This window comes from Hetaerina americana, unplaced genomic scaffold (assembly GCF_022747635.1).
Source record: "Hetaerina americana unplaced genomic scaffold, ioHetAmer1.1.p SCAF_16, whole genome shotgun sequence".
Taxonomy (NCBI): Eukaryota; Metazoa; Arthropoda; class Insecta; order Odonata; family Calopterygidae; genus Hetaerina; species Hetaerina americana.
Genome location: NW_027286719.1, coordinates 5,284,303 through 5,356,391, shown reverse-complemented (window position 1 = coordinate 5,356,391; position 72,089 = coordinate 5,284,303).

The window sequence follows — 72,089 nt, the reverse complement described above, 5'->3', positions numbered from 1 at the left end:
TCTAATTCCGCTGATTAGTGTTTGGAACTAGAGTAATTCATTCCCTAATTTCTTACCACTTAACATATGCAGCGTTAAAGTGTTCGCCATATCATCGATCAACATTCTAAATTCGCCTCCTGCAATGCATTCATAGAAGTGACGGCGTGGAGCCCAAGTGAAAACGGCTCAAAAATGGAGCTTCTCAGATTCAAATAACGGTGATATCTCCGGACTACCGAAGTTAAAATTAATGGATTAGAGCGATGCTATTTTCTGACTACCGGAGGTCTATGGAAAACTTCAGGTGGCACATGAAACGGAAGTGGATCACCATAGAACTGGCAAGGAAGTGGGCTTCATGAAGCTCTCCTCGGATATAAAAGCATAATTGAGGTGTAATTGAAATGTATCTAGTCAGTAAACGGAGTTTCAATGGCTTTGGGCAGAAATGAAAAAAAAAAACAAAATAATCTTTAAAAACATTCATCGCCTGCGTAGAACCTGCGGGGAAACAATTAGTGGAGAGCTCACTTGGAAGACTTGAGAAGTACATTCCAATTTGACTTAAACTGCGATGGGATAAAGCCAAGATACGAGACGATGACGAAGTTATAACGGTGATAAGGGGGCAAAGAATCATGCTCTAAAAATCCAAAACTGATTTTATATGATTAAAATAATTAAAATGCATAGAAAGAGGAAGAGGGAGCGTAGTTAAGGGGTGAGAGAAAGGGAATCTAACATCCACTTCAAATCCCTAAAAAAGGACCTGCAGGGTCATAATCATAGGTAGAGCCCTCACCGAAGTAATTTAAGGACAATTTAATCTAAATAGTGCATGCCAGACGTGAAGTCACCCCCCGCCACACGCATGGCAATTCCCCCGCTTCGTCAGGGATGATCATACCGAATGCAGTGGTGGTCGCGTCGTGGAGGCAAGCCGTGGCGCAGGGCGGGTGATCACGAACCGGCTGAGCGGCGCGCGAGGGGCGGGGGAAGGGGAGAGGAGCGTCAGCCGCCCCCCTGCATCCCCCCCCCCCACTGCGAGTGACGTCCGCGAGGCACAGCGTGACGTCACTGGAAAGTGAAAGTGGCACCGGGGGAGTGCAACGCGGCGATTGCGAAAGGAGAGCATGGGGGGAGGGTCGCCCCCCAAGCACCCCTCCCCCCGAGGAGAGGATCCCGTTTCTCGGAGCACTTGAGGTGGACACCAGAGTGCACAGCGGAGGCGTTGGGTTGGCGACCCCAGAGGCCCTCGTGCCTTGGGACGAAATTCCGTCGGGACATTTCTCCCTCTCTCTCCTCCCCCCTGCTTCCGGTGAGTGCGCATGGTTCGGCGGCATTTCTTTCCCAACATCGACCGCCGATATCAAACAAACCGAGGTGCTTACGATACATCCGAAATGTTGATGATATCTGGATGTATCGAGTAATATAGACCATATCGGGTATCGTCGTCGTATCGCGCTATATCTAAAAAATCGTTCATAAAATCATATCGGTAATGACATCCATAGCAGTATTTTGGTCCGTTTCGACAATATTGTCCATTTCGAAAAATATGGGCAAATCGATAACATCGTCCAAATAGAATACTTCGTAATCTCAGAGCGGGCGCAAAATCCTCACCATTGATCAAAATATTCATATCAACATTTTCACGGAGGGATAATATTTTAATGATATCAGCTTCGATCGCGGCACTTTATTTTTCAATAAAATCGCTCACTAAAACGTATTCATATTGTCTTCTCAAATTTTGGCCAAACCCGACCGAGTCATGAACACTTCTAATGACCTCAAAATTGTAATTACAATCTCTTCAGCCTCTAAATTACCAGGCATACGTTAGTTAAGCTCGATTTTTAGAAGCGCAGACAAAGAATGAGATTCTCGCATTTTCTGCGTTGGTATAAAAATCAGAACACTAAGCAATTACTCAGTGGCTCGCCAATTACGGATCCAGCTACCTTTCCGGTGATATTAGCGAATTACCTCTCGAGCGTAAAATGCTGAGGAGTGAATTTCTGTGTTTTTATGCTGAGTACACGTGCGAACATCACTACCACACTATACATATGTGCTTCAGCATTGACTTCGCAATAGAGAAAGTATGAAGTTACCTTTACCTTGTGACGGAGTTACCTTTACCGTTTGTTGCCACGGAGAAAGCATCGAGTAACCTTTACCATCGGTTGCAGTCAACAGTGCACGCTCGCAATTTACCACTTTGTTAAATTTATATTTTCTTTATTTCAGTCTAGTGTCCTAATTTTACTAATTTTATTCAGAGGCAGTGTAAATCATTTATTTCCTCGGCTATTTCAAACTAATTATTGAATTAGGAAATATTTGCAGTTATCCACAGAAACAAATGCCTCTCCGGCCTTTCGTTTTCTCCAGTCACAACGTACCAAAACTTAATTGGTTCGAAATATGTAATGAGACTTATCGGACATTTTATTTAGATCTATTTCACTCTTTGGGTATCAGGTGAATGGGTGGTTAGGCTGAATGCCCTTGTTTTGGAAATGAAATGAATTCTCATTGATTTTAGAACCATATTAAAGTTATTATTATTTTTCAGTGAGAGGGCTCAAATTTCATTCCACGCACCCCAATATAGTTTCGGTTGCTAAATATTTAATATGAAAACGCATGTAACGTTGTTATTGACGCCAATCTGTACGATAATAATACACAATTTTTCATATCTCTGTTTATTTTACCAGTCTTGTCCCAGTACATATTTTCAGGTATTTGCAAATCAGATTAAGCTATGACGCGATCGGCAGCAGTACCTTGGCCATCACTCTGGGACTTGATAATTGCGACCACCGGAACCACTGTCTACCTTGTCATCAAAAGATCTGATATTTGTCCCATAAATTTAGTTTAAATTCAGGAATCTAAGTTTAGAATCTCTTTCAATAAATCTGAAGAATCTAAGGTTCAATCTTGAGCTCTATGACTATTCTAAATCTCTGCAGAAGCAAGTCCGTTTAACATGATGCTAAAATGATATTAATTACCTCATTTCTTAAGAGATATATACAAAAGAAATACATTGAGGGAATAAATCCGAGCAGTCTCATCCGACGCACGCACTCGTGGGTGTTCAAATGAACAACGCAACGGACCACGTGAAAAACTTGGGCGTCACCTACGCATCAGATCCTATGCGGGGAAAGCACGGATTGCGGAGAGGCCCTCAAGGAGCTGGGATTCGTCAAACGTATAGCTAGAAAATGTAGCGTTGAGGAAATGAAGGAAACGCGCTATTTTTCGGTAGTAAGACTCTTATGTATGTGAGGAGAATCAGGGTTCCATCTAAAAAAAACAATTATTACACTATCTCGTAAGATTCGGATTTTAAAAAGACCTTTGATAAAATTCCATGCACAAAATTAAGATGTAATTGGGCGGTCAGATTCGTTAAAAATTCGATATGAAAGGAAACAAAGCGTCTCATATTTATTAAAATATTTGGGATTATATCCGAAGACTTCGAGCTAGTTTTAACCCATTGCAACGATATCAATCGTGCGGTTTTGCATCCGAAATTGAAGATTTAATTCAACCCCCCCCCCCAAATTTAATTCGCAGGGCAGAAAATTGTCGCAAAATAAGAGAGATAGACGGATACATCTACATCTATTTACATCTACATAATACCCCGCAAGCCGCCGCAGTGGCGTGTGGCGGAAGGTGTTAGATCACCCGTGAAAAGGAACAATACCAAATGCAAAATGAACAAATACATGCAGAACTACACCCACAGTTGCGTACATACTCATGTAAAAATCCCTTCATCCCACATGCATGCGATAGATTTAAGCATTCTTCTTTCCCGTTCACCATTTGCGACAAAAGCTCAGGGGTTAAACAGTAAGACGGAAATGGGTATGCACTGGCGAAAATATTCACGAAAACACAAGTTTATGCAAAAGTTTCCCCCTCGCCTCACTTTATGGATGGTGTACTAACACCCTCCGCCACGCACCCTTGGACCAGGTAGTGGGGTGCCGTGCATTTGTGCATCTAATAATACAATATAATAATAGTGAATTGTCCATCCCGTATTAGTGGAATGCCACCTAGTAATTAGTGACTCCGTAGAACGAGAACCGACTCTTTTTCATGGGCTCCCTTATCTGTCTTCTTATTGCTGTTAGTGGAGTTGATTTTAGCCGTATAATATTCGTAATTTGTACAGCGGACGTCGCATGAATGATGTCCCGGTACCTCCTGTCACGTGGCTTTCGATGGATGTCTCTGTATGTGGAAATAGAATGGATGGCGAGCCAATGCCCCCTGCCGCGTGTACTTTCAACGGGTATTGTTTATTTATGGATGTAGACTAATGGACTTTGTTCTCTATTAAATTTCCCAAGAAACTGCGGGAGATGCCGCAACAGTAACATTTAACGGAGTCATCCGCTAATGTGTATTTTCGATGCAACAATTTCAGAGTGTAAAAATCATTCGCCTTGACTGGGATTCGAACCCAGATCCCTCAATATCCGGTCGAGTACTTAAGCCAATTAAGCTATCGTTGCATTGAAAATGCGAATAAGCGGATGACTCCGTTAAAAGTTACTGTTGCGGCATCTCCCGCAGTTTCTTTGGAAATTTGTCAAGGTGTAAACAGCCTAAGTGTTTAAAGTTGGCTTTGACCTCGTGGAGCGTGACGCGTCGCGCACGACTACGAATGCCTGTGACATTGTATGTACGGTATTTCATCACAACATCTTGTTCCTTTAAAAGCCCCAAATTTTCAGAATTTAAGAGGACGCCTCGACAGCTTAAGTGGCTAAATCACTCGACTGGATATTGAGGGATCTGGGTTCGAATCCCAGTCAAGGTGACTGATTTTTACACTCTGAAATTGTTGCATTGAATATTCTCTATTAAATTGTTCGTTCATAATATGTCCCCAGAACTTTTTCTTCCCGCGCGCGCTACGCAGTCATATGAAATTCGAACCCAATCACTCAAAAATGTTTATTTAAATACCAATCTTTAATGATTAAGCCGAGCACACCATTGAGTCCTGCTGTTTACGGGCAAGTATACATGCATACTCAAATGCGTAAATGAACTCTCGTTGATGCCTGTATGGACGGTGCCATAACACCCCTTTAGCGCCGCCCCTGCGGCGGCTTGAAAGCTAGTGTGTCGATGCGGACTCAAAAGTAAGTTGGAGAAACTAAGTGATACATTATTTTTCAGCTTGCTATGGCTTTGAAATTAATTTTTAGTCAAATTAAGCCTGTCCAGCAGCCAATGTAGACTTTATATCAATGAGAATGCATGTTCGCGTTGAATGTAATTCGTATTTAGTGCATGATGGAATTTCTCATAAAACTCATTCTTTGGGTGAAGTGGTGGGTTTGCGGGTAAACTCGACGTTGGTCGCATAACAAGGTTCAAATGAGTGCGACTCCGGTGATTTCAGGCACCGCGGCGGCGCTTAGTATGAGGGGAGATTTTCTCTCACATATCGTACCTTCCTCCTCTTTGGTGGCTATTGTTGCTTTCCTACGTTTTATTAATGATTCAGCCATGGCATAAAGCCGTGTTGAAAAATCTGTCGGTTTTTCAACGAACCTCATCTCGTCCTTAATTCACACTTTCCCCGAATGAGCCCCATATAGTGGCGGCGACTCAGCTCAGGCGGTGACCTAACCATCACCTGACCCAACCATTCCACTGTTGCGTCAAGCCTCTCTCCACTTGCTAAATCCTTGAACCTACCCGGTAATCATGTTCATGCATTAGTTTCCTGCGATGTGATTGCTGTTTGACATTTTTAACTACCTCTTGTTATGTACAATCATAGGTTTAATTTCATACTTAATTGTTGACCTCATTAAACGCATTTATGTCCGATTTTATTTTCGTTACTTGTGTGCATTTTACTTGCACGCGTAAGAGTAACTGATGATCTAATGGAAAGCATTCAGTTGTGCACGTAAATATGAGACAAAGAATCCTCAGGTTGGGCCTTATTTGTTTTCCTTCGGTGAAAAATGAGAAAGTGGGTGAGCATTTTAGACCGCAGCGGTCTACGCATCTGTTATTTGAGGTGTGATGGCCACAAGAAGAAAATGTGAAAGCAGTTTATTATTAGTCCGCCGAGTTTCAGGAATAAACCAATGCTCTTTGCTTGACTGCATGGTAAAAGGAAAGTCAGTGAGAATAAATTGTATGTCTGCATGAACTTGAAGAGAGGGAAATGATGTCGAGGGAGGGAAACGATTGAAAGCATTGGTGAACATTCCGCCTAAGTCTTTGAAGGAGAGCGATCGACATTCGAACATTTCAAATACCGTGTCAAGATGGATTACCAACTTCGGACGACTAAGAGACAAATATGGCAATTAACTAAATGCAATAAACTAATTTATTAAAATTTGAAATGTTTTAAAAATTATTAAATTTAGCTTCAACATTTAATTGATCATCATCACTCTCTATTGATTATAAAATAATTTAAAAACTTATTTTAATTGCTGATGCATGACACAATGGACCACAATTTTTCAATAGGAAAAGGCTCGTGGTGAATTTGCCCCTTTGGTTGAGAAAACATATTTGCTTTCGTAAACCAAATGAAAAATTTAAAAATGTATCTTTCTGTGGACGGTAAAAGATAAACTTTAATATTAGTTGAAGGGTAAATGATCCTTGCGTATTTTGTGGTGTACTCATTGAGCATAATGCAGGTAAGGTACCAAACTGTTAAGTTCTATATGTATTCGATAGGAATTTTGTTATCAGACTTTATGTCAAATAATACAGTAGCTATTCTGTTCACTCGAACATCCTATGATCCTTAATTATCCTTTTATCACTCCTCACTATTTGTTATAATGAGGATTATATGAATTGGGATATTATTGCCTATTTATGGCGAATTGAGTGGGTTCCTAGTTTGATATTCACCTCTAACAGCGGAGAAGAAACTTGGAGAAACAGAAAGTAAATTTAGACTCGATCCAGGCTCGTACTGTGTTAGGTGTTCTATTTTTGCATTATATTCTCATTGAAATATCATGGACGAGTGATCAACATGTAGTTAAAATGGTGATAAAGAAAGAATGGACGTGTTTTCTTTAAATATGGCTGAGAAAATACGGTGGATATTTACAGGACAAAAATACCAGAGCTAATTTCTAGAGAGCCTCAGAAAACCTGGAATACTAGTTTGCGCTGGAAGTTAAAACTGAATTGATGAGCCAGTGATACCTAATCCCATTTCAGAACTTAACTCGATGATTCTTTCTTTGTAATTAGGACGCGAAGGTGACCGTAAAGGCTCTCTTTAATTATTTTCCCCACGAACAAGTAATGAAGCCATTAGAAGGAATGAATTAATATCAGTCATTGATTTTACGATCAAGTGATCATATGTAATTACCGATCGTTATTTACTTGTATGAAATTTTTCTTTCCGTATTCGAGAGGATTTTTGAAATTCATTTCGGAAAAAGAGAGTGAACTTGTACACTAGCGCTCTCCGACGAAATATGTGAATAATTTCTTCTATGACTATATTCATTTTTTCCTCGTAGTTTTGTACTTAAAAAAAGTGGACTGTAATTAAGAAGAAAAAGCTACTCCCAACTGAAAATTGTAATACTTCAGCAATAAAAAATCTTGGCGGTTCGCTTCATTTATATTTCACTTGGCCACATCAAAATTCCAGCTGAAAGATACTTGGTGGGAATTTGTTCTCACCGGACTTTTGTACTTAGCTTATGCCGCTGATCCAAACGAGCCCGTTAATTGCTAACTTCATTGACTGAAAAAAGAGGAGCATACTTGGGTTAGAGAGAGGCAATACCTTTCAGAGGGTGTCATCTCGACCGCTGGTTTTACACAAGGCGTCGGTGGGGATGGCGGGGCGATAAAAGATGAATTCAAAGTCGTGAGGTAATGGTTTTCCCTCTTTTCCCAATCATTTCTCATTCCTTGCTCCTCTGTCTTTTCTGGCGTCAGTCCGGTACTGACCGGAGGGCCCGGGTTCGATTCCCGGGCAAGCCTCTCTGGGCACCTGTAGCTCCACCCGAGCTATGTGATTTTTTGGATTTTTTGGGTCTTCCTGAGAAACCATAACCGACACGGGCCATCACCTGCCAGACCGACCTCCGGATTGATTACTGTGTTTATGGTTTTAAATATGTTTGTGGATACTTTCTCAAAACTCAAAGAATTTAAACACACGGTTCTCGTTTTGTGGTTTTAATGCGTGTAAATCTAAGAGGGAAACTTCCAAGGAAAATATTTCCTTAAAAAATAGCAGTAATTCAGTATAGGCTGAAATAACAATTAACTACTGCATAATATTTGCTGACAAAAGAACTCGAGTTCTTCAAAAATGTTGTTCACGACACATTTTCTTCGGAGGAGACAAACAGCTCGCTATCTGTTAGTTAATATACGTATAAACGAATGCATTTTACAGAATTCTGTCGTGCAATACGAAAATTCGCCGCAAATTTCATTTTAATATCACTTTAATGAGTAGCTTTCAAGCATAATCTTTTATACTACCTTGATCAAGAATTTCCCGGAATTTATTCAGAAAATTAAAAATACAAGTTTATTCATCTAAATCTATATTGTCCCCTTCAAAGTAATCCCCATCGACTGCAACACACTTATGCCAGCGCTTGATCCAATCCTCGAAACATTTTTTATATTCGGTTTTCGGTATGTCCATCAGTGCTTCCTGCGATTTTTCCATTACTTCCTCTCGGCTGCTAAAACGCGTTCCCCGTAATGGTTTTTTAGCTCGATTGAACAGAAAGAAGTCACAGGGAGCCAAATCAGGTGAATTCGGTGGCTGTTGGATGGTATTTGTTGCATTTTTCGTCAAAAAATTACGAATAATGATAGCACTGTGCGACGGTGCGTTATCATGGTGCAAAATCCACGAGTTTTCTGCCCACATTTCTGGTCTCTTTCGGCGAATTGCTTCACGCAAACGTCTCATAACGCCCAAATAATACTCTTTGTTTACTGTCTGGCCTTCTGGCAAAAATTCATGATGCACTACACCGTTGTAATCCATGAAAACCGTCAGCATTGCCTTCTTTTTTGACTGAAAACGACGTGGTTTTTTTGGTCTCGGCTCATTTGGTGAACGCCATTCACTTGCCTGATGTCTGGATTGCGTGTCGTACTCATAAACCCACGTCTCGTCTCCAGTAATGATCCTTTTGATGAATGTGGGATCGGATTCAGCCTCGCAAATCATGTCTTTTGCGACGTCAACACGGTCTATTTTTTGCATGAAATTGAGGTCTCTTGGCACCAACTTTGCTGCTACACGACGGAAACCCAAATCATTAACCACAATGTCTTGGGCGGATCCATAGGCAATGTTCAAGTCCTCCGCTATTTCTCTGATGGTTAATTTGCGGTTATTGACCAACATTTCTTTTACTTTATCAACTTTTTCACCGACTTTCGATGTCGATGGTCTGCCACTGCGTTCATCATCTTCGATTGACTCACGACCACTTCTGAACCGCTCGTGCCACTGGTAAACGACCGTTTTTTTTAGAGAATCGTTGCCGAAACACTTTTCCAACATTTCCAACGTCCGTGCGCCACTAAATCCGTTTTTTACGCAAAATTTAATACAAGTTCGTTGTTGCAAATTTAAATCCATTTCTGAAATTGTAAAAAATCGCCAACACACACAGAGATAGATGTACTCTTGGCTACGTAACTTTTGCAAATGTCAAGTTATGACACTAAGATTTAAAGGGAATATCAACAACAGATGTACCAATTTAACAAAAAAAACAGAACTCAAATCGGAACGATGGGAGCGCCACACGGTGGTTATTCCGGGAACTTTTTGATCAAGGTAGTATATAGTTCTCATACGTTTAAAAAATGATTGCATGGAAAAAGAATATGAATTAAACCATACGAAAGAATTTCGATGGAGTGTGGCTTCGGAGGACATTTTTATATTTCCGCCGATAAACAGATTGATTTGCCATCATAGAGGAAGTAAATTTGGGGCTTTTGGGCTTATAGAAGGTAGCTATGTAACCTATATATATATATATATATATATATATATATATATATATATATATATATATATATGTGTGTGTGTGTGTGTGTGTGTGTGTGTGTGTGAGGTCGCGGTAGTCCAGGGGGTAGAGCGTTGGACTGCTGACCAGAGGGTCCTGGGTTTCCCGGGCAAGGCACTCTGGGCACTTGCAGCTCCACCCAAGCTATGTGACTTTTCGGGTACCAGGTCTTCCTAGGAAACCATAATCGGCACAGGGAAAGGAACTGGCCCCCCTACCCTAATGTGTGAATATTCACACGCCGTATAGGGCTTAGTACTGGGTGAACTCTACCATCACCTACCAAACCGACCTTCGGGTTGATTATTAAGTTTATGGTTTATATATATATATAAACACAGATGTAGATTTTTAGAATATAGAGACACAAAGAAAGGACACTCACAAATTGTTATTTGACGTTTCGACAGCTCGGCTGTCGTCTTCAGAATCTGAAAGATTCGAAGACAGCCGAGCCGAGAAGAATCTGAAAGATTCTGAAGACGACAGCCGAGCTGTCGAAACGTCAAATAACAAATTGTGAGTGTCCTTTCTTTGTGTCTCTATATTCTAAAAATCTACGTCTGTGTTTTTATATATTTGTGCGTCGCCGAAGAGCGTTCCATTTCGAAGATATTTATATTTATATATATATATGTATATATATATATGTATATATATCATATACACACATACAGGCATATATATGACCTATATATATATCTATATATATACCTATATATAGACCTATATATATATATATATATATATATATATATATATATATATATATATATATATATATATATATAACTTTGATATGGAGCGTAGCTATGTACGGCGCGGAAACGTGGTCATTGAAGCAGGAGGATAGACGTAGACTGGAGGCTTTTGAAATGTGGGTGTGGAGAAGAATGGAAAAGGTGAAATGGACAGAGAAGAAAACAAATGAGGAAGTACTTGGTATGGTGGGCGAAGAGAGGGGTTTGTTGGGAGCAATCCTATGGAGGCAGGAAAAGTGGATGAAGGGGGTGTTGACCGGCAGTGGGATGTTGAAGACTGTGATAGAGGGTAGAATGTTGGGCAAAAGAGGAAAGGGAAGGAACAGGATAGGGATGTTGGATGGGATGAAGGGAGGAAGAAAGTACTCAGAGATGAAGAGGGACCTGGTGTAGAGTAGAATTTAGGGTTGTGTTTTGTTAGTAGTCACAAAATATTTGTTTGGTAGCTGTGTCCATCAAAAAAACCTACCTTAACCGGTAGATTACCTTAAAAAAAAAAAAAAAAAAAATATATATATATATATATATATATATATATATATATATATATATATATATATATATATGTGTGTGTGTGTGTTTATATATAACCTTTGTACCACGTATCACTTACTTCCCTGGAATTTTAAGTGGATGTTTTGTGGAAGCCCTTCTTTGAATCTTGTTTAATTCTGGAATCAGAGTGCTTTATCCGTGACACATTTGCAATATGTTGTAGAAATGTTACTAAATATGATCATATTCTATAATAGGTGGTTTCAGGCGCCCGTCCATGGAATAGATTCCTATTGCAATGAAAAAGTAAAACTTCGTGATTTGACAGAGTTTTTCTTGGATACGACCCGTGTTCAACGCTTGGCGTCATCTTTGATGATTGATGTCGGTCAACGTCGACACCCGAGTCATATCTAAATAAATTAATGTGGAATCATAAATTTATAGCTATTCATTATAATTTAATCGTTTGATTAATAATATTCACAGTTGGCAACACTTTCAGTACGATGTAATAAGAGTAGAGCCTACCTGCTTTTTGAATCAGCACTTCACTCTCCCTGGCGGAGCATTTCAGGGCATGTGAAGATTTGATTTATCTCGATAAATTACCATTTTAAAGACGTCTCAATAATACAAAGTGATTTGTGATATCAATTTTGTGACTTTTTTCTGTGAAATACCTCAGCCATGACCTTTTTTGGACGCGAGGATACGGTAATATTTAAACTGTAAATTTAAGCGGAAACCTCAGGAATTCATCCCAATATTCTCGAAAAAGATTCTTTAGGTTTGACATACAGGTCTGTATTGCGGACCCGAGAGTATTCCTAATCGTGTCGTGGTTAGGATTCCAATCACGTAATCTGCTCTTGCCTCCGGACGAGATTCAAAGACACGCTTTTCAGGTTGGCGGACGAGTGCCAATTAATCGCAACCGTTTATCCTCGACAAAAAAAAGTTGGTTAAAATGTTGCAAATCTCAAGGATCGAGCACTCTTATCGGAGCGTTGGAATTCTCCCGTGTACTTGTTGAAGCAAAACGGGGGGGGTACATATCATATCCGTCTCTTGGCCGCTTTTTCATTCGCAGCGATTTTTGGGTCATACTCTATAAACAATCGCCAGTGAAAGAGGTGCTAACCCCGCGGGGAAAGGGACGAGTGATTTTGGGCGGGGGGGGGGGTTCACCGGGCGGCTCAAGAAACAGGGTCAGGCATGCCGGCGCACGGCGATGGATGGAAACGGCGTGGGACGATTGGCAAAAAGACGATAAATTGATTTCCGTGGTCCAGAGATGAAGCATTCTCCGCCTTTCGAAGTCTTTTTGTCTCATCACTTCCATTTCATTGTCTTCCAAACCTTCACTGCGTGCCACGGTCTACATACAAGACCGCCCTGACCTTGATGGCCATTCGTCCCACCACCGATCCCATTCTCCGCTCTAGGTTTCGAAGTGATTTTCGGTCGCAATAGAGGTAATAGAGCATCGCTACTTCCGTCACTTTGAATCTTTCTATTCAGACTCAACTCAAGGCTAGCCTCGATTAATTTTTTACCTGACGGAGTCAATCGATGGATGCCGATGCAGTGGGAAAAATAGTACGAAACCTACACCGTCACAGTAACAGGCGATTAAGGTATGCGGCAGGGAGTGATAATGCGTGTGGCATACACGTTATATGTTACAAGAATTTAGTGGCTGTTAAGCTCTACTATTCTAAAAGTGGAGAGTCTTACTACAAACTTAACATAAACTATTATGCTTACGTTCCTTGTACTACTCAACGCTTGCGAGCGAACTACGGGAATTGATTGGAAAACAGCAGTCGTTAGATAGAATAATAGCTTCTAACTAGGTGGCGTAAGGTTAAAATATTTTCAGAGGACTTCGATGGCATTTCATTGTTCTGTTTGAGGACGTAGTAGTCCAGGCGTTGAGCGTTGGACAATTGACCGGGCAAGCGTCTCCAGTCACCCTCGGCTCCACACAAGCTGTGTGATTTTTCGGGTACCAGGTCTTCCTGGGAAACCATACAGAAAAAAGAACGGGCCCCCCTTTCCTGATGCGTGAATTTAACACGCCGTCGGGCTTAGTATACGAGTAGCTCTACCCTTGACCTATCAAAGCGACCTTCGGGTGGGTAACTATGTTTTATGCTCATTCTGGTTCCTATTCTTTGCCGGCAAAATTGCATTTTACACCTGCCCGTTCCTTATAAGGTTTATCTTTCTTGTCTTATATTTATCGTCATCCGTCACCTCTTTTTACGCTGGGGATAGCCATGCTTTTTTTAACGCCAGGAACAAAGGAACCCGATTCTAATTCTCTTTGGAGATTTAATCTTTGATTTCAGTTTCGGTCTGAGAGTGATTGCCGGCCCAGTTCTCCTGCCAAATCTAATATCAGAGCTGAGTTAATCATAATACCGTCACCAAAGTAAAACCTAACATGCTCTAAGGAAAACTTAACAAGCGTGAATAAAAAAATACGCACTTTTATCTCTTTAACAATTTTTTTCAGCACAATTTAATGATAAATTCTAATTTTCTGTGCAATTTTCCGCATGTTTACCACGTTTGTTTGCTTCAAGAGAGGTTCCGAATAGAATATGACGAATAGGTTTAATTTATTCTACCCTCATCCTTTTGGTGTCTTTGGCGCTGCAGACAATCCGAGGAGAACTCTTCGTTTGACAGAAAGTCATTGCAACATGCTTTGTTGAGGGTGCGATATCAGGTGGAGTCGCATCTGAAACACGTGTTTGAAATCACCGACAGGGGAATCTAGGGCTTTCCCAAAGACCTTGAGGGCATTTAACCTCATCAGAAACAATATCTAATTATTTCCGAGTGTTAAAGCAAAATGACGTGGTTATTCACCATAGGCTGATACCCATCTGAAAATAGATTTTCTCCTTCGCTGCACTCCTTTCACTTATCAATAATTCCTGTTGTTTTTTCCCAACTCCTTTTTTATTAAAATCTCTTAATACCTGCCAGACTTATTTTGCCTGTCTTCTTGGTTTTCATTTGCGTCATTTCCAGCCAGTCTTTTTTTTAATGTTAGTCTTGCTTTTCTGATGATTCTGGGCAACAATCCGCCTCCGATGTGACCAATGAGACCGTCTCCTCCTTCTGTCTTTTCCAAACACAGCTTTCACTTTTTTCTCTAGCCTTGAAAATTCTTTGTGCCGCTTGTAAATTTCAAACTGTTATTATGAAACATTTTTAGTGCAACGTTTTGAATAAATGTTCTTCCATTGAAAAAAGTCTTCTATTGAAATTGCCGTCAACGTTCGACAACTGGGAAACTTCCATATTTTCAAAAGTTCAGGAGTTCTCTTTTACTTCAAGTTCTTGGGGTAGCTCGTCTTCATGAATGTGCAGTGCTAACAAACAATCAAAATTTTACTCACTGCGTCTAAGAGCAGGTGTAATGAGGGAAACAAAATCATTTACTTGTTTTGCGGACGGCACCATTAAAAATATTGGCATATATTATTGTTAAAATCGTCTTTTGGTGGCAATCTTTATATTTTACTAGCCCAGTACTTCCTTTATGGATTATAGTATATTTTTATTCAACTTGGCTTAAATAATACTCATCATGTTGTGACTGAAGGTCAAGGTAAAGCGATTAGAACTTAAATTTACCATAATCCCATCGTAATAGTCTCACGGTGGCATCGATCGTCTATTTGAGGGCGTGTTGAGAGGACTTTGGAAAGTAACACAATGAGTTGAATGTTCTAAGTACACGAATGAGAGCGGCCGAGCGCAGATTTGCAGACGGCCTACATTTTTTTCTTCAAATAACTTTTTAATTCGAATAAATATCTTGACGCTTCCCAAGAGAAGAAAGTTAGCAAATGAATGGGCGAGTATCTAAATCGGTCGTCACTTCGCTCCATAGGCACCTCACACTTCAAGGCCCTCGGGCGTTTCAAGGAGCGACGTCTCGCACGAGACACTCATCGCGTCTCGCTTCTCATGCTGACATTAACATTTCAGCATCTCCAACAACTACAGTGCCTCTTCCTTAGCTCTTCACAGACCAAGAACCGTTATTGCGCACGCGGGCTCGCGGGGAGTGAGCGTGATGTCGGATGCGTGCGAAGAAAGCGGTTCCACTTTCCACGTTCATCCCGTCCCTCTCTCCTCCCTCAAGCCATCCCCCGGCGGAGGCCGAAAGTGGCGAACAAAAGAAACGTCGCCTTCGTCCCCTCCCGGAATGGACACGGACGTCTGAGGACGACGACTCCACGCTGGAAATGAAGGAGTCCGATAACTCGCGGAGATATTCGACGGCCCCCCTCGACAATTCCGCTCGCCTTTGTTCCCCCATGGCATGGACCACGCAGTTCTTCCTATTTCTGTCTCGAGCGTCAACGCGTCAAGGTCCATCGTGCGAGTCACGGCGCACACAATCACCGCCCTCGAACGACGAGGAGTTTCCCCACGCCGCAGTTGAATGATGAGTTCGTGATGTCCGCTTTCCCCCTCTTCTCCCGTGGGATTTCGGTGCTGAAGGCTGGAATGGTATAGGATCCAAACTCTGGGGTCAATGAAAGAGAAAGCACGGAGTCAAGGAGAAACCTTGGAGGTTGGATGTGTTTGGAATCGTACGAAACGATTCGGGGGACGATTGATTGTCAATGGAATACTTGCCCCAAATAAACTCTCTTTTAAAATGAAAGAGGTGCTGAAAGCGTCCATTTGATAAATATATGAGTCGGAAAGAAATGATTCAGGAGAAGAGAAGGGTCATACATTAAATTACGAATTGAAACATAGTATTTCGATAGTAAAAATATTCCTTCTTCTGTGACATTAAGTCAATTACTCCCTGTATGTTATACATCATCAGGCTGTAGTAAACATTTCTTGCGAAATAAATGAACAAAGAACGAGTGAAATCACGGCAATAGGTATTCAAATTGGTACGGATTAAAGTTTACAGTTGCGAAATAAGAATTCAAATACTTATCTCGGGAGTAAAGGGGCAGATACTTTTGATATTACTCTCTTGTAAAAAGCACCGGTGGAATTTGGCAATACATTATTTCATTCGAGAGACACGCACAGAGTAAATTTTATTTGATAGTATAAACGCCCTCCCATGGACTACGACCTTGACATACTGGAGGGTCTTGGGCGTTCCGATAACCCTTAGAGCTGTACTGGTGGGAGTAATGACAATTGCTCCTGGTAGGGTCACAGGAATGACCGCGGGGAGAAAGCAGTTGAGTTCTGCAGGAGACAGGGGTTAGTCATCACCAACACTTGGTTTAGACACCACAAAAGACGCAGGTATACATGGAAAATGCCAGGTGACTCAGAAAGGTATCAGCTAGATTATATTCTGGTTAGACACAGGTTTAAGAACAGTGTGATAAATTCGCACAGCTTCCCGGGAGCGGATGCGGACTCTGACCACAATTTAGTTGTTATGAAAGGTAGCGTCCGTTTCAAAAAGATAAGGCAGGGGCGGCGGGTTAGAAAATGGAATGTAGAAGCATTCAATGGATTGAAAAGGAAGGAGTACCAACAGGCTGTAGAGAAAATCATGGAGGATGGTAAAGAGCTAAGTACTGTCGAAGAAAAATGGGAAAGTATCAAGAAAGGGTTGTCGAGAGCCGCAAAAGAAACTATATGATATCCTTAATAGGAAAAGAATCAGGAAACCATGGATCACGGATGAGATGATTACAAAGATAAATGAGCGGAGAAAATGGAAGAATTTAAACACAGAGTTAGGCAAAATGAAGTACAAATAATTAAACAATAAATTGAGGCGAGCAACAAGTAAAGCAAAAGAAACTTGGTGGAAGACGCAGTGCGAGGATATGGAAATTTTGCAGAGGAAGGTTGAAATTGGTGCGCTGTACAGCAAAGTTAAATCTTTATCGGGAAGTAAGAAAGGAAGATCTATGATAACAGTTAGAGATAGGGCGGGTAAGGTAATAGTCGACACAGGAAAGATTCAAGGGAAATGGAAGGAGTATATAGAACAACTGTATAGTAAAGAACTTGGAGCAACAAAGTTAGACATAGAAAAGGAACATGACGTAGAGGAAGATAGCTTAAGTCCAGGCATACTCGACGATGAGGTAGAAGGGGCACTAAAGGAGATGGAACTAAATAAAGCCGTGGGGTGGATAACATTCCAGCGGAACTACTGAAAGGTTTAGGAAAATGTGGGAGGAAGAGGCTATATGGGCTGATTCGTTGTATTTATGAGGAAGGAATCTAGCCGGAAGACTGTGAGATCAGTTTTAGTTCCTATTCCAACAAAGGTAAAGGCTACATCATGTGAGGACTACAGGACAATAAGTTTGATATCCCACGCAGCTTAAGTTGTTCTCAGGATGATCAACAAAAGGATAGAGAGTTTGGCAAATGGCTACTTAGGGGATGATCAGTTTGGATTTAGGAAGGCAGAGGAAGGAAGGAGAGGGAGGGGCACGCGTGATGCCATTGCAGTAATGAGATCACTAATCGAGAGGAATATAGAATACAATCAGGATGTATTTGCCTGTTTCGCAGATTTCGAAAAAGTGTTTGATTGAGTGAATTGAGTAAAACTAATGCGTATATTGAAGAAAATGGGAATAGATTGCAGGGACAGAAGGCTAATCCGCAACCTGTACATGTCTCAGATTTCTCAGGTGCGGGTGGGAAACGGGGAGTCCGGATGGGCAGTGTTAGGAAGAAGTGTAAGGCAGGGTTGCCCATTATCACCGTTGCTGTTCAACCTGTATGCAGAGGAAATGATCAAAGAGGCATGGGAAGAACTAGAGGTAGGAATGAAAGTGGGCGGGGAATTCGTAAAATAAGTTAGGTTTGCTGATGATCAAGCTTTAGTTTGTCAGTCAGCCAAGGGTTTGCAAGCATTGCTGAGTGAACTGGAAATTCAGTGCGACAGGTATGGGATGAGAATCAATATTATTAAAACATAGGTTATACGAGTTTACATAAGGGAAAAGGCTAAGCTAAACATTAAAATAGGAGGGCAAAAACTAGAGAAGGTGGAACGGATTACGTACCTCGGAAGTGTTTTAAAAAAAGACGCGTGAAAACTTTGATATGGAGCATAGGCATTTACGGGGCGGACACGTGGTCACTGAAGCAGGATGATAGAAGTAGATTGGAGGATTTTGAAATGTGGGTATGGATAAGAATGAAGAAGGTGAAATGAAACGGAAGGAAAACAAATGAGGAAGTACTTGGTATGGTGGGCGAGAAGAGGGGTTTGTTGCGAGAAATCCTAAGGAGGCAGGAAAAATGGATGAAGGGCGCATTGATCGGCAGCGGGATGATGAAGACTATATTAGAGAGGAGAATGTTTAGCAAACAAGGAAAGTGCAGGAGCAGGATAGGGATGTTGGACGGGATGAAGGGAGGAAGAAGGTATTCAGAGATGAGGAGGGATTTGATGTAGAGTAGGATGTTGTGTTTTTCTAGGGGTCACTAATTCTTTATTTAGGAGCCGTGTCCATCCAAAACCCACCTTAACGGTAGATTGTTTATTACTAGTAAAAATAGAATACACGAAAACACCAAGCTATCTTTAGACGTAGTGCCATGGTGTGCCTGCCGTGTCACGTAGAGAGGGAAGTTGTATTTTCTTAAGATATAATAAAGAGTGAAATAGTTCATATTGGCTGTACCCTCACAATCCTTAGATCAAGAAAGGGGAGTGCCAGAGTAACTCCGCATGAAGGAAAACGTATTTTCTGTGGTGACCGTCTCTGATGTATGAGTAAGCATAGCATTTAAAAAAACCGACGTAACCTCCTCGGTCAAGCTTTAATTAAACATTCTCTCTTTCATGAGCTATTGCGTGATGTTTTAAGGTATGGGTTTCATTATCGCCATTTTGGTCATGTAACTCAACAAAATGAGGAGGACGTTTAGAAACCAAAACCAAAAACTTACGGGCAGTAAAACCTAGAAATTTGCCGACTCCTGCTGAATGGAGTTGGTATTAAAGGCACAGGCAAACAGCAGGCGGGAGTTACATTGACAAAAAGACCTTCATAAGTCCATAGGCACAAAATTACTGTTTTTTCGCGAGCCAGGTATTATGTAGAACGCGCACTGCTGATAGGGCTGTAAAACGTTTTAACATCAGGAGGATCATTTCATTACAACTCATAACGTCAGGGGTTGAGTCACACCAGGTCTTGGGCAATATTAATATTCACCTTCACACTCTAAGGGATTTAATACGTCAGAAGTGTCACGTGATTTCCGGCCTCCTCGTTGAAGAGTCCACAGAAACCTCCAATGCTGGGATATCATATGGTATACTTTGACGTAGGAGGACACTTTTTTTGATGTGTTTTTCAGAGCTGGTCGACGATTGTAAATACAGGACATAGCTTCCGTAAATGTGGTATAATACATAGAACCAGTAATATTGTCCATTATACTTTGAAGTTAAGAACCCATTACCAGTGGCCTCGCCGGTGAGGGTAACCTGGTTTCTGTGAATGGGAATTCATGGAGAGGTGTTGAAATATTGCTGTTTTAAAAAGTACTAGAACGTGTTTCCTTTTCGAATGTACTTGTGTTATATTACGGGTGAATTTGGTGGAAAAACCGTGCGGATCGACGCGGTGGCGAGTGGGGCAGCGTCTATGCAGTACCGCTAAAGCCGCCGCAAGGGCGTCTGGAATAATACATTCCCTCCTTGTGGCAAGAAAACTCGAGTGGCCTTTGGGTTCCTTGAAGTCCTGAGTCTTGCCCTTTTTCTTCGAGAATCTAGGGGCTTCCTGCCAAATTCCTCCAGTATGCTCTTCATGGTTACTCATTACTCGTTATACGGGTAATTCAATTTCATTAATTTTGGAACGCACCCTGTATTTTCAGTTAAATGTCAGAGTTTGAGGGCTTGAGACTAGAAAAGTTGGGACACTATTACCTAAACCTATTTTGGAAGTGTTTTGGGTCAATCTGATCAAGGACACATAAGAAGAGGAAGAAGAATGGGGTTAGGCGAAAAGGCGGGAACTGATGCGTACATGTAGAACTGATGACAGGGACGTTGAGTACGGTTGTGAAGAAACGGCTCGTCAAAACTTTGCTATGGTACATCGTTTTGTACGTAACAGGAACTTGGTAGTTGAAGCAAGATGATAGGTGTGGATGAGATGCCTTTGAAGTGTGGGCGTGGAGAAGGGTGGGAAACGTGAAATGGACAGAAAGTAAAACTAAGCGAAGAAGCGTTATGACTGTTATTGGACGAGTGAAGGTTTTTGGCAGAGATCAGAGAGCACACCAAAGGCGGATGAGGAACGTTTTCACTAACGATGGGATGCTGAAGAGAGTATTTATTCCGATCCCTTCTTCGGCTGCTACGTGCAGATCGATTCAATTGGAATGCGCCGATCGTCGGATGGAACATTAGATTGTGGGTCTCTCGGCTCCTATCGGCCGGACTAGGCTAGTGCCGACGCCGGGTTTCCCTCCACCATTTCTCCATTCCCTGAACACTTCATCTATAATATCTAACCCGCTTACCCTTGATGGCAGAAATGGATTCAGCTTTCGGCCGCCTCCCCTTGTACTTATTACATACTCATAATTGATATCTCCATTCCAAAACAGGCATGGTCAAAAAAATGTCATGAACTGTATCGAAGATTTAGGGATGTATCCATACAAATTTGCAAAACGCAGTCGTGCTCAAAAGATTCTCATTAATACATTTTTAACGCAATAAATGAAAATGCAACTTGATGAGCACCCATCGTACAATAAAAAACACCATTTGTAACAAATTTAAAAAAAATTGTATACACGTTGTGTGTGTTTAGGAGGAAAAGATTGGTGAAACTAGTCCCAGAACATTAGAATCATAAAATGAATTGATAGGTGTAATAACGCATGAGGGAAATAAATTAAAGCAAATAAAGAAAAACACTTTTAAATGATGTTTACTATAGTAGGCAAAAACGGCCACATATTCGGTTCCACTTCCATCTTAGCAGTTCACAGCAATGCGATTCTCTACAAATTTAAATGCTTATCAGCTTCAGTATTTCACAAACTTTCGATTCAGTTATAATGACAATTATATGCAATAATAAATATTTTAGTCATATTTGGAGCATTTACTCTCTACTCCGGGAGACTTCATTTCATATTCAAAACCTCTCTCCCATCCCTAATTTCATAGAGTTAATCTTGTTTGGGAATAATCTTCCAACTTTTTCCCACTGTTTACCCACGCGACGGCGGAAGAGAGCAAAGGTTCTCCTCAATTTCCATGGGAGCTGAGTCATTACCAGTTCATTGGTATCTTACTGAATGCAGGTAGATTTTCAACGGCCCTTGAAAGCTATTATACATATCCATTGCAAACATCTTTCACCCGCCATTATTTCCTATTCAGCTCCACATTCCCACTGTCGCTCTCTATGTCGACTAAAATGCTTGTTTCTTCTATCTGGATTCGTGCTGACTCTACATTATTCCCTCCATTGCAGCCTTCAGCATTCATTGCACTAGCATTACGAGTCCCCACCGCCCACTCCTCTCTCTCTTCTTCGACTTCCCTCCTCCCAATTCCACTCCACCATTTCAAGTCCCTCGATGACTTTGCTCCATTCTTCCTCCTACCTTTCTCTATCCTCAAATTTAAAAATATTCCTTCAACCATTTGTTTAGGCTCGTTCTTTTCTACGAAACTCGAGCATTACTGAACACATCTTAAACTTCACCAACCAGTTCCTTTAAGTTTTCCACCGAGTATCTGTCAAATCCCTCCTCCTTTTAATTATTTCTATGCATGCCATTTGTTAATTTAATACCCTCCTTAAAACTGTTACAACAATTCATAATTTCCCCCAAAATAGCTATCCTACACTTTAGTCGGTTTAAGGGTTTCATCACTCGCCGGAATTGGAAATTTGTGGAGAAAGGTTTCAAAATATGCAGGAGTCGCGATCAAGTCCAAAAATACATCCATCTGGAAATGAACGAAATATGATTTTTGGAAAGCTTCAAACCATCGTGGAGCATAGACCATTTGCCTAGCTTGCTTTTATTCATCGACCACCCAAAAACGCTTCTCTATTTAAAATACGCTTTGGCTGCTAAGCTGGTGCTGTTCACTTTAATTATTATCGCCGAATTGATTATGTATTTCTTGCGGGCCGTAGCAGAAGGTCAATTGGCTCCTTTGAATTACACAGATTTAATGTTCTTTACCCGGCCCAAATGTCTTCGATTCCATTTTTATCTCTTGAGATATATACCTTTGCAACATTCTATTTGCTCTCTTGGATTTCCCTCTTAACAATAATTACCTCTATTTAATTACGCATGCAAGGTCATATAGTGCATTTTTATAGTGCATAAAAAATTCTCTGGGGCTCTTTGATTATCCATAGTTTATAAAAATAGAGTTTTTTGATAAAATATTCACCTCTTTATCACTGAAGGGAGCAGACATTTGAATGCAATTTCCGTAAGACTTGAAACTTTGGATCTTGATCATGCAATCTAAGTTTATTTCAGCGTTGAATATCGCCTAGGTTTCTCCATCGACCAAAGGGTTTGAAAGGAACTCAAAAATGACTTTGTATAGTGTTTGCAAAATATTTTCCCGATTTAATCAATGGATAAGAATTTAAATTACATGATATTATCTTTAAATTATCACGAGTTAAAGCAATTTTAGGGCACTATACTAATAATTACGCTCAAATTTCTTTTAAAAACTCTCATGAACTTCGGACTGAAATGTGAAGTGTTACGAGGAGGATCAATTACATGATATCATGCCGCTTTCCTTCTCGTTTAAAAAATGAAAATGTCATTCAATATAAAGACTTCTATTCATATGAGTTGCCATCCAATTACTTTATTGACGCCTGGCTTCAGGCCAAGTTTATATTTCATCTGCCACACTGTGCGTATTCGTGTTGACGTAATGGTATCTTTGTTGTATGTCTGCTTCAACACCGAATCTCTTTTTCACTGAAACACTGTTCCATCTCATTCTTATAATATTACAAAGTGTTTCCTCCACAGAGAAGTTTTCCTTTGTATTTCTTTTACCAGAACTTTCCGCAAAGACATTCAATCAATATGGCCCGCATTTCATCCCATGCATAATTTTAAGGTCATCATCTTTGTATTTTATATATTGCGGCTTGAACATTTCTTAGAGACCAGCCAATGGACACCGTTTTTCGTAGTGTCCCTCAGAAGACGGAAATTCTGCAGTCTTACCGAAAGTTCCGTTTAGTGGCTAGCTCCGTGACAAGTGGTTCTAAATTCACATTTAATGAGGGTACGTGACGCGGATTCGTGCTTAGACGAGCCAGGCGTGGAAGTGCGTGGAAGGAAATTGTAAATGGAGCCTTTGAACGTCTGCACCAATTATGGATGGGAGGATTTCTCTGTCGTACTTATTTCAAAGTTAACTTGGATACCTTGTGATGAGGGCGCCTAGAATGTTATAATCTTATCTGTTGACTGAGACGACATTCTGTGCGGTGCCTCCCGTCAAGAGTGAACCTATAGCAATAGGAAAGGATATATTAGTACACTCATCTTCTTGTTTTATCATAGTGGCGTAAACAATCCAACCGAAAATGTATTAGAACGAGAATATGCCAAAGCATTCTCGCCTTAAACCTTGGTAATTAACTCAAAAGTTTCCGTAAAGGATTTGCTGAATTTCACGCAGAATTTCACAGAACAACGCTGCTCCTTCGAAGAGCTAATTTTCGTGGATCCGAATTTTTGCCGTACTCCACAAACACCCATTCACATAAACGGCCGTGACTAATCAATAATACACGATATCAACAAAGTGGTTGAAGGTGGTTACATGAGAGGTTTCCGCGAACACAACGCTTTCAAGCGGATTGAAAAATCCATTGGGGGCGCTATTTAAAACTTTTTGAGCATGACTCGAATTTCATTGGATCACCTGTATAACAGTATTCGCACATTTTGGGTGGTTCTCACTGCAAGATGGGCTAAGTTGGTGTCGATTTATTTTTACTAGTCATAAATAATCCCCAATTTCCTCGCTCCATTCGGCATTATACCTCAGCCCTGGGGAGGATCTGTTGAAATGCAGCTGCAAAAGAGATCCAAGAGGAAAGCAATGAAGGGCTGTTGAAGGAAGAATTCGATGTCCCTTCCGTGTCTTCCGAAATGTGGGACGATTTTCTTTAACACGATACATGAAATGTTACCCTCGCTTCGCTTCAGAAGACCATGTTCTCCTCATCTTCACCCACGGTAACTGTTCTTGCCGAGTACTTGCACACGTAGTCATTGAACAGAGGTAATTGAATCCAATATATGTGGGTAATGCTCGAATTGCAGTAAATATGAATTGTAATAAATGTGTAGTTATAACCCAATGGTAGGTTATATTTGGTACTTCAACTGAAAACGATACCTCGTCTAAGGCCACGGAGGCTGGCGGTGAATCGACAGGCTTTTTATGTTGATCCATTTGGTCCGTTGCTTTATTGTGCCAAGCAGAAAGAAAGGTTACGGAGAGACCATTTGCTGCGAAAAAGATCAGCGTCGGAAAATTGAGAGTGGGCTCAGAGGCGGATTCTTAGTGTCATCTTACGAATCCATGCCACTGGGTCGCAAAGATCCACACTACCTACGTACATGGCCAAAGGCAGACTCAAGTTCGCGCTTGGCACGCCCAGAAGTGCCCTTCGCATTTCGAGCGTTCATAGCTTTAAGGTATCCTTTTGGAGGAAACCATTTTTCAGTATCTTTTAAGATTTCCCATCAGGGTTCTCATAAGTATTCTGGCAATGTCGAATACACCTCATCATATTTATTTTTCAGTCCTCTACTTCAGCACCTATCGCTCACACTACTTCTCTATTAGAAAATTCAGTCGCCTTTTTTTTTAACTTTAGTAATCATTACTCCAAATAGTATTTCTACTCCTGTTTCTTTTGTGATTTTCCCTATTTTTTACTTCTGGCATAATACGATCCCATATTTGTTAAGCTTTTGGCCTGCAATAATATATTTTCGCTTTCATGCCGCATTTATGAGAGGTTTCTTCTTCTTTTGCTCTCTTGGCAAGGCTTTACACCTCGCTAATATTCTCAAAAGGCCGAATTGAATAATCGCCCATTAATTTTTAGCCAACCTATCACTTTCCCCATGCACCCGATATTATTACTGTGTAAACGATGATTTCTGTTACACTTATCGCAAAAATTGTCTCTATGAAACTATAGTTAGCTAGAATCAAATATTGAACATTCAATAAACATGCTTTTATTTATGTCAGATACTAAAAAGTAAATTGCATTGGAGCTTTATAAAATCACTTTACATAATCCTAGGCAACCTCTATAAAAAAATGGAATGAGAGTGTAAAAGGTTACAAAGACCAAAAAAATAATTACATCGTATGATATAAACCTGTCTGGATTGTTTTAATGAAAATAAAATTCATTATTATTGTTGCGTTGTAAAAGAAGAATATATCAATGACTAGTTTCCTTAAAGTGGCACACATTCAGGTAATATTAAAACAGTATCGTCTCCAGTCTTTTGCTAATTTCAATGTTCTTTTCCAGTGAAAATTATTTCTTTCCACACGGCTATTCGGAAACTATGACGTTCACTAACATCCCTCTTCATTGCGACATTCATATTGCGGATACCTTATTCGCCTTTGCATTTCCGTCAGTGATAATCGACATTATATATTGCGCTGGTGGACATTTTCATTTCTCAAATACTTTTTATCACAATCTGACTTCATATATTTTTCTAGCTACACATGAACCAGATGCAAAATCGATAAAGATTTAAATCTTGATATAATTTAAATTGTAGTGTTTTCCCGTCTAACTGCAATGCTTTGTCGTTTTCGCTACATAATTTTTGATCAAATGGAATAAAATTCTAATAGAAGTCGGCATTCTAATTAAAATCAACTTCCTGGGTCCCAGGACTTTCTGAGAAACCGCAGACGGCGAAGAGGAACTTACATTAAACACTATTTGCACTTTGGGTTAATCCCAAAAGGAAGAGGGAAAGGATTAGAGGGTGATCCCAAAAGGAAGATCTCCAATTTTTTCAGGAATAGTAAGAAACATTTATTTTCAATAGATAAAGAATAATTGAAAGTATCGTATTAAAAATATTTCTCCGATTTGTTTACATAAAGCTTATTTCGATCGAAGTATTATTGTAGGCAGTTTTTCTATGCTCCAGTCACACAAGCTCGTCACCATGTCGTTGAGGGAGCGTTAGACCTCGACATCGTCGCTGAAGCGTCCTCCGGCCAAATGCTCTCTCAGCTCAGGAAGCAAGTAGTACAGTGTACGTTCCAAAAGTAATCCAACTGCATTCCCCGCGCCACTCCTAATGGTCGGTGTGGGTTCAAACCACGGCCAACTGGAGCAGGAGGGGGGACGCTAAGCTTTGCCGCGCAACTGGTCTCAGTGCTCTCTAAGCTGTGGAAGTGGCAGGACGTGAGTGACTGTAAACCTCAGCGCGCCGACTGTATCACGTAAGACCAAGCGAGCGGAAATTTCAAGAGAAATTTTGCAACGCATTGAAAATGAACCTGATATACCCTGCAAGGGCCCTACGTGGATGTGCTGGAAGACTCCGAAAAGGGTCATCAGGACGAGAAAAGACATCCGCTACCTGCCAACTCCATGACGACAACGCGCTATGAGTCCGCGGGCTCCTGGCCGAACACCAGTTGCCAACGCTACCCCACCCCCCCTATAGTCCTGACGTCACCCCAGCAGACTTTATTTTGTTCCCTCCGATTAAGGCAGCCCTGAAAGGAACCCGTTTTTCGTCCTTAGAAGAGATCCAATCAGCCGTGACGAAGATCTTACGAGATGTCCCCGAAGACGCCTTCCAGGGCGCGTCCCAGTGCCCATGGCAGAGTCGCTGGAAAAAATGTGTAAAGGCCCAGGGACAGTACTTAAAGTGTTTGTGCAAATATTTTCAATAAATTACTTTAAAATATAATAGCATTACTTTCGGAACGCATCCGGTATTATCCTAGAGCCTATGTAAGTTGGAGGTAGGAAAAAACTCGCATAGTGATTTTTCGGTAATTAAAGGTGAATGTGAGAAGCGAAAATAATGATAATGTTAATGCCATTGGAATGCAGCAGGTATGCAGAAGCGGTAAATAGAAGTTCTTTCAGATATCGATTCAATGTTTTGGCTTTGGGAGGGGGAGGAACGGGCTTTCGGGGAGGGGGACTTGGGAGAGGACTGCATTGGGCGGAAAGAGGGAAAACGGGTGATAGTTTGAGTCGTGGCCAGTTGTATTTCATTCTGTTATTGCGGGCATATCACCATTTGGTGATCAAATTTAAGAATTAGTACTCAAAACAGTGTTCGGGGAAAATATACTGCCCGGTATCAAGAATGCAACTCATTGTTTAAAGAGAGAAGTTAATGTGAGATCCCCGAGTAAATAAAGGGGTATGCGCTCCGTGAACGGGTTTTGACCTCTAATGGTGAAGATAACTCAATTATTTTTCATCTCATAAGCGTCAGGAAAGCCTTTAAAATTAATGATACATCTGGGATCTTGGAGATCTTTTATCAACTGGTAATGGGCTAGAATTTCAATGCTTATCTTCCTCAAATAAAGACGAGTAGATGAAAGTTTCTTTTTCGAGTAATAGCCAAAGCTTGGCTTCAAATGAAATACCTTTATATCTTAGCGGGGAGCAAATTTGTAGATTGAATAAAAATGGGCTATTTATCACTTCCCGAAGATTTGTATATAAATGTATGCCTTCCAGTTCTTCTGACTACTATCGTTTCTTCTGAGGAAGACGGAGCTACATTCCGTCGATATTATTAAGAAATAACGTGTGAGTATTCTTTTTATGTGTTCTTATATTGTTTGTTGCCGTCCCAGTATTTTATATTATATATATATATATATATATATATATATATATATATATATATATATATATATATATATATATATATACACACACACATTTATAATCTGTAATTGAATGGATACTTTCTCAAAAACTGTGAAATATCTTTTTTGCTAAATGGAATGTGTTTTTTAACACTTCAGATTTTACTGTGCGATTTTATTGCGTGGTTGACTGGTTTTTAGAGCCTTCGCCCCTAAAAACCTGTACCGTTACACAGCTTCAAATGTCAAATGCGACACAATAGAAGAGTCCCTTTCTTTTACGACTGGGCAGAACGAAACCAAGCGATTAATTCAGTAATCACAAAGGGAGCATGAAAAGGTGACAGCTAAAATGAGGTTTTGAAGTTTACGCTCGATATTTTTACAGAAATTTACGGCTCCCAAAATTTGGATCCTAAAATAATTCCAATGTTCTGTAGGGAATATATTCAGTTCCTAAACTATGACCGTGCTTAATGGGGGCGGGCTTATCCCTCGTATGCGACGTGCACATGGCGATCGAATTTTCTTTAGCACAAAATCGTGCATCCAAACTCAAGGGAAGAATTGTAGATGACGTGACGTGACGAATTTAGCCAAAAGCTTGACAATCCGCCATGCAGCTCTAATGATTCATCTCTGGAATCAGTTCGATTAACATTCAAGAAGAATCCACGTGGTATACAGAATTAGTTTAGCGGATACATTGACTGTACACTCCACGCCACATTTCGTAAACTATGCAAGTATCGAAGTTCAATGTAAAAAGTGATTTCATATAACCATAATGATATAAGAAAACCATGAATGTATTCGGTAAGCTCTCTATCCTTATAATGGCCATTATTTCCCGATAGTTTACCGTTTAAGGTAAGTTTTGGATGGGCACAAGTTGTACACACCTTTATTTCTTAACCCAGCAAAACAAGACAAAACCTGACACACCACACGACAAGTACAATGAACTGTCCTCCAACTCAGGCTGTATTATATATCAACTCAGGCTATATATATATATCAGAAATTCCTCAGAAACTGTTGTTGGTACAGGAGAAGGAACTTCCCCTAAATCTGATGATTGAATTCCACACTTCTGAGCGATAAATGCGTGATAACGTGAAAGATCGGAACAACTATGTTTAATCGTACACGGAAAGCCTATCGGAATGTGGGAGATTTCGTAGTGTTAATGGAAAAATATAGGGTTATATTCGGTCAACTTATAGAGTGAAAATATGATTTCGATAAAGCATAAAGGTTTGTTGCTTTTTAGTGAATCGTAAGTACACAAAATTTGTATGTAAGAATAATCTTGATTAGTAACGGCTGTTATAGGGTAATGGATCGATTCCGCTGAAATGGTAAAGATTATGTAGCCGAATAAGGCAAACCAAACGTACAAATTCAAAAGATCATTTCTTATTGGATGCTTCCTATTCCGTTTGATGTAACATCTCACCAGATGGATCGATTCAGATCGCATACCAGACTTTCATTAGAATATCAATACGGTAAAGTGTTCTTAGTTGGTACCATTGACCTAGATCGGAAAATTATGTTAAAATTTGCTATTAATTTAAAAGAAACTGTTCTTTAAAATTCTAAATTTTCTGAGTGCTTCTACAGTGGTGGTAAGCAGTAAGAAAATAATCTCTTCTGGGGCTTTACGATCTCATCTACATATATGTTTATTTGATGAACTTCATATTATTGCAGAATCAATAGCAATGGCCCGGTAAAAAAATAATTGGTACACAGCACAATAAAAACGTATAAAATTAAAGAAAACGTCAGTTTTATGTTTGAGGTATTTAGTTGACTGGATGGAATTGATTCGGAAATGAATCAGTTGCGGTGGATTGATTCTAATCGAGTAAAAAACTTGATATTCCAGGGAATCGGAATGGAATAAGTTCCTGTTTCTATCAGTGCAATCTTTCTATTTGCTTTTAATTTTATGAAAATCTGAGATTATATTCTGCGCCGAGAAATGGAGGTGCAGAGATATCCGTCTTTTGGTGCTCACTCCTCCTCAGCGCCTTCCTCAGTTTTGGTGCTGTATATCTGAACATATACCTTCGGAGCAGGCCATTGAAAAATCTTCATTATTAAGTTTAACTAGTTTATCAGTTTGATTCATTATAGTTCCTAGTTTTGTGAATAACATTCAGTTTCCTAATATTTCATTCGCATGCCTGTTCTTAACACTGGAAAAATACATATTTTATTTTCAAAAGGAAATAAATAAATTTCTATTATTTTACATAGATGTCTTCCACATGTAAATAAACGGCTTTAAATACTCGGTTCATGTCTTCGGTGACTACTTAGCTCTGTTTGTCAAAAATAATTAATGAATTTGTTATTTTTTCCGAGTAGTACATTAATATTCGCATCAGTTTCTTTGCTTTACTCTCTAATTTAGCAAAGTGCTAAAAAAGAAATTACCCAATTAAAAAAATATATATTACCGTTGAGACGCATGCGAAGAGATTGAGAATCATAACTTTAGCAATGCAAACTGGAGTTATAAATTTGACGATTACAAATTAAAAAATGAATTAATATTACTAATTCACGGATATTGAACCAAATTTTTCCTATCGACTTTAATTTAACACCTAGGACGTCTTTCCTGTCAGGCAATTGGACAAAATTGTGCGTCAGCGGGTTGAAAGAGCAAAACTCTATTGGACATTGCACTAGGAATACTTGCGTCATGCATTTTTTTATGATAAGTGCAAGTTCTTCTCTTTTCTCCTTGGTAGTAGCACGCGTAATTCACGAGAAGAAGGGAGAAGGATGTCTCGAAGCCCTGTGTTTGGAATGTTGACACGTACACCATTGCGACTCCCTCCTAACAAATGTACGCACCTGATTGAATGGGAACTACCACCGATGCCTACGATGCCATTTTAACCCATTGTTTTATGTTCTTTCATAATTCCTGAAGTAATCATTTATATCCATTTTGAGTAACGGATATTAAATATAATTTCTTATGACAATATTCTAAAGCAAGAATCATTTACGATAACGGATCTTAGAAATCTCAAAGGAAGCAGTGAGGTAGCATACCGTAGACGCAAGTCTTTCTGCTGTTGTAAAATATAATTGAGAGCCACAAAAAAAACCACTCGCTCCTTAGCTTTTGCTGTGGGACGAGTAGCGATTACGCCGGGAAAAATATTTTAATTTGCAGAATTATTTTTTGCAAGATTGATTCGTCTGGGCTTCTTAATTTTTTCTTGTTTTCACCGGGAAATAAGAAACGGACGGAATGTAACATCAATCTCATTTACGTTCCAAGTAGTTAAACTGCGACCACAGTCTGGAGTCATTTTGTCGGTTATCCGTAGCGCGAGTAGAAGTTTATCGGGCAATTATCAAGTACTGCAATTAGGTACCAAACTATTATAAAATCTAAGGTAAACCACGTGGATCACGGATCTACATAGCGCAACATGGCCCACACCTCTATTCAGCAAAAAATGGAAAAAAAATCTTATAAGGCGGAGAGGAATGCCATTCATAAAATATATCACTCAACAATATTTTTCATCAATAGAGTGAGCCATGGATTAAAAATACACCATTGGTATAAATGATACCCTTAATTGTGGGCACGTCAAGCTATTAAAATTTCTTATTGCCTATTTCATATGTCTACATAAATGTTTTAATATCTAATAAATAATTGGAATTCTATCCTTAACATACCATGCCGCGATTACCAACTGGTAAATTATTTCGCTTCTTAAGTTTCGAGGCTAAACTTGCTATCAACCTCAGGTGTCGAGTCTGTCACTGTCACTTGAGAAGTTCCATTTAATGCCCTGAGGACAAGGGCAACTATCCCCTACATATATATATATATATAGCTATCCTTCTAATCGTCGGCAGCGAGATCCTGGTGGGAAACTCGAGAAGACTTCACTTACATAATGTTTCACAATACCAAGTACTTCACTCTAATCGATTTCAAATGGATGTTCAAAATTATTACGCGTCGTTGATAGTACCAATTTAATACTATTTAGACCATCTCCTTCTGCTCGTCGGGTGAGATTTAAACATATATCAATTCAGTTATGCGTGGATCCTCGTGTATGAGGATCGGTCGAATCGGTCGTTTTGGGCTCGGTTTTCTGAAATTCGATTAGAACCCCTTTTGTTAGGAGTCGCCGTGGTTTGTCAAATTGGATTGATTTGGAATTGGTTGAAGAATTCGTAAACGGTAAAAAAAGTCGTTGATAATCGAACAAAGGGCCAGTGTAACATTGCATTCATCCATGCAAGGATGATCTTCGTGTGAATGGGGCAGAAAGTGAAGTGGGAATGTTCATAACCATAAAGCTTATTGGTAGTAGATCGAAACAAGGTCACAGGTGTGAGATCCGCTCCCAGCTTTGCACAATTGTTTCAATGGCTTACATTCGATGTCATGTGCGTATACATACTTGACGTTGTGGAACTCTTCCATTAAAGAAAATAAAATAGAAATACTTCATAAGTCTCACCTATAAAAAAATATATACTCTTAATCTTTATTATTGGAACTTAAAATATTTAGATATTATAATTATTGCCATGGAATTACATCACTTAATCGGAATATAAGAGTAAATGTATCTGATAAGACTACTCAGAAAAACTAAAAACGGATGAATACGCGATCAGAATGGAGTTCAAGTGAAAAATATGGCAGTTTAAATGAAAAATAAAAGGGCCGTGGGGTCGAGACCTTTGCGACCATTTGGAGGCAATTCCCTCCCCCGCCGTCCTCGACGGTTGTCTTTCGGCCAACTGAAGACTCACTGATGCCGGGAGTCATGCACGAACTTCTCCCCGGAACTGTTTTCAAACCTCGAGGGAAGGCAGCGGTGCGTAGTCCGCCAACTATCCAGAACTGAGTCGTAATCCGCTATTGCTGTTCTTTTTTGCCCCGTGGACACTCCTGGCCTGCCGTGTGAACGCAGGACGTCTTCCTGTCGTCAGGTGGAAACAAAGGTGCAGTGAGTGAAGGTACAACACCGACGAAGCTTTCCTCGTCCGTTAGGAGCGCAGAATCGTCATTGCTGAGGTAATTCTCTTGGCAGGGTTTACCATACTGCTAAAAGCATCGCTGATTTACGAGCACCAGGAAGGGATAATTATTTCCAGCATAATTCCAATTATTTAAGGAAAGCTCGACACCATTTGCCGATCCCCAATTATATATATATATATATATATATATATATATATATATATATATATATATATATACTCATATATACAGAAACAGATATAAGGAAAAGGGATAGGAACACACATAAAGGACGAACACAATTGAGGTGGGGAAGGCGGAAAGCCTTTGGTGGGTGAAACAGCCCCCTGATGCCATCTCTTGGCTAAAGAATCGGGGCGCTTGGCGACATATAAGACCCACGGATCTCAGGGTAAATTGACTATCCTCGATAGCTCAAGTGGTTAAGAGCATCCGCCCGGCAAGTGGAAAGATCCGGTGTTCGAGTCCCGGTTGAGGAAATATTTTTACTCTTGTGATCCGTTCGATTCCGCCTTCCCCACCTCTATTGTGTTCGTCCTTTATGTGTGTTCCTATCCCTTTTCCTTATATCTGTTTCTGTATATATGAGTATTTATTCGCCGTTTGGCGGGATTTCGTGTTTGAATGTGTATATATATATATATATATATATATATATATATATATATATATATATATATATATATATATAATTATATATATATATATATAATTATATACAGCTTGGCTGTCGGCTTCTGCAGACGACAGCCAAGCTGTCGAAACGTCAAATAACAAATTGTGAGTGTCCTTTCTTTGTGTCTCTATATTCTAAAAATCTACATCTGTGTTTTTATATATTTGTGCGTCGCCGAAGAGCGTTCCATTTCGAAGATATTATATATATATATATATATATATATATATATATATATATATATATATATATATATATATATAGTAGTAGTAGTTTTGAGGGGAGGCGACCGACAGCTAAGGTCATTTGCGCCATAGGGGAAGGACAGGAAAGGATGAAGGGTGGAGAGAAACCCGGCGTCGGCATTAGCCTACTCTTTACGAAAGGCGCCAAGGGGTCCGCGGCTTAACGTCCCATCCGACGGACGGCGTACTCACTCAAAGTGGCCTCCACAAAGCACCTCAAGTAGGGATCGAGAGTGGGATTGGGTACCAGGTCTTCCTGGGAAACCATAACCGGCACAGGGAAAGGAACTGGCCCCCCTACCCTGATGTGTGAATTTCACACGCCGTATAGGGCTTAGTACTGGGTGAACTCAACCATCACCTGCCAAACCGACCTTCGGGTTGATTACTGTGTTTATGTATATTATATTTAGACGGCACCACAGTACACAAATAAAATAGTAACACTTAATAGGACACTCACATTGTAGATTGTTTGAGCTGTCAGCCTTCTTCAAGTGATCTCTTCAATCAGTCTCGCTTGAAGGAGGCCTCGGAGAAGGCCGAAAGCTCAAACAACGTACAAATTGATTGTCCTTTTAAGTGTTACTATTTTATTTGAGTTCTATTGTGCCGTCTAAATATTATACTGCTTGTGTGAGTGTTTCTATACTATCGATATATATATATATATATATATATATATATATATATATATATATATATATATATATATATATATCAGGGTAGGGGGCCAGTTCCTTTCCCTGTGCCGGCTATGGTTTCCCAGGAAGTTCTGTCATCCGAAAAATCACATAGCTTGGGTGGAGCTGCAGGTGCCCAGAGGCTTGCCCGGAAATCGAACCCGGGACCCTCCGATCAGTAGTCCAACGCTCTACCCCCTGTACTATCGTGACCCACGCACATACACACGCACGCACACACACGCACATATGTACATTTTGTCACAATCTTCATCCCATTACTGGCCGGCCACAATGGAGGCGGGGATAAGTCCTCGCCTTCCAACCCAGGTAGCTTTCCCTCCACCTAGGGCTTGGGGTGCTTCATATTGTCTTCAATATTTTGTACAAGGGTTCGGCATTGCAGTTTCCATCTCGCCCCAATAAAAGTTTTCTTATCAAGAAACAAATTTACCAATCAAAATGCTCTACATTTATCTTTCCTGCTTCCTTTTGCATTTCACCTCTCTGGCAACAATCCGTCGCTGGCCCGAGACACGACGCCGCCCCACCTCCAACCGCAACGCTCTATTGCCCCTTGACCTTGGTGATTCGCCCGGCCAGGGAACTCGTCAAAATAAGTTCGAGTGAACAACTGCGAACGCGAGCGCCGAAACCCTTGATAGAACTCCAATATACGTGACCGGAAACAAAAGCTGGTAGAATGGAGATGCCACAATTATACCCCACTAGCCCAGCGTCCAGCATCCCAAAGTTCTTCCATTGTAGCTCAAAGCCCATATGGTTAAATGTTTTTTTTCTGTCTCAGTTTCATTACTACAATATTTTATGTTCGTGCAAAATTACAAACATTTTTATCTCCGTTTTACTCTCATCGATGACGCAAGCAGAGTGAGTACTTCGATGCAAAGGAACTTGATTGAGATATTCATGTACCGGTAAAGGAATTAAAATTGTTGTTGAATCTATGAATCGTTAAATTTGTAATAAAACTGAACCTTTAACTTCCAACCTGGTGGAGCTAGTGGTTTCACGAATTCGCGAAAGACTCGGGCCTTTTTAGTGCAGCGGGAAAAGGAATGAACATTTTGTGTCAGAGAGTATCATAATTGGTTTAACCGATGCCGAAATCATTATTTGAGAGAAAAACCGTAAGAAACACTGGTGTGCAAAATTCAAATCATATTGCGAAAATTCTTTTTGGATGACATATATCTCTTTTGATTGTCTCTGCACAAAAAATACGTTTGCCATAGCAGGAAAACAATTGCAAATCACTTTAATGCATCTCATTTTCTCCTCAAATGCTATGAGCACTAGTTATGTGTGGTAGTGGGCAAAAATAAAAAAAATGGGAAACTGTTAGAAAAGTTACTAAGCACGACCAGGAAAATTTACCCTTCGTCTGGATACGAAACCTGAGCAACATTTTGAACGTAACTCCTTTTGCCAGAACTCAGAGAAACGGAAACGTAAAACATAAATAAGCAAGCAGTAAAATGTTGGTGACATTAGGTTAAGGCAGCTGATTATGTATCAGAAAATGAGCATATATTTAATCCCCTCCCCAAGGATAATCCCTCGCACTGCGTACACATTTTACCATGCTAAAAGTAAAATGTTTCTTGACGATGAAAATGTACGTCGTCTCGGGTGAATAAATAACGTGCATTGATTGTCCATCCATCCCATGAACATGGTTACGGGAGGAAAGGAATGCCATACGCCAAAGCTTTCAAAATATTTTAAAGTAAAGAATTTTGTAACTTTGTTGCCAACCTTCCTGTTTTGTGGTCAACCGTTAATTTCCTTTAATTACAATCAGTAATTATCAATATTTCCGGTCTAGCGAATTCATTTCCATGATTCATCGTGAGTTCTATATTCTGTCGCTCATTCATTGTTCACGCTGCCATCGCTTACGTGTACCAGTTTCAGAAAAGCTTAACCCATGTGGACGTTTTTATATGCGTTTCTTATGAGCAGGCCAATCCTATTTTCCGTTAGCTGTTTTTTCTTCTCATAGAAAGCCTTCTACGCTTATGCTATTCTGCGAACGACCTCTTCTTGCTTTTTATGCTCTCGGTGAATGCTTCTTCCTGTTTCCTAAGATGGAAAATCCAACTTCCAACTGTATGGATGTGCTATTTACTAGTTTAACTTGAAAATATTCTCGCTTGCTTTGGATGCAGAATATTGATCTCTTCAAATATTTATTTTGAGGTTGCAATTTTTAATCTTGTTCATCAGTTTCTTTTTTTTTCATGTGTCCACCGAATAATGTCCCGATGACTCAGAATGCTTATGACTTTTCCATTTATTATCTACGCGGTCTTTCTTCTTTTTCTTAGTTTCTTCTCGTCATTTCCGATTATTTTCTCAGCCATATCGAACATTAAAATGGCAGTAATCTTCGCTTTAGTCATTTTACTATACAATGTATTTTCTTCTGTCATTTCAAGATGTGTAACCACGACAATATAACGCCTGTGCCACCAATCCTTTGCTTTTCTTCCTGGCATAGAGAACTATAGTATTATTTAGTCCGAGTACTTTTACTTAACGTTTTTCCAGGACCACGAAGACAGTAAAGGTCAGTCGCTATTTTTACACTCTAATTATGCATATGCTATCTATGGGGGAAATAAAATGTGGAATAAAAAAATAAACTCTTGCAGTCTAAAATGTTTGTCTCCATGCTGGTGTAATTTCAAATATTAATCCTCAGCAATGTCAGCTCAATCGAAGTTTTTCAATTCTTCGACTCCGTTCTTTTCCGTTTTGAGATGAGTTAATCCTAAAAAACGATCTCTTCCTGTGTAGGTATCATAGGTTAGTTTCAAAATCGTATTGAATGTTTCCTATTTTTTAAAGAAGTCTTAAATATTTGGTGTGTACCTGGTTCATTGTTTTCTATTCCTAAACGAATCACGCCAACATAAAATTTAAATCGTGTGTGGAGCTTTCTTCATATTTACCATAAACTACATTCTCTTTTGCATTTCACCCGTAAAAAATTACTCTTATATCTATAAATTTCTAGTTTCTTCATCTTAGGTTAGGATTCCACCATTGCAATCCAGAATCTCATTAGCACTTACTCGAGATTCTTAGAAGTGCCTTACCGGTTTGAAAGTTGGTCCAACTTTATCCTGCTCGTGATCATGTTGCGCTATTTCCTTTTCTCCTTCCTATTCATCTATACCCTTTTTCGGAATATGAAACTCCGAGCCATCTTGCAGAATGGATTTCATTACTCTTATTTGGAACTCTTTCCGTAAAAAAGTTCTATTTTTGATTTTTTTGTTCTTGAGAGCCTTTTCAATTTAATTGGTCCTTAATCTAACGTGCAAAATGAATGCAGACAAACGGTTTGGTTATTTCTATGATTTTTGTTCTAAAAAAGAGCTAAAATTAGTCTCAAATCCATAAAATTTTCAGGGAAATATTAAAAGAATATTTGGTGGGCTTTTACGTATTATTGTTTACAAACAATGGACAATTTGATATTTTTATGGCCTAGTACGGTGATTTGTAATTTTCCCCAAACTTCTCCAGGGAAGTTCGGGAAAAATCACCCTCCCGAAGGAGTTAGTAAAGATTTCAGTATTTTCTGCTCGTAAATTTGTACTTTCTATGAGTCTGAAACCAATATTCGGTTTCAAGACATTTTAGATTTGAATACTCAAAAGATCACTCGTGTAAACGGTTCCTTACATCATAACTTGAATGATTAACTCTAACATAAAGTCAAGAATTGATTCACAAATTTTTCGTCCATGTTTATACAAATATATGAGACACTGGAAGCTCATCGGTATGGTTTAAATGGCTGGTTTCGGCCTGAGCGGCATCTTTCGACAGCCCGATGGCGCAGAGCGGCGAGGGACACGGCAGGCGGTGGTTCAGCCTCCATCCGCCGCTGCCGCTCGTGCGACTAAGGCGACCTCCCGCTGGGCAATCTCATTACCTGGCGGCATAATAATTCCCTGCGCACACAGTTCTTTTGTGTATGCTCAGGGCAGCGCCGCGATTGTGGCATTTCCTTTTACGAGTCCTCAGCCGTGAGCACTAACGGGTGTCGACCCAGAGTCCCTCGCCGGGCCCATCGCGAGAGAGTTAGCGCTCAGGGACGGGATGGATGGCCCCGGGGAGGCGGGCCGCCTCACGGGGGTGGGTGAGAAAGCGGATGGGGTAGGGGTTGAAATGCTCCATCGAGGAATAGACTCGTCACGGTGAAGGGCTATTTGTTCGACGGCGGGCGTTAATAATGCGAAATGTGGGGTGAAGGCACTTTTCGTGGCGCTGTTTTTTTATACAACCACCCCCTCCTTTTCTCTCCCATCAGCGACGAACACGTATCGCCGTGCGGAGAGCATGCTCTTCCGGGGTCTCGATTACGGCCAATATGAGCGAGTGAACAAGACTCTTATTGTGACCTGGGACGTATGTTTTTCCTCCGTGACATTTCCCCGGCTCCTCTTTATTTCCTCCCCCTGATGCTCAAGGCGACACAACCAGGTCAAATGCGCGCGGTGAGAATTCAAAACTTCATTTGTAGGACGCCATGGCCCGTCTCTCCCATCCCGAAGGGCTTCGGTGGCGGGCGGAAAGGCTTTCTGATCATCGCTGAGAAACCGAGGGGAGAGGTGTGGCCGCGCTCCGATCGACTTGACGGGGGAGGGCTTTTGATGACTACTCGTGATCGGCAATTGGTGAGATGTAAATGGAGATGATTTGGTGACGGGCATAAAATGCCTTTGCTGCGTGTGAGAAAGAATTCGCGACTGTGAGCTGGGTTTGCGATATTGTAACGTTAAGGCAATATTGACGTTCGAAAATGAATCACCAAGCATTCATGCGTAACGGTTTGCTGTGCGAATTCGATGGGCGATACAAATCGGTGTGCCATTATATCTGCGCTATGCGTTCGATGCAGTTTCACGTAAATTGAACATACGATGTACTAAGTCAGTGCCCAAACAATGGACGACGGGCTTAATATTGAATAAAAGTTTAAGTGCAACCATTACTGGAAATATCTGGAAAATCCGATCCTACATGCTTCCCACTGTGTTGAAGGTTAAATCCACTGCAGCCTCTTTTTTGCTAATGGCGATAGTTTTTTTAGGATATAAACGTTTCTTTGAATTCATCTAAGATAAATTCATCTAATACCGTGAGAAAAAATAGTTGGAGAAGGTTACAGTTCAGCTTCTCTGCCCGGTAGCATAAAAACTGTGATTGATGGCATTTCATGTGACTTTGGCACTCGAAACAATTCTGAACAGCTTTTTTTAAGAATAAGACTATTATTTCGGAATTATATTATTCTATAGTAACGCTTAAGAATCAATTTTTGCCAAAAATCTACAGAAATTTTAAGGGTTAATCACTGATAAAAATATTCAATTGCCCACCCTAAAATAATCACAGAAAATACCTTCAACGTTCCGTGATTACGGAATACAAATAGATATTGTTCACCAATTTGCATTTGTGTGTGATGAAATTGATTCTCATGGCGCCAAACTGTGAGAGCCCTTGAAGGCATGGTTCATGAAATGTAGTGATATTCATGTCAATATCCACGAAAAATAAGAAATATTGAAATGTGCCAGGGCATGTGGTTTCCTCTCAATGCGAGTTAAAGGGGTTATATTAGCTATCTTTTTTTGCACATCCCTCGCTCTCTCACGAAACAACAAGTGACCCCATAAAAAAGCGCCGAGGTGGAAGATATGAGTAGAACTATGCAAACGGCTATTTAGACTATAAGTTCATTTTGTATTTGCAATCTCATACTCGCCAGCTGCTGGTGGAAAGAGGTGAAAGGAGATGCTTCAAGATCCATTCTTAGTGTGCCCCTCTTAGCCCTGAAAGGAGGCACCTGACCTAGCCTCACACAGCGCAACACCCCCCTCCCGCCAGCAGGGTAACGACCCCGACGCCACCCAATGCCAAGATCTCTCCCAGGCTCACCCCGTCCCATTTCCCTTTTCCCTGAATCACGGAGGACTTCCGCTCAAACTCGAGGGGTGAAGGGAAGGGTGCGAAGCGGTGGCTGCTATCCGAAGAAAATCCGCCGGCGCGGGGAGATTTGTCTCGACACGGTCTCGAGCCTATGGAGTGAAGAATTCCAAAGAAAAAAATTTAGATTGCGTAATTTAATGCGATTTGATAATTATGCAAATCATATGACGTTCACACAAAAAATGTCTAGTATTTAATAATGCACAAGGTAAAATTTAACAATTATTTCATGTCGAAAAACATGTGACATAAATAATTAGTTCTTTTGTTCTAGTATTAGATCTTTTGTTCTTTAGTTCTAGTGTGAAATATTAGCATAAAACGTTCAAAGACTACAAAATATTCAATATTTGGTTTAACATTGGATGATTATAACACGTATAGATTGGCTCCTGAATGGTTAGCTATTTATCGACAGCTTAAAGTTTCAATTAAAAAAATGAACATTGAATTTTTTCTCAAGATATTGAGAGAGGATATGGGAAAGAGCACTCCATACTAATACAAAATATAGATATGAAAAATATCAAAATGCCTTTGGTCTTTCTTCAACTTTTTTCATTTGATCATATTTCATGATTCATACTACTTATGTTCCCATAGACTTAAAAATTGATTGCAGACTCACGTTGAAAGGTCACTCATGCATCAGTAGAATTAGGTTATTACTTGTGGGTAGGGTTGTAGAATATATCATTCATTTTCCAAAAAGGAGGATGTGGAGCTATTGGCTGTTAAAGAAATTGCTATTGGCCTTAGGATCTTCTTCCTTGAGATTATTTATTCATTTTCCAGAATGTAAAAAATTCCCATTTCAAGAGCAGAATGCAGAGAAGAGAAGATAGGAGGAGGTCGTGATAACCATGACGCCAGGAAATATATTTCCTGGAATTAGTCGCCTCTCGTAGTTACAACGGATTTGGGGCAAATGGTTAATAACTTTCTGAGTCAGTATACTTCATCAAATCCCCCGAGTCCAAAGAGATTAGCCTTCAATTTTAGTGGAGAAAAGTCTGAAACAATGGGTAACAAATCTTGGCGGCCAATTGGAATTTCAATTACTCTAGGCACACTCCTTTGCGGGCACGTAGAGTATGTATGGCTCTTCGTGCCCTCAAAAGCAAATGATCCAAGGTAAGCAAAATCACTATTCATTTCAAAGGACTTAGAAACTGTCTTCAATTCCTTATTCTCTGTCATTTTCTTACAGCGAATAAGAATGATCTCATTTGCCGTTATATTTAATAGGTGCTTTCAAGAAATCACTTGACCTCTCTGGGACTTAAATGCGTTTGCCTGACTTCTCGACCATGCTCAAGATCGTAAAGTATCGTAGGTATTAGTCACGTTGACTAAAACCTACATAATAGTCAACGTGAAGTACATTCGACGTTTATTTATAGAATGTCCTCAAAGTCGTTGCTATATTTTTTGTGTTAAAAAAGTGTAGATGAGTACTGCCGTGTGAATTTATGAGAAAATGCCGGATTTCGGATGAACAAAAAAATGTAACTTATAATCTCTTGATGCTCGTCATCGTAGTTGCCATCCAAGGAAAAAGAAGAATATCAACCGGGGTATAGGTATAAAGCCAAGCCATGAGCTATTACGGCGTGGAATTTGAAGAAAATAGAATCTTAACAAGCAATTAGTGAATTCTATGGTCTCGGGCTCAACTTTGTGGAGGGTCATGTTCATTTAAATGAATATACTTTGTAACTTCCACACAATTTTTATTCGTACTACCGGTTTCAACGCAACGGCGTCATCATCAGGTACCTGATGATGACGCCGTTGCGTTGAAACCGGTAGTACGAATAAAAATTGTGTGGAAGTTACAAAGTATATTCATTTAAACGAAGGTACCTGATGATGACGCCGTTGCGTTGAAACCGGTAGTACGAATAAAAATTGTGTGGAAGTTACAAAGTATATTCATTTAAACGAAGCAATTAGTGTTTGCGTGTGCAATTCATCGTATGAAAAATTTTCTAGGTATTCCAACAATATCGCATTATAAATAATTCAGATATTTCCTTTTTTATTCTGGGGTTCTCAAAACCCGAAAATATATTTCTTCGAAGGAGAGAAATCATATCTTTGCTGTAATATACGATGCAGAATGCTTTATAAAAAAATATGAGGTTGCGTATCAACAAACTTCAAATTTATATCTCAGTGTTAAGTATAATGAAAAGGAATTTTGGCTAAACCTATGGACTCGTGATCTACTTCCTGGGATATCTGCGGAGCCTGGCATATATAAGAATGTGTTAATCAGTGAACATTACCAGAAAAAGTTTTTTAATGATAATTTTACTTGCCTAAATAGTCTTCTCTGGTAATCTGAGAAAATTAGTCTAATTATGCAATGTTTCATCGTAAATCGATTTTAGTAAGTTTTCCTTAGCTCTATTGATCAGCCAACTTTCAAATGTAAATTTCAATTTGGAGTATTAAATATGTATATAATTTGAAAATGTATTTTAAAGAACGTGACCATTTTTGAGCGTGTGATACGTTAATTGATAATAATATATATTTTGCAAAATTGTGTCAAATAAACCATATAATTTCTCAGTTTTTCCTTTCACCCTTGGGATCTCCCAGGACTATGCGCATATACATAGTACCCCTGTTAGTTTTTAAATTCTCAATATAAATGTTACTGCTAAAGAGAAATCCCGACTTTTTACCAGTAGATCCAGAAAGTCATCTTTCGCTATTTGCTCACGTTCTGTGCCGAAGAATTTGTGTATTCTATTACCTGCTGAAATATCCTCGAATTAATAGTTAAACCTATGTTCAGACATGCGGTGAGTGTTTTGAGTTGGAATAATAAGAGCAGTAAGATGAATTTTTAAGGGCGCACCAGTTTATTTAAGCTTAATTCATGAACGCATTAATATTTCCAGCTCTCCTTTGAAAGCTATAATTCGATGTGATCTAAATATTTGAAGTAATTATGAGCTTCTTATTCGATTATTTAAAACAATAGGAAATGAAGGTGAAACATGTTACTGACAATTACATTTTTCTCCCCGCGGTCAGTTCTTTCTCCCAAGCCGTGCCCTTCTGCACCCCTTCCCTCATCTTCCCCCGCCCTTCCTTTCGTCAACCAACGCATTCCACTACCCGATCACAATCGAGTGTTTTCTTCAAGGTACATCCGCAGTCATTCTGCACAGCGGACCGTGGGCGCCATCGACTTCATCCTCTGTATGAGTACGTGCTGGCATGTATACCATCTATATACTGCACCTCTACTGACTCGACCACTTGCGCTTTTCTTTCTAATAATGACGTTCCGCATTCACCTGTTCCACGAGCACTACCCATCTATCCCATTCATTACTAAGGCGACCTCATTTTGAATATCTGCCCCTCCGATCTATATTGCTCCATGATTGCCGCTGCAATAATTCCCGCTATCTTTCCACCTCACCACGCATCAGCCTTACATGTCTCTTACTATCTCTCCATCTTTATCTTCAAGTTTTCCAACTTCCGTGTCCTCCGCATCGTCCTAACATTCCAAGCCCTTAATTTATTCCTCCTCTGTCTTTTCTTTTAGTCCGCCATTCACTCAGTTGTGCAAGGATTTCTTGCATTGTCGAATGCAGAGGTCTAGCCTCCTCCGCTCCTGGCTCGACAGTAGAACGCCCTTGGCAGACCACTAGGAGGCCCGAGCCCCGAGGTGCCTGCACTCATTTTCATATTGCATAAAATCATCATTTCTTGGGACCTGTGATCGAGATGGTTCCTGGTTGCCTTCCTCAATACCTGTAGGGCTTCTAGGCTGAATTCTCCTCTTACCCAGTGATCCGGCTTCGGAGGGATGGATCAGGCCTGACAGACTCGCAGTAATCTCACCACTGTGGTCTCCACTGTGAGGGCGCTCCCTGAATGAGGGCGCTCCATCAATCTCGGAGCGGAATGATTTTCTCCTCCAATTTACATATGCATGCATACATACTATTCTCTTCTCTCCCCGGTTCTTCAAGTGCGCCCCCACACCGAGACTCAAAAACTCGACGGTGACCCCAAGGTGGTTGCTTCTCGAGGGGCCTGCGGATTTGCCTATGGGCTTCTCGCACAACGCTCACACGTTTCCTCGTTCAGATAATCTCCTCTCATGTAAGGGATGCTGACCTAGACCGCCGTAAGTCTAATTTTTTCCGAATATCGAGTATTAATTTTGGCCTCCGGGGTCTAGGTCTAAGGCCATCGTCCTAATTTAAGTTCATAGGGGCAGCAGATATCCCTAAAAGGAATCATTCTACACCATTATTGCACGTAAAAATCCTTGAAAATACAGTAATAATAAGTACATTTTCTGCAGGTGTTCTGTCAGGTAAGGTAGGTTTTGGATGGACACAGCGTAAAAAATTGTGAAATAATACATATACTTCCTTCTCCTAAGTAAATATACAACATTTAATCGGACAGTACAGTTAGTCCCTCAATAATTTCGCATACTTTATCCCTCCCTTCTTTACACAAAATATTCCTATCCTTTTCCATCCCCTTCCTCGCTTTCCCAACGTTCTCCCCTCTACCACATTCTTCAACATCCCATTCCCACTCAAAACGCTCTGGATCCCTCTTTCCTGCCTCCTTTGGATTTGTCCCAACAATACTCTCCCCTCCCCGCCCATGCCCAGCACTTCCCATTTTGTTTCCTTTCCGCCCACTTCATCTTTTTCATGCTTCTCCACTCCCAGATTTGAGAAGCCTTCAATCCACGCCCATTATCTGGCTTCATTGACCATTTCTCCGCACCGTACGACACCACGCTTCATGAAAATGTTTTGGCGAGTCCTCTCTTAACTTCTTTACTATACGTGCCCTCATCAATTATCCGCTCCTTGGGAACGCTTCTTTGCCTGAAGCATTTCTTCTTTTGTATATTCTATTTTGACCATTTTGGCCCAAAACATCACCATGAGAGGTGAAATGTTCCACCTTCTTAGTTCATAAACATCCATTTTAATATATAATTTGACTTTCCTCTGTCTAAAAAACGGTATACCCTTTGCTTTATTAGAATGATTGTAGTTCCATTCGTTTAAGGCCTTCAGTAAGGTACTATAATGAAGTGAAAGATAGACAAAGAATAATGCAACCTTGCAACTGCTAAAAATCATAGTCAGAATTATTCAGTCATTGGTTTAATTTTGATTTTTGCATTTAATAAGTTAAAACATCTGAGTAATATAAGAATTTAAACATTAATATGAAATAAAAACTAATTAAATTACTATGATTTCTATTCCATAAGACAAATTGTAAATAATCTCTACAAATCACCCACCCAAAAACTTTCCCTAAGTCCAAAACTGGTGATATGGGAGGATCTGCAACAATTGATGTCCCATAGCCTATATACATGTATTAACTTCCTCAACTTAAGTGGGGACCGAAGTGGGAAGAAATTCTCATAGTTGGGATTTTCTCAGTACTGAAAGGATATTGGTGATTCCTATTAAATTTGTTTAAATACTAACTAATATTAGACCACTGAACCACAGTTATCATCCGGAAGGTTTTTTGATAGGTAATAATAGACCCAGTTCACCCAGTACTAAGCCCAACGACGTTTGAAATTCACACATCAGGGCAAGGCCAAGGACAAGTGGCCAGTTAGAAAGTTCCTTTTCCACCTCAAAACTGAGCCCTATGACGGGTTATCATTTCCATAAACAGTCATTATTTCATCCTAGATTTGTTCCGGCATTGTAAGCTTTTAAATGAAAGAACTTAATCACACTGCGAGCCTCATTCTTCTCTCTACAGCAAGTTACTTCTATCTACGGCTTTCTTAAACAAATCAAACCGTTGTAGCTGTAATTTACAAAATGATGTAAATAAGAATCAATTAATATGCAGGAGACAATTTTTGAGATGTATAGGTTATTTTAAAGTAATGATGATATAAAAAATGATTCCCCCACGAATAGGGCGAATGCAAAATCAAACGTTTGGCACCTTTGTAATGAGTTTAAGCTTGATCTGAGTCATTCCCTTTTTAAAGTTTCCCATTCCAGATCTTGTAGCAAATGTATGACATTTTGTGCTCTTTGTACAAAATTTTTACGAGTCTGGCGGCCTTTTTCTTTACCTTGTTCTGTAATTAGTAGAGTAAAACCAATCAAAACCGTCGGTAAAGTTTATTATATAACCAATACGTCGCTTATATATAGAAAAAATATTAGAATTGCCGCCATGATTACGCCAAGATTCTTGATATGCATATGATACGGATAGATTATTTTAACGTGATTTTGCATAATATTTATTAATATTTCGAGAAATAAATCAAGTCAAAATTAATGAATGATTTAATTCGATTAAATGAATGAAGTGATTAGTAAAATGTAACGCTGAGTTACGAATCTTGCTAATTATGATTTGTAGTGGACAATTTTTGAAGCTCTGCAAGTATACAAACTCAATCATTAATACTAGTAGCATTCGACATGCCTGTTTCGGTCGATTCAGGGAAAACATTTGGAGCCTCTGATATCTGTGAGCTGTTACATCACTGACGCAAACAAATATTACATAGAAATTTAATTCAGAAAGGAAAGTACTCTACAGAAGTAAAATGATCTTGCTCATCGTCAAAAAAAATTATCATTGATCAATGCTGAATTTGGACTCGAGGAAGCCGCTATTGGGAGTAAGAAAGCTGGCGATGGCAGAATTCTCGCTCCTAAACTTGCTACAATTTTCCCTCCTTGCCGGAAAGTGTATCATGGCAATTAGGTTGGCCAATTGCACAATTTTCTCAGTAGCATTAAGAAGAAAAGGAAAGTTCTCAACCTTTAATGATGAATGGTGCTTATTCACGTGGAGATTAATTCTAGTTCCGAAAATGAAGGACTAACTGGTTGAATATTTCCTCCGTAATACATTAAAAGGGCGCAAAAAATATTCTATTTACGATACATATGTCCAATGGTGAACCAACATTTTTCAAATAATTTATAAGTACTTCTATTTTATTCATCATATGCAATTAAACATTTCAATATGACATACATTTACAGGCAGTCTTCATCATATTCAATAATAGTATAAATTTAATATTATAAATGGAATACTCATTCTGGTCCTGCATAGCAAGTTCTAGCTTGACAGCAGGTGCCCAGTAAACAATAATAATAGCTATAAAATGTGATAATTATAAACCTACATATATTTTGTACCAAGTTTTGCTCCAAGCCCTACTCCCCTCTATGTAATAACCAGTCTTTTATTCTCCCTTTCACAGCATATATTGACTATAACATTCTTTAATCCTTAGGTATTTCATTAAAAATTAGAGATACAGCAACCTCTAATATTTTTCTACCTTTATTTGTATGATATTTGGTGTTACATACTTAATATTGTCCCTCATTGGTAATTCCTTTTTTTGTAAATCGGGTATTTTATATTTGTCATTAAAATAGTTTCCTATTAGGATGACAGATCTCTACATCCTGTCTACTGGTAGAATTCCCAATTGATGACAGACACCTCTTTTCCATCTAAATTTCTACGACTTCCATCTACAATATTTGCATATTTTGATCAAGCCTCTAGTATTTTTTTGCTGTTTGTATTTTTTGGTATATTAATTTTTGCAGGAACAGTGGATCCCCAAACTGTTATGCCATATCCTAAAATGCTCTCAACAAAATACACTTTCTACATCACATTCAAACTGACAAAACTAGTAATTCAGTAAACTTGACTAAGAATGTAATTTAATTTGTCATTTATTTTCTGTATATTTTCACCAAAGGTAAAGCTCTGATCGATGATTACCTCCAGTAATTATTTTTTTTACTTGTTCCAGCATGGGGCAATTACAATTATCGATGGGTAATGTATGGAGTAATTTGAATGAATCTGAAATTGAATATCTATGATGATAGAGATTTTGTATTTCACGAGCATAACTTTGGATGTGTTGTGTTTTAATTGATAACATGTTAATCATCATTTAACCATTTTTTGATATTATTTAAGTCAACTTTTAACCTCTGAGTAGCTGCTTTTACTTCCATATGCTTCGATATGAGTACTGCAAGATATGAGCTCTGCAAAGTTGAAGGTTAGAAAACATCAATTACTAATTTTTATTGAAGCTTAATTTATTTCGGAAAATTGTTTAAACAAACTCAAAACTATAGCAATATGGGGTTGTCCAAAATTAAATTTCACAAATTGTGTTGTCCTGATTAAGATTTTCCTCTAAGGAGTGAGTGTGCAAAGAAAATGGTATCTCCCTGATGACATTCAACGTATGATTCAGACAAATTCATATTTTATTTATTAACAACTAATCCGAAAACAGCCGAATTTTGGAATTTTCCATCAGATTATAAAAATGAATAACAATAAAGGCAATAAAAAACCCAAGCCATATGCAGAGGAAAATCTACCTTGGCTTGCATCGAGTCCGCGACTACTGGGTTGTTTGAAGCGATCATTAACCTGCGTCCTCGAGGCTGGGTAAGCATTCTGGACATTTTAGACGTCTGCATATGAAAAAACGTATTGCCACTTGGGCTGAACAGTTTCATAGGTAGGCTCTATTAATCAGCACTTAGCTTATATACTCGTACATTTCAAATTAAGACCTTCAATGCATTTGGGAGTAGGCCACGTGTGCATAATATCACTTTGTTTAGAAGTATTTCAGGATTCGCTGGTCGCAAATCCCTGTTAGAGACATCGAGGTGTACATTTGAAACGCCTGACCTGTAAAGGCCTCGGAGGAGGCCGACAGCTTAAAATTTCTGAAACGTGAGTGTCCCTTTACGTGTTATCTATTTATATTTTTGTGTTCCAATGTGCCGTTCAAATGATATATAGTAGATGTAATATTTGAACACATTCATTCCCATGGAAATAGATGTAAGGAAAAGGGATACATAAGCATTTAAAAGACGAGCAAAGGAATGGTGGGGATGGCACTTTCATTAGTTTCATCCGTGGAGGTGACGACACGTATGATATTTAAAAGAGAAGTATTTTGAGAAGAAAATGTATATTACGTAAAAAATGTGATTATGAAAAAAAATGGGCAGGTTATAGCAATTATTTGTTAACGAGTCCCATTTGGAAGTTTGGTTAGAGTTACGGTTTTCAGAAGATCTAATGTATATGGTTTTGGCATGAATTTAGAATGATATAAGAATAAGTTAATAGCACTAAAACTCATTTCTACAATAGACAATAAATCCAAACGAAAACCATTGAATGAAAACCAGATTTGATTATGAAATATTATGAATGATGAAGTGAAAAAAAACGCGAATATTGGAAGGTGTAAAACTTGCAATGCTTGTGCCATGTTTTCAGCATAGACAAGAAATACTCAAATGGGTCGATGTATCAGAAAGCAGACTCGTAAACAACTCCAAGCCAAAGTTTTTGAGCCATAAACAAAAAAAGTTATTTATTACGGAAATGGCCTTGACTACCTTCTCATTTAGTGGGAAATGTGGGTCGACAAATCATCTCACACTCTGCCGGGACGGACGAGATAACATTCGGAATTATTAAAGAGGACGATGGTCAGCTGAGGGCATGTGGGAATAAGAGCAGTCGGCATAGCTCGCGAGGTCGTTTCGGAAACGACTATTTCTGCATCGAGATTGGCGACATAAATCTGAGAATTGCCTCCCAAAAGTCTTTTAATGGAACCTTTGAAATACACTCTAGTAATAATTAGTTAGAGCTGAAGACGATTCTAGTGGGCCTAATACAATGCCACGGGTGAATTTCATCACTTAGCAACATTCTGCTAAGTATGCTGACATAAAATAACATTTCATGCTATAAAGCAATAAATAAGAAAAATGCAAGGTTAAAACCATTTTTACAACCAACTCGCAGTCTCGCGTGCCTCATATGTCTCGAAAAAATGTCACAGCTCACAAAATTTCATTTTATTAGAATTTTATCGCCTTAAAATTTGCCCGTTCTACACTCATCTGATTTCTGATAGGTGGCTCGGAGTAGGGATCAACTTTTTATTAATTGCTTTCCATCTTGTCCGTGCATAAAGACGTCACGCCCAATGAACCGCCGGGAGGGATGTGAAAAGGGGTGTCAGAATGCTCCAATCATTTGTTTATGTTATCGCGAGTAAACGGCAAAGAGTTCGTAAAAGGAATGGTAGGTGAGAGAAGTAAATTGATAATAAAAGCCGAAGGGTTTAGTTGTGAAGGCGAGTTCGACGAAGGAAGGACAGTTCTATGGCGTCAAGCATTAAGTCAAGACCTCGCTGCTTCCCACAGAGTTTTCAAATGCACATACCTTTCTAAGGTCCGTAGTCTCGCTCACTAGCGCCTCATCTGTGGGAACAGCCGTCACTCTTTCTCGAATAATACTCCCACTTTCGTTCGTAACAATGTTTCGTAAAGTAAGTTGATCTCCTTTGAACTTTATCCATTTTATTAATGAAAATCTTGACGCGTGGACATTACAGCCCAAATGTGACCCAACCATATCCAAACAACCACCCTCTCCTTTACTTGATCGGTACACTTACGCACAACACAAATCCAAGTGTGGCGAATTCGCATATTCTCAAAAAAATGAACGTGCTCCTAAATATTGGAAATGAGAATAATTCCTTTAGGCATTCAGTTTCTCATGTAATTTAAATCGATACCATCTGGATTAAATGTATTGCCGAGTTGCTATCTTCAATAATAAATTTTCCTTACTTGGCATTTTCTAGGTTTACCCATAGAATAGTTCTCGTGTCCCCGTAACGAGTGCGATATGTTTTGCAAATGAGAAGATAGCAGCCAAACAACAAGTGGTGCGGGCTATTCTCCATATTTTGTAATTGGAAAATAATTCCAAACTTCTCATCGTTTAAACTATTTCATTAGAAATAATTAAAAATGCAATTAGAATGGTGTTTTAAATCGCAATTGTTAACAAATAGAGCGTTCTGACAGGTATGAAAAATATTTTGCCATTTTTTAAATGCTGTTTCAGGCATTTTTATCTCTCTTCAGCACGTGCCCCGACGAGTACGGGGACTCGAAAATTCAATCCAGCACTATTTAGCGTAGTCAATAAAACGCTTGATCATTTGAAATAAAGTTCACGGTAAAGGGATGAATATTTTTTCCAGCCATTTAGCAAAATTCCATTTTCCATTAAATTTTATTTTTTGTTGAGCTCCGTTCCAGCGCTTCAACGAGAAATATGAAAATTGATAAAATTTCTCCTGTCATCAGCTTTATATCATTATAACGTTTCAAATTGCCGTGTTAAATAAATGCTGTAGCATATTCGATTTCCTTTTCAATCAGCGATAGAATAAGGCAGCTATTAGAAGTTATGTTTAATGAAAAATGGCGGTAGAATTTTAACAGCATTCATATTGTTGTGACTTCATGGACTTGGAATCATCGGAGATGGCATTTCTTACAAATGGGATTCTTGCTAGATTGCAATTTCACAATACACTAGGCTATTACTATTTAGGCCGTAGGATCACTAATTATGGAAGAAGTAGGAGGGATGTAGTAGGCAGAATAGGAATGGCTGTCTTTCAGAAGATGCAGCTAATAACGGCAAATAGTACTAGCATAGGCTTAAGGATGCGATTCGTAGAAGCTGTACTTTCCAAGAACATAAGAAACTCCTCATGTATTTCTCACATGTGTACTGGGATGGTATGGTTAATTACGAAACAGGTATTAGAAGTATCATGGCTAATACGAGGGTCATCCGGAAAGTAGTACCCGTTCGTGCCGCATGAAGTGCTGACGACGCGAGTAGCCGCTGGACGAGGTCAGATAGCTTCAGTGGCTTGTCTGCCTTCTCTGAGCCAAGTTGCGTGACGCTAGCATTGCCTGTGTTGTTTCTGTGATTGTTTACAATGTTTAAAAAAATTGAGAACGCCGCCAGTTGTGAAGTGAGGGCAGTGATTAAATTCCTCAATGCAAGAAACGTTCGCCCATGTGATATTCATCGCCAATTAAAGGAGGTGTATGGAGACAATGTAATGGACGAGTCGTCTGTTCGGCGGTGGTGTCGCAACTTCAACATGGGGAGGGGAACACACACGACGATGAGCGTTCGGAGAGACCGTCTGTCATTACAGACCAACTGGTGAGCTCAGTTGACGAATTCGTGAGGAACGATCGGCGCGTCACAATTGATGACATCTGTGAGCATTTTTCCAATGTTTCTCGAACAATTGTTCATGAAATTGTTAAACACCATCTGCATTATGCAAAAATTTGTGCAAGATGGGTCCCTCGCGTATCTCAATGAGCTGGCGGCGAAGGACTATGCAGCAGGAATACAGAAACTTGTCACACGTTATGACAAATGCCTTAATTTGCTTGGAGATTATGTTGAGAAGTAGTTTAAAGTATCCTCTTTCAAATAAAATTTTTTATGTTTGTTAATATTTACTTTTGTGTCTTTATTTCACGAACGGGTACTACTTTCCGGATGACCCTCGTATAAGAGGTCTTTTTGACCGCTTGGAGTATGGTGACGCTCAGATGCCACGGGGTCTTCGGAGAGTGTTTTACTTTGTAATATAATGTTAAGTACTCCATTATTTAGTGCAATTAGGATATGCTATGATTTTACGCTGCCAGAGAGCTAAAAGGTAATCCCTCTTTGGACCGATTGAAGTGGGTTGAAATGTTAGTTTATGCATATGAATTAAGATCAGCCATCGTTCAGTGATAATTATGTAGTTCGTGTGCATCTACAACAATGCACTGTCCCGCTAGCCGTCGCAAGGATATGTGGCAGTGGCTGTTAAGATATCAGCCATTCAACTTTTACAGTCTCATTTCACTCACATTTAACTCATCTTTCTTACATTTTTTCCTTAAAATTATTATATTTACTGACAAACTTACTAACACACTATGTGCTAGTAAAATTCATACGTAAATTTCTGCAACGAGACCACGCCATGTATTGCAACTTACTTATGTGATGATAAAATTATTGCTAAATAACTCAACGGCGGATGGTGTTGCTTTGCATAATGGATACAACGCTTTTTTAGTGATAATTTTGTCTCTGAGAAATACCGATCTGCCCGGAAATATAGTTAGATATAAATTTCAGAACTTAGGAATCTATAATTACAGAATTCAATTGATAATCATTGGGTGGCAATCAAGGGAGGTGCTACTTCGGGGATAAAAACATTTAGATTTGGGTAACCAGCCATAATGCGTCCCTCTACACTAATACTTCACATACACATGGTACCCCGTGGTCCACAAAAGGGATGAAGTCCCATGAAATAGAGTTCAGCGCAGTATTCTACTCTTCCAGGACGAACAATTGAACAAATGTATTATTGGATGAACACATTTTTATGATTTTTACGAAAGATTGACTCTATCCGTTCCACTGTCTATTTCTATTATTTTTTGAGAACTCTCTGCCTTGCCGATGTAATATTTAAATAGAGCCGATACATAATTAGATAGTTTTTCGTACGAGGACGTATTGAGTGACATTTTGAGAAAATGGCATTGCAAATAATTGAAATTGAAAGCTTATTGAACGCGTCTAAGTTGCCCTCACCCTTAGGACGTAAAGGAACAGGCAAACTTAAAACACATATGTCCCCATTTAGGAAGTTTATTATGAATCATATTTACCCGTTTAGGAAGTTTATCATGATGATTATTTACCACTTCAAGTCCTTCTATTTTTTTGATTTGGGATGAATGTTCACGCCAAATCTGAATAATTCATCTGGTTAATTGTATCCCTAGTAACTTTGTGGAATTGCTTCATATCAAAATGAAATACACTATGTTATCCCACAGAAGAGCTTTATTGTACGACCCGGGTTTCGTCGAAGATCTTCCTCCACCTGATGATGTCGATCTTCGACGAAACCCGGGTCGTACAATAAAGCTCTTCTGTGGGATAACTGAATAATTCACATTCACGAAGAGCCAGTAAAATATAGCGGTTGAATTTGATTGAAAATATTGGTCCGCGAAGATTAAATATATTGGAAACAAAATGTCTTAGTGGAGAAGAGACGTAAGACTCAGCTCCTCATTCGGAATCATGAGGGAGCTTCTGCTTGGACGGACAATTGACTCACGCATGCAGGCAGAAATTTCGTGGTAACTCAACTAATTCTGTGAATCTATGAAAATGGTGGAATGGAGATGCTAAATGCGCATTTGCAAAGCTAACCTGAGCAAAAACTATTTAGTCTTACCACAGCACAAATTCTTCTCAAACGCTGCCCTGTGTGAGCAAAAAATACATTCTTCTCAGCATTTTTCATTCCGACGTAGCAATAAGGAATCGGAAACTAGAGAAAAAGAGAATAGGTAGATGTCCAACTTAATTTCATATCACATCACAACAAAGAGTGGACCGTGGACAGTATGAGTAAAGGTCAAGCAGGTAAATAGAGGGTGAAGTCTCTAATACCTCGAGAACTACACACTTTGTGCATTGCCACGCCTTAAATCCTTAAATCCAGGCCATGGACGGATCTCATTAATCTTCTGCCTCCGGGGGTCACTTCCTATTATTCTCGCCCCTCGGTTGGCAATTCGAGCACCATTTGAACCCCATTGAGCTGATGCACGTGGAACGAGAGGTTAGACAAAGAGATGGCCCAAGGATAGGTTTGCAATTTTCGATTAGAGTTTTTACGCCTCAGAAGGCTCTAGTTTGCTTCATAGGCGTCATTGAAGTCGCGTCAACGCGATTGAATGGAGGTTCGTAAATAGATCTGTGAAAAAAGGAAAAAATTGGAGTGGTTGTGTTTGTTCTGAGCTCCCGATGCGAGAGGTGGCTCAAGAAGCGAGGCTGGTGCATGTGGGACGAGGAGTGGACGAGCGGTTAGAGAAAGGGATGGTCCAAGAATAGGTTTGCAAATCTAGATTAGAGTTTTTACGCCTCCGAGCGCGCTAGTCCGCAGTTCCCGTTACCAGTCCCGTTCTTGCCGGCTCAACAATGTGCCCCGTCCGTCAAATGCCGTTTGCAAGGCGAACTGACATGAAGAAGTAGGATTCTAACTTCATGAACTAGCATGATTGAGTGTGCTAACACCCCACAGTTGAAACATTCCCATTTAGCACTCGCATCATTTCAGAGCTTTAAACTCCGATGATTGCGGCCCCATTCAATTATTACAACGATGCATTTTATTTTCCTTAAAGACATAAATGTTGTGATTTTTCGAGAATCAGCAGCTGAATTATTGTCCTCCCGTAATTGCCTCAAAGAATATAGACCTTAGACACGACACAGCTTAGTTGAAGCGGGACACAAACCTACGTTTCACTGGGTTATTCAACGTGAAACTAACATTCCATCAGAACATCAAGCCTATAGTAGTAATTTTGTAGTAAGCTAACAGATGAAGTCGTTTCGCATGTAGGTTTAGGTGGATATAAGGGTATAGAAAGGATTTTAGGAAGAGGAGGAATATCTCTGAATGATGCGCCAGATTACTACAAACTATCACTCTCACATCTCGTATTATTTCAACGAATTATGCCGGAAAAACCCGCTTCTGTAAAAAGCCTGACCTTCCCGATCTCTATAGGCTTAGTTCTCCCTTTGGAACTAGGTATTTTACCTCGCCCAATAAGAAAGAGCGACTAACAACACTGCCAATAAAAATGTGATGGGAATAACCTGATTTGAATCTTTCATATCAGGTGGTTAATTGCGAGTCATATTCCAAGAAATTAACGCACCGGATCTGAGATGGTTGGTTTTTAAAAAGGTTGGTTCCACATTTGACACAAATTTCGCTCCCCATAAATAAAATTTAACACCTATCCTTGCTTTCCGCCCTACCTAACAAATGGGGCTCCAATTTTCATTACATTAAGCATGAAACAGTTTTTGCGTACATTTTTCCCTGTGTCCGTGCCGCCTGCAATAAGTGGTTTGGGGCACTTATCACGTTCAGAAAATACTCGGAAGAAAATACTAAAGCAGTATGTTTGACAGTAGTAAATATGAAATTAATTTAAATCCACGGTGAAGGTGATGTGAATAGGAAATGGTTTTGGTCTTTCTCAAAAAATGCGATGGCAGCAGAAGGGAATCTGCACGAAAAAACATTAACATTTAGCATAAATAAGTAAAGCAAATTCAGATTTTTCCTTATTCGTCATTCTTAATTGCTAAATATTTCAGCAACATTAAACGTGCAATACACTCTTCAATAAAAGCTGTCCGTATTTTTCTCCTGGTACCTTCAAAAGGTTTTGTGTTATCACCACCCTCTGCCACACTCCAACACTACTATCTGAATGTTTTGTGACTCCACACATTGTCTTTTCCATTTGGTTATCCTCCCAATGACATTGGCATTCATGTCGTAGTAGAAGTAGTATTTAGGGAAGGCGACCGACAGCTAAGGTCATTTGCGCCATAGGAGGTGGACGGGAAAGAATGAAGGGTGGAGAGAAACCCAGCGTCGGCATTAGTCTACTCTTAACGACAGGCGCCAAGGGGTCCGCAGCTTAACGTCCCATCCGACGGACGGCGTACTCACTCATAGTGCCCTCCACAAAGCACCTCAAGTAGGGATTGAGATACCACTGAAAAATATTCAACACCGCTGGGATTTGAACCCGGCCCCTCTGGGTGGGAAGCCAGCACGTTAGCCCCCACACCATCTCAATCCCTTGGCATTCATTTCCCTCTTAAATCCGTTCAGTCCATCCTCTCGAGGCAGGAGATCACCACAAGGAGGGTGCAGCATTGGAGTCGCCGCACCTGACTCCTAATCACTGAAATAACGAGAGTGGGTACCAAGGGGGTTAAATGCTAGAAAAGGTGCAACTAGTGTTTAAACATGGTTCTTTTCATGCCTCTTGAACCCTGCACTGCTTTTGGCGCTCGGTCCTCGAAAGATAATGCTGTGTTAGTGCTTAAGTGTAAAGAGTGCGGGTCCACAATCGCAAAGGTTTAGAATTTTCCCTGGGAAGATTGACCATGACGTGACAAAAGACGATGAGCACGGGAAAGTTTACGTAAAACGTGATCTTCGCTGAGACCTAAGGCCAGGTTTATAACGTCTATTTAAACAGAATGTTAGTTAAATTGAACCTCTGGTTGAGGCAAACAATCAGTTTTATTACCGCTACTTCGGTTTAAAAGAGGCTGTTTGATTGCTTGATAACTGACTGATGGTGTCATCGCGTTTCAATGTTCACAGTCACTATTCATCATCCTGAGTAATCCTTGAGTAACTATTGTTATTGAGTAATTTTTATCCATAAAATCAGTATTGTCGGTAATATGCACGTAAGTTAGCTTCAATATTGACCAACTATTGGATTTAATGAGACATAATGAAAATACACCTCAAGAGTCCTACTGAGGACGTAGAGTAAGTTACGTATTGAGGAGGCGTTAGATTAAGCCAAGCACAAATGTTTTTAGCTAAGTACTCCAGGGGGCTCTGGAGGTGGAAATAGTTTTCTTTGGTACTTGGTAGCGGCCTTATTCGCAACAAACATTTGAGAGACCCATGGAGAGGATTTGCAGGACACCAACCTGGAAATAATGTTGTGCTCGCGAAAGAGGATTCCATTGATAGGTCAAATTTCTATTCCAGTTTGATATTGGTCCTCTAGAGTCCGGGTGTACTGTCTCTGCAACATCAATGTAGACGGTGAAAACTGATCTCAACTGACAGTCAACACTTGCAAAAATTATCACTTGCAGATGAGTTCCATTGTAAAAGTACTTGGGAGAATTACGTTTTCAGCCTCCGAGTGCCACTTTTACAGCCATTCAATATTTGTGTTTATTCTCTTGAAATTTTATCCTTTTTAAGCCAAATTTATTTAAGCCATTTTATCCTTCATAAGTCTCAGCCGTAATAATGAAAATACTGAATTGTATAAATTGGAGTATTTTCCATACACAATAGGTCAGTTCAACTCTGCATTCTTCTAGCAATGAATTAAAGAGTTCTCAAGTGGTTCTCTAAATGATCGAGGCTAAGTCAAGCGAATATAAAACAATAGTTCCCCCTACCGTATGAAAGTGAGGAAATAGTTGGAAACTTATTCAGTGTCTGTCAACAAATATTTCAAACTTAACAATCTCGAATTAAAATTGAGTAGATCGTTAAGACTAAAAAAATATCGTATATACCTGTAAATACTATATTTCAATTCGAATTTCGAATTGGTATTGCCATCATCACACTCTTCTCAACATTCCCCGGTAGTTTTCAACAGTCGTAGATGTGCTTGACTTTTCCAAAAGGGCATGCTTCGCTTTGGCCTCGAGTGCCTCAACATTTTTCCCGCTTATTTTGCAATTGCTTGGTGCCTTGTCGTTCTTCGGGTCATCCACGTCACTATCGAATTCGCTTCTTAGCACATTCAGGTCCCGTTCGTCTTCTTCTGTCAGAAATTCTTCTTTGATGAAATCACCTTCAAATGGCCTGGACCGTTGGTAGGGCTCATTAATGTTTTAATTCCGTCGTATTTCAATGTCTTCATTTTCTAATAGTATATTTTCATCGGTATCTCGGACGTTGAGAAATTTTGTTTTCTAATCTCTGAATCGTCTCTTCATCAATTCAATGTTAATTCTGCTGGTTTACCTTTTTACACGTTTCCTGTTAAATTTGAAGCAGCTTTCCATCCACTCTTCCTCTGGCCTTCTAGCTCTCTCGTACAATTCCGTTCCGCCATTTTTATAAGGGTTTCCTTACTTCAATTTATTGCATTCTAGTATTTGTCTTTTTGCCTCTTCCTATCAGGTCTCGTCATTTCAGATTATATTTATACCCACTTTTACTCTTGCGCTGTACTTACGATTAGCTCATTTGCTTTATCGGCTTTCGTATTGTTTATTTCCTTACTTCATCCATCAATGGCACCCACATTCATTTCTTCTATTTTTCTGTATATGGTCGAGGGATGAATTTCTCTTGATAACATTTCCTCTACTTCCTTTGCCTTTTTGTGTAGCCGTCGGACGTCAATGACCACCAAGTTGTTATTTTTATTTCATTCTGCGCCCTACTGGCTCATACTTTCCTTTCAATGCTTCTTCTGGCCAGAGAAGTATTAGTTTGTTTACTAGCCCTGACACGCGGCATCTCGGCATCTTCAATGTATATTTATTTATCAGATATTTCTACCAATTCGAATAATTTTCCCCGCGGCGTCTCGCCTTCCCAGTCGGAACTGCCCCACGCTACTATAGCATTCTCGGCCGTCTCCGACCACGGCTTTGCTGTCTCCCATCACGACTGAAGTCTCAGCCCATCTTAATTCTCCCAGATCGTATTCCACGGATCCATATACTTCTTCAATTTCCCATTTTGATTGACTTGATGCTGGAATATACACATGCACTTGCACTGTTTCAGTCTGTTCTCCTTTTAACTTTCTCATCAGAATCCTATCATCGCACGAGTATTGCCACAGTGCAGTCGATCCCGGGCAAGCCTCTCTGGGCACCTGCAGCTCCACCCAAGCTTCGTGATTTTTCGGGTACCAGATCCTCCTGGGAAACCATAACCGGCATAGGGGAAGGAACTGGTCCCCCTACCCTGATGTGTCAATTTCATAGGACGTCGGGCTAAGTACTGGGTGCACTCCACAACCACCTATTAAACCGACCTTCGGGTTGCCAAGAGAGATGGAAAAAATATGTATGGTAAGGAACTTAGGCCAACAAGGTTAGACACAGAAAAGGAACATGACGTCGAGGAAGATAGCTTAGGCCCAGAAATACTCTACGATGGGATAGAAAGGGCATTAAGGAAGATGAAACTAAATAAGGCCGTGGGGTAGATAACATTCCTGCGAAACTACTGAAATGTTTAGGAAAATGTGGGAGGAAGAGGCTATATGGACTAATTTGTAGTATCTATGAGGAAGGAATCTGGACGGAAGACTTTGTGATATCAGTGTTAGTTCCTATTCCGAAAAAGGTAAAGGCTGCATCGTGTAAGGACTACAGAACAACAAGCTTGATATTCCACGCAGCCAAAGTTGTTCTAAGGATCATTGTTACGGTTACAGAACGATAGAGAGAAGGGAAAATGATTACTTAGGGAATGATCAGTTTAGGTTTTGGAAGGGGAGAGGTAGGCGTGATACCACCGCAGTAATAAGATCACTAATCGAGAGGAATGTAGAATACAACGTATTTGCCTTATTTATGTATTATTTATAATAATGTATTATTTATAATATGCATAAATATGTGTGTGTATATATAATAAATTGGACAGCAGCAAACAATATAGAAACACATAAAAAGATCACTCACACGTTATTTCTTGATCATTTTGACGGAATTCGGCTCCGCCTTCATCGGAAGATGTAGAAGTAATGATGTGTGCATATATACTTATATATATATATATATATATATATATATATATATATATATATATATATATATATATGCATATATATGTGTGTGTGTGTGTTTGTGTACATCTAAATCAATACCCTGCAAACCACCAAAAAGGTGTGTGGCAGGGGGTGCAGCACTAGGAGGAAAGGGTTAGGGGAAGAGGGGGTTAGTGTTTTTCAAATGGATGGGGAAAGGTGGGGGGAACCTGCAAAAAAAGTATATATATATATATATACTTTTTTGCAGGTTCCCCCCATATATATATATCTATATATATATATACATATATATATATATATATATATATATATATATATATATATATGTGTGTGTGTGTGTGTGTGTACTCGTATGACCATGCGCAGTAAGTTAATACTTTTTGTGTCGAGCTGACTCCTTGAGAATTTCGATTACAAGCATTCTGGTCTCTTATTGTTCTTGGACAAAATGACATTTTAAACCTGCCAATCTTGCAGTCTATCTCTCTAATCTTATATTCGTGATCCCTCCGCCCATAATACATTGGGGTTCGTATTATGTTGTTGGTGTCATCGGAAAAGGACCCATCTTTAAATTTTTTTAATAAGTTTAATCTATATAGAAAACGCCGCTGTGTAAGGAAATCCCAGCCTAAATTTTCTAGCAAAATACTTACGCTACTGCGTTGGCCATAATAATGTTTGGCAAATCCGGCCCCCCTCCGCAGAACTCGATATAATTCCGAAATCAAATTTATCTCTTGAGGATCCCATATACTGGCAGCATACTCAAGGTAGGGCCTGAATAGGGCAAGAAAACATAATTCCTTCGCTTTTTCGTCTCATTTACCTAGCTCTCTTTTTACAAATGCCAATTTTTTATTAGCACGACCTCATGTTTCTCGTATTTGCTTTCCCCAGAACAGATCGTGAGTAATTGTTACACCCAAGTATTTAAAGGAATCTACCCTCGCGGTATTTCTGTTTGTTTCACTTTGTAAGTAAATGGGAGGGAATTATTCTTTTCCCAAAAGAGTAATTCCCTCCTATTATATTTATGTGTGTGTGTTTATGAACTCATATTGCCATACATATATAAGATTACGTGCTATATCTTTTGAACGCGCAATGGACTCAGAACTAGCAGAAGAGATGAATTAAAATGCAGATTCCTTTGACTGTTGGTCCACTCTGTGCGGCTGGCTTAGTGCGGAAGTCTCACGGAGTCCGTCATGGCCCCATTCTCGGCGCTAGAGGCGGAGGGCCGACCACAGGGCCGGCCCGCGGCCGTTTGAAAACCATCCGACACACCCGCGCTCCCGTTCCCACAAGAGGGAAAGCACAAGGACAAGGCCGCCTTAGCTCCACTCCCCTAAACACTGATTTCTGTGTATTATTTTTCCCTTTATTTTCACCAACCTGCCGGGGATATGGACGGAGCGTAAAGTGCATGCTATATTTAATCGCGGAATCGAAATGCTTTCCATTCCCATGGTCACCCGTGATCCACTCAATCGGCAAGTACTCCATTTCCGCGAAATTGCCAAAAATACTTTGGGAGCTCTGACTTCCGGATGAGATTCAGAAATGCAGCAGCTCCGAGCCCTGGCCTTCAGCACGTGTCTCGGCCAACCGAAAGGAGTGCTGCTGGTGGTCCTTGTCTTTTTAGAAAAAGACAACGGGAATATGAAAACAACTAAGTCTAATTTGTTTTTTTATTCCTTTTTTTTAAGAATATTCTTTCTCGTTGCCTTACCCTGCTGGCTGTTTAATTGGTGCGTGGATTCACGTTGCTGCTGTTAATAATGTTCTAAATCGTTTTATGCAATCAACGTATAGTGTAAAAATAATTTAACCCATTCAACTTGAAAATTAACCAAAGTGATCCGTTAAATGAGAGCTAAATCCCTTGTTCAATAAGTTGTGCCATGAAAGGAGAGAGAGAGAGAAAGACAGAATTTCAGTGCACGAAGATTCTTGTGTAGCAAGTGAGCAATTGGCTCTTTGTGATTCATTCTTCCTCACAGTTCTATTTATTTGAATCATGATATCCCCCATTCTGTGTGCTACATTGCCATTTTCGCCTTTTAGAATTTCCTGATGATGTCTCCGCTGAATCGATTCTAGTTGCAAACTAATGCGTTCTCGAAAAAAACGAAGTGAAACAATAAACGACTAATGTCTATCTTAGTTCGAGGAATATATTCATGATCATTAAAGAAATGGTTCTATTCCTTAAAATTGCTCATTAAAAAGTAAAAGTATGAGTCCAGCCATCCTTCGCTGCATTACTAATCCAAAAACATGAAGAGGGGACGAGAAATGCATCAATGGTAGTTCCCTCGGACGGAAATGTGACCAATGTGAGACGTGTAAAGGAAGAGATAGTGAGATGTGAAAAAGTGCGACCAAAGGAGAACGGAGTGAAAATTCATGTCAAATAATGAAAGGGAAGAGTGTGCTTTCTATCCATCATGGCCTAAGAAAAAAACTTTGTCATGGGTCGACAAATACATATTTTTCCAGTTGGATTTACGGCACGTATGATGTACATCCAACGTACGCACGTACGTACATCCAACGCTGCGTGTACATATATACAACATGTACGGGAGTACGTGCTCCTGAAAATCTAATGACTCACTGTGACTAATTATCAGGTACACAATGAAATCACTAATAGGTTTACTCAAGCTCTAGAGGATTGAAAGTCGTCAAGCATTCAAAGTCTCCCACGCCACACATTTTCCACTCTTACGAAGACTAATGAAAGCCACTCGTTGACTGGAATACGAGGAAACATACTAATATCTCGGCTGCCTCACTTGCACGTACTCTTACCATAAGACCTAGTGGAGTTCTGGGCTATCTAGTTCTCGCCAAAAATCTGTTCTCGGATCCGAAACCGCTTGACACCTTCCGAATACGAAATTCGAAATCCTCGAGGGGTGAATGAGGAAAATTATGACTATCAATCGTAGTGCTCGCTTGAAATCTCCCGTCACCGTTTGTATCTCCCGAGAATCTAGGTGATAGAGAGTTGGCGAGTGTGGAGTGCCTACATGACGGAGTAGTTTTGGGTACAATGCGCCCAGTGTTCCACGGCACAGAGCCCTCTTGAGACTCTTAAAAGTCCATGAAAGCGGAGGAAAAGGGGCTTTTCTAATCCAAGCGCCATAGAGGGTAGCAGACGGCTTTGGTTTGCGCGACGTTTATTTCCACGGACATGTGATCAAAACCTCTCGGCTGAAGGCTGATATCCTTGAGCGGATGGAATTTTACTGGACGCGAAGAATCCCGAGGTCTCTTCGTTAGTGCATGATCAAGTGCATGACCCGAAAAAGTGAAAACCTCTTTGCCGGAGGTCGGGGACGTTGCTGCCTCAGCGCATCTCCTCTCTCGAGTATCCGACTATTTTGGCGGCAAAGAAAGCCAGCGTGTTCCAGAGACTTTTGGGTTGTATTTATTCAGATAAGCATTAATGTATCATAATCGTTGAATAAATTATTAAAAATAACTGTTGTGTTTATTTGCTAAGCAGAGAAGGTGCAAATTTCAGGAGTGAAATTATATATGCTACGTGGGTAAATCAATTAACAACTCGCAAAACTGGATAGAGTCAATAATAATCGAAGTAACTCCACTGAAATTCATTTCATTTATCTGCATATTTACCCTGTACATTCAGACACTTATCCTATCTCGTCCTAAGTCTTTAATAGCCTACAGTAAATAAGTCTTTTACTTACTCTCGCAGCCAATGAGTAACTTCTTGGGCGACAGCATTTTTTTAGGTCGAACACCCAAATGACTATCTATTATTCTATCGACTAGAGGCTCTTCACCTTAGAGACCTGCTGCGGATATGGGTACGATTAGGGGCCCGAACAAAAGGAAATCACTGACGGATAATTTGGGACTGTGCGGTGGATGCTCAAAGAAACCCGAATGAAATGTTTGTGACAGCTTCTGCGTTTGTCTCACTGACGTTTGCAACTTATTCAGTGACTTACCCTCGTATTTATTTTCAATGGAATGGTTTGCATCAAAGTCTTTTAATAAGGACCCTCCCAATAAGTGAAGCCTCAAACTGTGGAGGATAATGGTAGTGGGTACTGCATGCGGTGTCCCAGGGAGATCTGCCATCTAACCGAAATATCACACGGCTTAGGTGGAGCGGGGAGAGTGCCCAATGCCATGTGAGGGGGGGCAAAGTTATGGAGAATAGGACGAAGTGTATCCACTCAAGAGCTGAACGCTCTCTTCAATACGATACCACATCCCTTGGTCAGCTTAGCCAAGGACAAAAGAGAAACTCGTACTTATTGAAAAATAGTATCTAAGATCATTGACATTTGATTTTTCAAAAAATAAACATTGTACATTTCTCAAGAGTGGAAAGAAGTCATTATACTTAATATTACTAACTATTACTAAATGGCGGAACAGCCATTAGATGCAGCGTTTTAGCCAATTTTGGATAGAGACATTTCTTAGGCACGTAAATTCATTTTTAGAATAAAGTCTTCGCAAAAAGGTGAATGAAGGAAAAATAATTGAATAAACTATCGCGGGTTCGATTCCCGCCTGGGTGCGTTTTCCTCCACCTAGGGCTTGGGTGTTTGCAAATGTGACCATTGTTATCATTGATAATAGTCCAATGTAAAGGCCAAATGTGCTGTTTCCGGACCAATGCTAAATAAATAAATACAAGCATTTTTAAATAGTTGAGAGGGTTTTATCTATTAGTAGTTTTTCAATATGAAATGTCATCAATAAAATCATATCAATCACGAGTGTCTTCAATGGTGGATGACGTTACTTAGTGGACGCCCTCAGGAAAGAAAGACATTCCACACAAATATATTTCTGTCTGGAATATCACTTATTTCTGTGGAATAGCGGCGTGCTATACTTTCCTACGTGTCAACCAAGAGGTATTCACTGAGAGTAAATTGACAGGATAATTTGACTTGATGGAATTAAACTCTGAGATGCATCTCATCAGGATAAGATGAAACAGCTCGTATTTATTCTCCGTAAATAAATACACATTTTATAACTTTAGATAGTTAACCGTACACTGTTAGTGAAGTAAGTAGCGTAATTAGTTTAACAAAGAGCAATTTTTTCCTGTTAGATTAAGTTTTCCGGATCATCCTAAATAAACAGAAATCATTACACAAGGTCTGCTTCTGGCAATTTCCTTACTATGGCCGAATGCTAACGCATTTTTAAGATATTTTTAGATGTGAAAAGTCAGTCTTGTCAAAGTTTGCGTCCTTAAAAGGGGGTTCGTGTGTCCACACAAAAAAATAACACGAAGCTGAAGTGATAACAGTTTCAATAGAGTTTGAGTTTTTGCAGGGAGCTAGAAGAATGAAAATGTAGCGATTTTACATAACCGATGAATACCCTATTAGGTAAAATTAAAATTTAAGAACACCCAACTAACTATGCCTGTGGAATTGGGATGAAAAGGCATTTGGATGCATTGTCACTGTGTTCTTCTTAACCTAAATTTCGACGACGCTTCCACTGCGGAAATCTTGGAGTGTAAAATGCCGCTTCGCCTTCGTGACGAGCGGTTGGTGACATCCTACGGCCAAGTGGCGGGAAGCAAACATTCACCTCGGAAAACAAACATTCACACCAAAGGAGGGCTCTTCTCTCAAAATCAGTGTTTCTCATTCCATTTGTCGACAGTGGACTTTTGGCAAGAGAGAGAGACGATAAGATACGAGGCCATTATCATTTTGATGTATTCGGGTTTATGGGTGGCCACCAGGTTGGGCCGAAAAAATCGACTCTTTTCCCGGGCCGGATCTGTCCCACATGAAAAAGTTTCCAATTGATGTCAACATGATCCACGCAAAATGTTTCAGTTTCGGTTAACGTTCAAACCCTGCCACTATGTCCCTTAATTTTGACATTTTGGAAAAAGTCAGGCGAAATCTTGTATTAAATTGCATTGGACGCATAGGATGAGATTTTTCAAGCACCGGAGTATTCACTGCAAAAACAGATACTTAATTCATTCTCATAAAAATACTTTGGTATTGCATTTTTTCCATCCAGCCGACACTAGAGAAAATAATATTTTGAAGAGAGGCTACCGGTGTAAACAACTCGCCTACTTTGATCTATGACAATGATAAAAAATTTCATATTCTTGCTAATAAAGAGCCAAAAATTTGGTTTTCTCAATGTAAATGTTCTTCTGAGGGTTCTTTCTGCACCACGTATTTATTTACAAGTTATTGTCAAAGTTATTAAAATTATAATTTCCTTAATCTCCGTTCCTATGGAATAAAACCTTGGGAAAGTGAGGTGGCTTGTATTTTCTTAAGACCTTAACTAGCTGTACAGGCGGAAGCCATGATAACTGAAATTGGTGTGGTCGCCCACGCATGATGGGCCGATGGGCAGGAGCCAGACGAAAGGGAGTCCAGCGTATATCCCTCGGCGATTCGGATGGAAAGGCTTCTGACCACAGTGGTTAGACTGTTTGAACGACGGAATCACGTAGAACTACTTCAACACCCGATGATGTCAACTTCGACGCTGAAATGAAAAAAATGTTAAAGCAAAAAGCAAAATTTATAATGACCATGACGTAGACTTTGAATCTTTATGACAGTCAATTAAACTTTTCATAACCCGAGTTTAAAATGCGCTCAAGTCATACCAACATGGAAGAAACTTCTGTCAATATAATGTAATAACACGCAATTTGTTGATATTATGCCAGAGGGCATCGCAGATTTCATCCCTATAAAGTACGTTAAAGTAAATCGCAACCCCAGGTGGTACAATAAAGGCGTTAGAAAAGCCCTTCGAAAGCAGACTATGTTTCACTCTACGGCAAAAAAAGCAGGCGTGAACGCATCATCCTCGGAGAAAAAACAGTTATTGGGCAAGTATAGATCCTCTAAAATTGAAACAAAAATCAATTACGTAGCGCCTTACGAGACTTTAAACGTAAAGTACTACGCAAGTATTTGGGCACTGACCCTTAAGCTTTCTGGCCATGTGTTAGGGAAGTAAATAGGGGTAGGAAAACTGTGGCTTGCTTAAGGGATTGTAACAATATCATTCATACTGACAATGAGGGAAAAGTTAACATTCTAAATACATTCTTCCAAAGCGTTTCCTCGAACGATGTTGCCACTGCGTATCTCCAAGAAACAATACATACTGGACCCATGGCAAATATAACAGCGGGCGAACAAGGAATCGTCATTTTGCCAAATAAGATTAAGTAAGATCTGGTGCTTTCCCGGCGTATTTGCTTGATGAAGTTTTATCGGGTCTTCCACCGGGTCAGGGGTTCCATGTTGGCCGAGGTTTCGATGCACGAGTCGGGCGTCGAAACGTCGGCCAACATGGAACCCCTGACCCGGTGGAAGACCCGAGAAAACGTCATCAAATAAGATGAAGCCCAACAAATCCCCGGTTCCCGCAAATATACCAGCTATAAATATAAAAAAGTTAGCATCTTACATCACCCCGTATCTCAAATTCAAAGTCCCTAAGAATTGGAAAACTGCGCAAATAAACTTTATTTTTAAAAGTGGTGACAGGGATGACCCCAGTAATTACAGACCCATTCCTCTCACTCAAGTATGCTCCCAAATTCTGGAGCATATTATTGTCAGTTCCATAATGAGATACCTTGACACAATTAACTTTTTAAGTAATAATCAACACGGATTCAGGAAAACCCGCTCATGCGAGACCCAATTAGGGTTATTCACACATGACTTACTTTTATCGGGTGGAAATGGTAGGTAAGTGGATGTGATCTTTTTTGATTTTCAATGATAAGGTTCCCCATGGTAAATTTATTCATAAATTACAGTTCGCAGGTATAAACAAGAGCGCAATAAATTGGGTTGAAGACTTTCTTTCAGAGAGTGGGAACAGAGGGTAGTCCTTGGAGGTGCAAGTTCCGACAGCGCACGATTGACCTCGGGGGTACCTCAATCGGGCCGTTGCTTTTCTTGATTTTTGCTAACGATGCGGACCGTTTCGTTAAAAGCTCTTACGACTGAACGAAAAGCGTCACTGAAATGCTTCTGAAGTTGAAGTGGGAATCATCAGAAGAAAGACGATTCAATGCTAGGTTAAACGTACTAAATAAATTCAGAGCTGCATTTTACAGCGCCGTAGTTCTACTCAATGGCATGCACTTTCACTAGCCTCATGTGTTTTGCTGTCAAAACCCTTCACGCATGACCGCATTATAATCCCAGTAAAAATGTACTGCACTTAATAGCATTGCTTTCTCTGCTTTGTCTGTTTTTAAGTTTCCCTTTCATCCCTCGTCTCTCCCGCTACCGGCAGCGTTGTATCACGTTCCTTCTGTGTGTCCTTTGGGGCGCTGACCATTGTATGTTGCATGCCCCTGTGGTAGTGCAATTTCGTCTTCTTACTTTCCAAATTTTAGCTTGCACGTTATTGAATATATTTTTACTGCATCCTAAGGTGGCATTGTTTGCTAGTTGATAGTACACAGGATTCGTCCGGAAAATAAGTGTACTGAGCTCAGGAAAAAAAATGTATTACACTTTTACATATCTTAAGCTAATATTCCTCAAAATAGGACCCTTGTGAGTCGATACACTTGTTCCAGCGGCGTTCCCATTCCTGGAACGCTCCCGCGAAGGCATCATCGGGAACCTCTCGAAGACTCGTCGTCGACCTCTTCTCTGCCCTCCACGAACATCTTGTGCCACCGAAAGATCATGTTTCTGGACATGGCTGACTCCCCGTAAGCCTGGTTAATCATACCGACAGTTTCGGTAGACGATTTCCCAAGCTTGACCGCAAATTTGATGGAATAACGCTGCTCCAAAAACTTCGGCATCGCGTTCCGTGACGTGGGTCGAGCGTGGAGGTTCGCGTTAACAGAGCTCCTCACTACACCACAGGTCAGAGCCGACTGCCTTTTTCAGCGTCGCTTGCCAACATACCCCCCTCCAATCGCAGCCCGTCAGAGCGGTGCTGGGCGCGCCTGGAGCGGCGCGCCCAGCCCAGGAGTCAGTACACTTATTTTCCGGACGAACCCTGTATGTATTTGCATGCGTGTGGGTTGAAAGGATTTTTCTATGAATGTATTCACCACTGTGGAGATAGGTTTGCTTGGATGTGTTAATTTTGCATGTGGTTTTACTCTTTTTAACGGTTTCTGACCTAACACCCCCCGCCACATGCCCTTGCGGCGGCTTGCGGGGTATTATGCAGATGAGGGCTTTCTAAATGAACATGCACACAAAACTCTGCAAGCCACGACAAGGGTATATGGTGGAGGGGGGTAGGAAACCAGCCAACAATATACAGCTATTAGTTCATAAATACAAGTGATCAGATACATATTAGCTCAATTACAAAAACATTGGTTCATAAACATCTGCCTCTATGCATCATGAAGTAACTGAATATACCATTAATTGGTTGTCTGCCATTAAATGGATGGGGCTGCTACGACTTGGTGTATTATAAATAGGTATCGTGCGACTGGAGAGCGAGTTCTTGGCTCTATGACGGTCTCTTCTATTATCTCGGTTGTCGTATCTACTCATGCAATTTTGTGCCTCTCTCGCTCACACTATAAAACAGAGGTGTCCTGTTTCTTTCGAAAGGGTTAAGCTTGCTCACTTTGTTCGCGAATCAGGAAGCTGCCGAGCAAATCCCTCAAACCAACCCTTCACGCTCACTCTCTTCTCATTGCAATTTTCGGCGGATTTTCTCTGAACCTTTTCCAATTCTTCAAGGTTCCTCCTACCCAACCAAAATACTGTTCGCATGCTATAAATTTGGCCGGACCAAAGCAAAGTAACACCTGTCTCTCTAATCGTTTAATTACTTTTTCCACCAGTGCGTATGATGATGAAAACTGCCTTCTTCAAGGCTGCCCTTCATATTCTTCTGTTTTTTTTAACCCATGAGAGATTTCATATCAGTGTGACGAACCTCTGCTGAAATTCCAACCCCGACCTTTTTTATTTTATGATCCGTCTTGCTTACTTTTCCAACACTTCAAAGTTATATTCGTATTTTCTGATATTTACTTCGAACCCTTAGTTTTTACTCCACTCCGATATCTGTCGTATAGAAAAGAGTATTGTTTCGGACACAGGTTCCAAGATGGGTCACCATTGCGGTGTTTTACGTATTAAAATTTACGCAAACAAAGAGAAATGTAATCACAAACGAAAAGGACAACAAAAAACAAAAATGAAAAATACGACTCAATACTTCGCTGGCCGCAGCCAATTTCGTCAGAATAAGAGCATTTACTCGTACTTCCACATCTCCAGCATCCCTTGGATTCATACAAAAATTCTCTCTCCTCCTTCACCATGCGCAATACGTCTTCATTTATGTTTCCGTTTCCTCCCTCCTCGACAGCCACATCTCAAAAGCTTTGAATATCCTCCTATGCATACATATACAGGGTTCGTCCGGAAAATAAGTGTACTGAGCTCAGGAAAAAAAAATTATTACACTTTTACATATCTTAAGCTAATATTCCTCAAAATAGGACCCTTGTGAGTCGATACACTTGTTCCAGCGGCGTTCTCATTCCTGGAACGCTCCCGCGAAGGCATCATCGGGAACCTCTCGAAGACACGTCGTCACGGCCTCTTTGACGGCGTCCAAGGTCCCGTATCGCGTTCCTTTCAAACTCCTCTTTATCTTCGGGAACAGAAAGAAGTCCGGTGGTGCCAAGTCCGGGCTG